Below are 72,089 nucleotides of genomic sequence, written 5' to 3'. Positions count from 1 at the left end.
GTGTTCAAACAAGGACTGTATCTGAGTGGGGTATCCGTGTTAAAACAAGGACTGTGTCTGAGTGGGGTAACCGTGTTAAAACAAGGACTGTGTCTGAGTGGGGTATCCATATTAAAACATGGACTGTGTCTGAGTAGGGTATCCATATTAAAACATGGACTGTATCTGAGTGGGGTATCCGTGTTAAAACAAGGACTGTATCTGAGTGGGGTATCCGTGTTAAAACAAGGACTGTGTCTGAGTGGGGTATCCGTGTTAAAACAAGGATTGTATCTGAGTGGGGTATCCGTGTTAAAACAAGGACTGTGTCTGAGTGGGGTATCTGTGTTAAAACAAGGACTGTTTCTGAGTGGGGTATCCAAATTAAAACAAGGACTGTGTCTAAGTGGGGTATCCGTGTTAAAACAAGGAATGTATCTGAGTAGGGTATCCGTGTTAAAACAAGGACTGTGTCTGAGTGGGGTATTCATTTTAAAACATTTACTGTGTCTGACTGGGGTATCCGTGTTTAAACAAGGACTGTGTCTGACTGGGGTATCCATCTTAAAACATGGACTGTGTCTGAGTGGGGTATCCATATTAAAACAAGGACTGTGTCTGACTGGGGTATCCATATTGAAACATGGACTGTATCTGAGTAGGGTATCCATGTTAAAACAAGGACTGTGTCTGAGTTGGGTATCCGTGTTAAACTGCGGCATGGTATCTTTGGCATTATAACACAAGCATTAGTTCGGACTAGTACAATCAGCCACGCAAGCACGCACGCAACTCTATATATGTGCAATAATCTTTATAATCACATCTCACCGCATTCAAGATAAGATTGAGTTGTGGATTTTAACTTGTTTCTTCTTTTTCCGCAGCGTTTCAGTACAAAATCGACACCTTTACCACGTGACAAAGGTACAGGCAGATGTAGCAAAAACGTTGCATAGGAAAAACATAAAAGCTAAAATCCATAAATCAACTCTGTCTTCATTGATATTCAAGCTTCTGAACGGTCACTTAAGAATATTGGAGACCGCATCAACAAAGTGGTATTTTTGTTGACGCTGACATTTTACGGTTCTGAATATATGCAGGTGAGCTACGAAGACGTACTTCCTCTAGTTCCATTATTGTTAAGGTATATCTAAGGAAATTAAATATTTATAAAAATGTTTATTACAGACCAATCTTCCTCGCAAGCAATTTCCCACAGTTTGCATGCTTCCTTTAAAGATCGATTTGATCATCGACTTTTTTATGTCAGAGGCTTTGGTAGGGCAGGTAATCGAAAAGCTAATCTTTTAACATGTTGTGTTTTTACAATTGCAAAAGAGTTTGTATTTATTTGATGGATGTGAACTCATGTCTTTCTAGAATATTGTGTAACAGCAATTTTGCTAATTAGTATATAGATAACGGTTGTTATCAACGTAATTCTCTTCAAACAAAAGCCACACAAGGGTGCATGAAACGAATGTCGACAAACTTGGCTTTTGTGCCTCAACTCTGCTTTGATGATTTTTTATGATATATTTATATTTCATGTGAACTGTATACTGCCAAGCTATAAGCCTTATACATGAACTGTCAAACAAAAACGTTAAGCCGTACGCATTACTGTCGACTCAAACTATAAGCCTTATTTAGCAATATAGTTTTGGTTGTTGATGTTTCCAAACATGTATGTCAAACAAACTATATGAACTGATGGGGATGGTAAAATATGTGACACACTTGGGATTGCATGTTGAGGTATTTATCATCGAATTATCACCATTATTATCTGATGGTTTATTTCATTTTATCATTAGCTGCTTGTTTAAATGTCCCGGTGATTTCCAGATGACGCCAGCCTAGGGAAACAGTTTGTGGTGAGTTCATCAACTTGCAGCACCTGTGTACCATGCAGTGGCACCAGGGCATTGTGGTGCGTGTGGGTTTGGATTGTAGCCACTTTGTACAGAGTTTCAGACATATCACGGCGTGTCAGCTTGTTGTTAGGGGAAAGTCCGAACGGACGGACGTCTGAGACATTTATCAGCACATGGTAGCTGCTTATTCAGCACCAGAAAAGGAAACGGGCCCTACTATCAGTACAAGATAGTGTCCTTTTCACTATAAGTTATATTTCCTCTACATTTATGTCAAACTGAAAAGGATAGAAAAAGCATGTTTAGAATAACCTTAAAAAACCAAATGACACAATTTAGATTGCAAAGTATTCTGTGGTATTTACCTTCAGCAAATATTATTGTTGTAGCATCAGGTAGTATTATACCTATATCAAAAGCCATGATACAGCTCGCCACTTACATATCAGGGCAGAGTAAATGAACACCCCAGCATTTGCCGGATTATTCTTACAGAGACCATGGACCCCCACCCCTTCAAGGATATCAAATGTTGGTTACTTAATGGGAAAAGAGGAAGTGTCACCGTTATTTAAGCAACAAACGAATCAAGAAACCTCTTTACATCGTTATCTGACAAACCTCCCGTATTTCACCATGATGAAAGTATGCGTAACGTTAGTTGGTCTGATCTTCCGCCCTATCGCCATGCAGCAGATGTTGCGTTCTTACAAATTAAGTTACGAAAAGCAAAAACCAAATCAAATTATTTCGCCTACTTTGAACTCTAAAATTGTGAAAAAGTTATCATTCTAAGTGGATTTTTTTAATATTAAAGTTAATTTATTGTCACGTGAGCGCTGCTGAAACAATCATCAGAGATACTGAGATAACATCAAAGATGTTCGTTTGCAAATAAAGAGACGAAATTGAAGCCCTCAAACACAATCTGTCAGGCTAGGTCACCTTGCCTTGTAGCGTTGTGCTATTAATATATAAAGCTACTTGATTTTATAACCAGAAAAGTGTTCGTAATGTTACTAGGTGATTACCAAATTGGAACGCAGAGGTTAAAACATAAATTGGTTGGCACAGAGCTAAGTTGTGGAATCATGGAAAATGACCACAAAAGATCCATGACTAATCTGACTGGATATTTTACTTAAACACAGTTTTAGGTTTGCCAAAAAAAGGCAATATCATCGATCGAATAAGCAGCAATAAATAACAGTCACTACAATTAATGTTAGTGCATTCACGAATGTTAAGAATGTTGAATATCTATAAAGAGGCCTGTCTCCGCTCTTGAATCCAGAAAAGTGTTTGAAGCTGGCAGGAATTCGGTGTTTCAAATTAGGTCTCCAAACTGCACTTGGTAAATGGATCAGTTTCAAAAGTTTCAATCAGCCTCTTGTTCTTATTTAGGTACAGCCAGCATTCTTGGAAATGTCCCATCCAGAAACTTCTCAAACGATCAAGTCTGCCATGTATACTACCAAGGGCAGATAACTATAATACCATTACAAAGCCCGTCAGCAAAGGTTCTGCTGTCCACATCATGTGTTGCCAGGCATCATCAACACTGAGACAATTACTACAAATACACATGACAGCAAGTACTTGCACAAACAGGTGCCCTTCTTCACTATTTCCAGATGGCCTCATTCATAACAGACCATCAAGCATTTCCAGTCTGGCACCATTACCTTCGGTTAGGGGAAATACATGCCTAATACAAACCAAATTATTACACATTGCCACTGGGTATATAATTCGGATGACGTGTCCTACATTTAATGTTTTTCGGTAAATATGTCTTACACACAGTGGTTTGGTTGTCCTAACGTACATAGGCATCATCAACACTGAGAATACAAATGTCTAATACCGTATAGTTTAAGTTTTCTTTGACATGTTCGGTTGATGAGTGCGCTACTTCAGTCCCAAGTACGTTCAGTTCACCAAGCTGATTTTGGTTGATCTTTAACAGAGCATGAATATCTTAAATGAGATGATCAATCATCTGATTTTCACTTGCAACACTGACACAAAACCAGTGTTCCCCCACGTAACTGTACAGGCCTACAAGGACCGTGCACTTAACCACATATTAACGCATGTGCAAAATACATTCTCTATGATCTTGATTAAAATACATTCTTCATTTATTGCCAATTTGTATTTCTCATATATGACGTAATTCCGTGTCGGAAATAGCTACATAAACTGAGCATGGCATGCGATACAGTTCCAAAGAGGCTGACAAATCTGCACGATCCAAAATAGATACGGTCGAACTGATAAGGATCATTATATTGGAAAGTCGCAAGTTTCTGTTACTTATTGAATCAATGCTATAAAAGAAATAGACATTTTAGTCAGGTTTGCGAGTGCGGATCGTTAGAAATATAGACAGCACATCACGATACAACTGTTAACGATTGACCCGTTATAACCATCCTGCAATAACTGTGTGCAAAAGATGATGTGAAATAAAGTAGACGTTTGTGTAAATGAGCATACTAAAATGTGTTTCTGGTTATTCTTTCATTAGTCCCTACAAATAAATTATTGTTCGGGGAACATCACAGTTGTGGTAACCGTTCTTATACGCGGAAGAAACAAACACATCCCGCCGTCGTAGTACGATGGCAATCAATCTTGATGATGAATTGCATCCATCCGAGTAAGGGGGTGATCGAATATATGCCGACAGCATCTACATCATGGCATGAACTGAAGAGAACTGATATGCTAATTTGCACCTTAAAGAGACACCCATGAACTATACGTCAGTGCAAAGAAACATTCTTGGTCTCGATCCTGAGGAAGGCAAACGTCCCAGTTACAGTACCACGATAGCGTGGTGACCAACATGTGCTACATACACGGATCCTGGTTGGAGAAGGTTGGAGGAGGGGGGTTACAGGTATGTCCTTTCCACTTTTATAGCATACTTATCATGTTAACCCGTTGGCGGCGTGATATTATGAGTCAGTGACATTTTGCTATATTCAAGCAACATTACAGAAAGGGACTTCAGAAATGAGCTTCACCCATTGTACACGTGTGGAGAATCGAACCCGGGCCTTTCGCGTGATGAGCAAACGCTACCCAACCGCCCCGTGATACACGTAGACAAATACAGCTGCTAGTTGGGATACCCGCGGAATATTTCCGATTTATTCGCAAATTATCCGCAGTTATTCGCAATTTTCCTGCAGAACACATTGATGTAAAAAATATTAACTAAAACTTTTGGAAACAAGCCATCAACAACATTAACACTTCTTTAACTATTTTTTGGCTTATAAACGCAAATTGTTTCCCGAATGAATTGTTTGCATTTTTCTTCAAGTGCACGCCAGCTTTTCAAAAAAGATTCCAACACAAAGGATTTATGTTTGTACCAATCCATAAACCCATTTTGTGTCATCAGTTTGGGAATATGACTTGACTGTTTCAGGTTTATTTGTCTGATTGTTTCAGGAGAGAATATTCACACACAACACAAAAGAAAGAGGCGACATTGGGTCATTTGACCCTTAAACCATGTCAGCTAAATTTAGCGCCTTGAACGGAAACATGCATCTACTATGCGACAGGCACGTTTTCATTCAGGCTTTAATAACTTTTAATTTAGAAAGGTGTTTGTGTCAGGTATGCTGTTGTCGGAAGTTTGGTTTATTACTTCTATTTCTACCTTGATAAAAATCTGAAGAGGAATCTGTATGACTGATTGTTGTAAATGACTCATTAAAGATTTGCATTGTGGAAAGATGTTTGCTTTTGTTGTTTGCAGACCGAGAGTAGAATGTAGCATGTAGAGTGTGTTGTTAGAGACTGGCCAGAAGCGAGGACATGTGCATGAACGTCGCCATGGGCTATTCGTTGGAAGTGAATGAGCGAGCAAGTGTTGTTTTACGCCTCATGAGCACTATGTCAACTGTAACGGCGGCCTGTAAGTAATATAGTCTGGGCCCGGCACAAAATCAGCTTCGCCCGAATCGTAAACACCTTCATAAGTCTATTCTAACGATAACCATTCGGAAGAAAGGGGCTATATTCAGCTCCGCAATACAACGAGCGTATGTTCAAGAACGCGTCAGAGTGAACGTGTTCATGAGTCTGGAGACCATGTTATATTGTGACCGCGGGTACTTCTGATGCCACCGTTCCCAAGGAACCAATAGTCTGAAACATGGTTGTGGAGACATCAATAAATAATTGTTTAATCAAATACATTCAGTGCATCAAGATGTGCAAAGAGGCATGAAGGTTCGTGCATTTTATCTTCAGGGGATTTTTTTTGTCAAGAAACGAATAATTAGTCCCGAGAAACATGATTTGATTTTTTTATTTGCTCCACTTTGGAGTAAAATTATAAAAAAGAAGAGAAGCGATCATAACTGTTTCATTCACGTGCAAGAAATAATTCCTTGTGGCTCCTGTTTCTTGGTTTATCAGCAGCATATCCGTGGCCGTTGGTTTCACCACAGCAGGAGACCTAAAGGTCCCTAAGGCGTTCTTACTACATCAAGCTGTCACGCCGTGATCTATCTGAAATAATATTCAAAGCGGCGTTAAAAATCACTCACCCACTCAACAGATACTTGCCCGACTGCATCTCCTGGTAATGGATGTGCCTTGTGATAGCGTTTGTCCTGCTTGGGAACTCATTTATTGATGTATGCGGCTCTCACAAGTTAAGGCCTGTTGCTTACGACATTTTCCTCATAGGTAATCGTTACATATTGATATATACTCTTTAAGCATTCAGCAATTTGTCCGAACATACCCCGAGGTATACAGACTGTTGGAAAGGTTATGATTCGTGATTACTGTCCCTTGAAGCAAACCAGTCGTGTCTTCTTGATAATGAACATACCAATACATTTCGGGTTTACATTCCTAAGGCAGTGTTCCTGAACCTATGAAGCGACAGTTTGTGATGGATCAGAAATACATGTGACATGTACATGAGTAAAAGGCGGTACACTCGTGTAAGCCTGTACGTTAAAAGTGGCAGGACCTGTCTCTCCTGCATGGTGTGCAAACCCTTTGTTGGACACACCCGCCACTATTCGAGTCAATAGCCCGTTTTGTAAGATATTCGTATGTCACGACGCTAAAATAAGCAACCAATCACATTGTTCTGAGAGGGAGAAATTCTGTGCTCTGGAGATCGTGACGTCATTTCCGAAACGAGACCATAGCTAATAGGTCAAGGGTCTTTATCGCAACAAAATGAATATATTATACCCTGGAAAATCGAGGATGGTTTCAAACTTCTGGACTTAGTTCCTCCAAATGGTTCAGATCTAGGTGCAATATACTTTAGAACAAATTTCAAACATTTTCTTTATTTTGGCAGCGACATTGGATGTCATAAAATGGACGTCATAACAAGCGCTTCGGTGGCCATTGAGTGGCCATTTTGCGTAGATATTTGAGAATTGTGTTAACGATCCAAATCAGCTGCCCTTGCAATACTGTAGTATAAATCTATGAATTAGAATACTTTATAATATCGAATTTGCTTCTTTTCTTTACCAATTAGAATATCGATTGAATTTATCCTTTTTCAACAAATTTGATACCTGATGCAAAAATAGCCATTTTAACAACCGTATCTTCTTGGTCTTTTTTGCTAGCGGTAGGGCAGGACATGCTTACCCTTTTCGCGAACACCTGGTGTTATCACTGATCACCCGTGAAGATCCGTTTTAGAACCCTTAAAGAGCCATAAGAGGCGACTATGCATGACTAACGGGATCGGGATCGGGTGGTCAGGCTCGCTGACTTGGTTAATAGCAGTGATCCTTTTATATAATTTTAAACGCGATATTGCCTTTACGCTCAATGGAATCTGTTTCATCGGGTAATCGAGACAGGTTAGCCTCTGGCATTGACGTTTTATCTTATATTTGCTGATAAATAATATTGTTGAATGGAAAGCATGGTGAACAAAGGCATCGCTATTTTGTCTTTGCGACGTTAGCTATTAACACTCTCACTCGCTCATCTTAATATCAAGTTTACGAAGTTAAGTTCCTGTTGGATATTATTGTTGTCATAGACACAAAACTGATTAGGAACAAACCAGATACCAACGTGTGTTTTGCTCCTTAAATCAGACCACCTTCGTGGTCTAGTGGTAGAGCGTCCTCACGGACAGCGGAAGGTCCGGGGTTTGATCCCCGGCCGCTCCATACCAAAATACGTTAAACGATGGTACTTGTTGTTACCCTGTCTGGCGCTCGGCATTAAAACACACACACACACACACACATACACACACGCGCGCGCGCTATGTTAGTGCAATACTCTTAGGCGCGACGTTAAACCCTGTTTCACCTAATGTTTAAGAACATCGATGCAGTCAACCGTATTAGGGGCAGTTTCATCATCAAGCACACACACACACACACACACACACACACACACACACACACACACACACACACACATGGTTTCATAATAAAGCACGCGCACACACATGCACGCCGTGCAATAATCTTGGACGCGACGTTAAACTCCATTTCATCTCACCTTACCTTCTGAAATCATTCTTCTTGAATGACAAGTTTCAACTTTGGAATACTCATCATAGTTATCAAATACCCTTAATCAGCATGTTTTCTTATTTGAAAAGCTTTCAGTTACACGTATCCATAGCCATCTCAACACAGCTGGTTCACTGAAAATGAACCAAATGCACTTCTTTGGTAAACAAGAAAACATGTAAGACAATATATAAGGACGCTCTCTCATCCCTTCATTTATGTGGGTCACAGGCAGAAAAACAATTTAATTACAATCACACATGTGCCCCACGGCAACCTTAACACAGCTGATTCATTTAACATAAAACAAACGCAAATGTATGGAAGTGTTTCAGTGCCACATTCTAAAAATATCATCTAGGAAGCTGAAAGTATCATCTTAGTAGCTGACATATTTTTTAGAATGTGGCACGATTCCGTACAAATGCAATGAACAAGAAAACGTGTACCACTGTGTGGTCAATCTCTCATCCCTTTCGGTTTCAGACAGAAAAACAATTTAATTGACAATCAGACGGCGATAAGACAGCTCGAAATCAGGGAGGCGAATAAATTGACAGTTAAAACCCTTCTCGGAATCGACAAATGCATTCTACAAAGTAGTTTCGACACTGAAAAAAAATGTCCATGTCTTTATCTGTTCACATTCTCACGCCCATGTTACATTAAATTCGAATCTGATCCTACCGTAGACATATTAACTTACTTGGGTTGATACGGTTATGGTGACACACTACTTGTGACCTCATTCCGGGTTTCATGTATAATACAACATTGTCACAAGAGGGGACACGGTGGCCCAGTCGTCTGAGGCGCCGCAATTCGCTGTGCAGGGTTGCGTCCCTAGGACAGGCCTCAAACCTCTGATCATGGGTTCGAATCCTTGTTCGCTCTTAGTATGTTTCCGGATTTGTCAGCACAATACCCGTGCTCCTGGGTTTCACCAAATTGGTAAACGTCATATAACTGCATCATTTCGGGCTATCATTAAGCTGACAAGCCGTTACACTATTACAAGATATAACTCGTATTTTAGAATTACAGTATATTTACTGGTGTAATACGATATTTATCTGAAACATTTAAAAATGAAATGTATGAGCTACTTTCTGTCTCAAGTACACTCGGGTTTACGGCTCAAGATCATGAAAGCCAGAAAGAAACAACTTATTAGTTTCAGCAAAAGTAGATGCGCAATGGTGTGACTGGAGTTCCAGGCCATCACGTGATTGTCTGGTTTGTGTACATGCCGCTTTCGTGTGGCAAAAGCATTTTTCTGTGGCATCTGGCAACATACATTATTATAAGGGTAACGCTATTTTTCAGGGCATTATCATTTGCAGAAGCCCGAGGTCTTCCATTAACTGCCCGACGAAGGAGGGCAGTTGAAAAGACCGAGGGCTTCTGCAAATGATAATGCCCAGAAAAATAGCGTTACCGTTATTATAGCTAAAATGGATGGAATTTTTTAATCAAATAAAAAGAAACAACAATATCGTGTTTGAAACATTTACTGCAATCAACACGAATGTCACTTACCCACTTTTACTATATGGAAACGTCATAGAACTAATCAGATGACGTCACTATTGAACGTGACGTCACCGATCCTATCCTTTGACGTCACCTAACAACGGGCGTGATAATGGCCCGTCGTCAAGTAATATGAGGGCATTATCAAGTTACAGTGGCCCGCTCATTTCTGATAACATGCGGGCGGTTTAATGATAATTCTATCCATTTTAGCTATAATATAATTTCATTATGCAAATTGTGTGTGACGGGTACTACCGGTAGGGCAGGACATGCTTACCTATTTTCGCAAACACCTGGTGTCATCACTGATTTTCAGTGACCCATTCTAATAATCTTCACCGCTACTTTTGCCTTTTACGCCAAATGGAATTTGTTTCGTTTGATAATCGAGACTAGGACGTTGACGTTTTGTTCTAATTATACTACGTACATGTAATATGGTTTTCTCATCTCGTGAACTACAAACGTTTGCAGTTTTCAGTCTTGGCTTGAGCACCAATACTTCACGGGTTCTGTTACAAATGTTTCAACTGTTACAATTCTTACAACTGTTACAATTCTTACAACTGCTCATACTAACAACGAATGTTCGGGTTCATCTGAACCAATGACCTACGATGTATTCCGCTTTCCGCTGTTTCGTGTTTATGTGTGCAAGGATAGCGCCAGACTCCTGATGAGAATAATTCTGTTTCAAACCTAGGCGCAGTTGTGTACATTACGTGCCACACGTCTGTGAACCGACGAATTTCATCCATAAGTCATCCTTACAAAAAATCCATTATGAGAAAATAACGAAAATGTGTCATGTGTCAGCAGTTGTTTTGACTTTTTTCAGTTTGTTAAAAGAATGAACCCCTGGGATGAGTGAAGATCGGTTGTAATCCATGTATATTTCTATCCAAACTATGACTTAAACCATAATAATTCAATAAAAGCAATAAAAGCTTTTAAAAATCGTCCATAGCCTCATAATTTAGTGAGTGTGTACTGTTCCGGACAAATACTGGTTTTATAGTGCTACCCCGCTGAGATGCCCTGCGGCAGTTTAATGCCGAGGGCCAAGCAGGGTAACAACAACCATCATTTAACGTCTTGTGATATGACGCGGCCAGAGATCGAACCACCGACCTTCCGTTCTCCAGGCAATCGCTCTGTCCACTAAGCCACCACGGAGGCGGGCGATGAGCTTTGAAGGGCATTAATGTAGCTAGATGATTTGAAAGGTACATTGTATGTTACCCATCCTCGACTATAAGGCACAGCAATTCCGCGTGCAGAGTTGCGTCCCTTGCGCACGCCAAATACCTATGATCGTGGGTTCGAATCCCGGTTCGACCCGATTATGTTTCCAGGTCTGTCAGCACCATATCCGTGCTCGTGGGTTTCACCAAACTGGTCAACGTCTAAAACGTGTACCACTTTGGACCTTCACCCCACATGAAGCTGCTACTCCGCGATCTTACTGAAATAATCGTTATTATTTAATGTGATGTCAAATCTAACGCGTTCGTGTTTCAATTTTGTTTGAAATGTATGGTGGGATTAATTTGGTGTATGTCTTTAACTGTACATTTTATTGCTTACGCCTCATAACACCTTCAGTTACATATAATCTTATACTATGCACGTTCTTCATATGCTGCGACAGTTGGTCGACATAAATGTGATAAAATGTACAGTACATTGGGAGATTACATTGATAAAAAACAGCAACAGAGGTCTGTAGCTCATTTGAATATTATATTTCAGAAGAAAGGCCATGCACTGGTAAAGAAGGAAAAGCAGATGATATAACCGAAGTCTGTACGAAACAGACATCCTCGCAGCATTTATATTAAATTACACAATGATACATGCATAACTGGTATGTGGCCAAAATTGCATGTTTATTCAAACTACAAGAGCAGTGCATACTTTTAACAAAGGTATTACAAATATCACAATTCACATCATGTCTTATTGTTAGTAATACTACTTTATTACCAAATTATGTCACATTTCATGTGATAAAAGTAAAAATCGCTACGCTATCAGTGAAATTACATTTATTCAGATGAAAGCCATGTTTTAAAATCGAAGATTCTGTGAACTGGGTTCAGAGACATCATATCTGGGAGTATGCAAGCAAAGTTTGAGCTTCATAGGCTCTGTACTTCCAGAGGATATGCTGAAAATGCAAAAACACTAGTAAAACGATGATACATGGAAGTTTAATCATGAATCATTATATGCCTAAACATGTACTTATTTATATTTTATATGTCACATGGTGCTACATATCAAAGCTTATAATGATTTATGCAGAAATAATTGAGTAATGGGCTTAATTGACATTGTCAATATAGCTGCCATCGTTAAAACTCGATCTGAGTTGTGCGACACATTTCAGAAACACCGTATCTGGTATCAATCAAATAAAGTTTCAGCTTCATAGAAAAACGTTGTTTTAGAGGAGAAGAAAAACATATAAATCTAACAAAGGACATTATTCAAAGCGCCACGACATCAGTAGGTGAGCTAGCAAATTAGCAAAGCCAAGAAAATGTGATGAAACTGTTAAGACATAAACAACCGTTACGTATATAATACTTTAGTTGTATACTCATGTCTTTGATACAGATGAAAAGAAACCTTAAACAAACCTGTCCCTCTTTCAATGTACGCAACTTGCAATAAAACTCTATCGATTATAAAATCACGATCTCATTTTTGCAAAACGTGTGAAAATGGTTGTTTCGTACTCATCAAAGGGTTTTCCATTGAACAAAGGCGATCATTATATAAAAAAGAAGGTGACAAAAAGACATTGATCATGCACATGTAAATAAGGCGGATGAAGTGATGGCTAGAAACATACCTCACGTAAAACTCATGATCATATGTTCACTTAGGTGATACATGTCACCTACATTTATCAAAACATAATAAAGTGGCTGAAAACTATATTATGACTGACACGGAGAGTCATGAACTGTTCATGAACTGACTTGTGAAAAGTCTACATTTTAACACACCTTTTGTGCTTGTCATCTATTTTGAAGCTAATTACCTTGTGTCCGGGGCAGAATAGATTCCTAAAACACTTTGAAATAACGATCGGGCGACCTGGGTGTATATTTGACTTCGTATTCAGCAGCGTAGAATAACGTTCATGCTTTCAACCCCTGATGATAATTCTATCCAATTACGAATATTTACAGACTGCCATTATATACCGTACCACTGCTAGCTGCATCATCCAACTTATTCACGCATTCCTTTCATATAAATAGATTGCAAGTGGTTCTATGGCATTAGATAGGCTAACCCAGGATTATGTTTGCGTTTGTTCCCCTAAACCTAAAACAGGAGGTCACGCCCACTAGCGAACTATTGTTTCCTGATTGACGGATAACAGAGTTGGCGGGTTTTGTCTTAAATTATTGCACTGAACGATATTACTGGTTTCGTATGGTTGTGGACAGATTTGTTTGTTTTTTAAGATTAAGTAAATAAAAGCGACAAAAAACATACCATAATCATAACAAATCTCTACGAAAAGGAAAGTCCATGCTCCTTACCCATTCAAATATGCTCATAACGCATTATATTTTACGGATTCGCAAACGCTAAAAATAAGTAATACCGAAAATGTCTAATGTAGAATGTTTATCAAAACACATTTCAATTGTTAAAATATCACAATTTGTTTCCCCAAATGATTCTTCAAAGGTTGTAATGTAGCCACGAAGAATACTATTCTATATAAAGCGCCCATAGCTTCGACGGTACTCCAAATAGTGCGTGACTAGACGTTCCCATGTTAAAACCATAAAATAATAAACATTCCTGTGACATTTTACACGAAAAACTAAATAATAAGTAAAGACTAAGGCTTTTAGAAAACACAAGTAAGTCAACAGCTAAAAAAGAAAGGTCTTATGGACTCATCTTCTCATTATACAAAAGAACACGTTTTTTAATATTATTTTTGTTTTTAACATTGTATAAAAATGGTCCATCATGTTATCTTCACATAAGAGAAACGTTGCCTTTGATATCACCCTTGTGTGAAGGTTTTCACGTCAGTAGTATGAACACTTGAAATACATAAACAGGATGACACAGTTCCTATAATGATGATCATGGCTGTCAAGTACAAATGGTGTATATGACTCTCAAAGACAAGCTCAGGTTAGAAGGAGACAAACGTATCATTCTGGATAAAGGTGTACAATTTCAGAAAAGAGGCGCTCATTTGATTTATTATTGCAAACCTGCACGTTTTAAAGTAAATTAAGATACCAATACAATCGTTTTAGACGTACATAGAAGCGACAAGGTCCTTTCCATAACCAACGAAATATCTGCTACAAACAGAATGAACAATGAATGCTTTGTTTCTGTGAGAAAGTTGCTTATACTGACGTCTTCGACAATATTTCCCATGTGTCTATCTAACAGGCAACTCGTCCCCACTTACTAACACCTCTTTCCCATGTGTTTAACATAAAGGGGGCAATGATAAGTCCACTTGGCAACGTGTTTCCGTCAAGAGTACGATTCCCAAGATAAGAGCAATGAGTGAAGCCAGTTTCTGGTCTCATTACTCGTAATAATAGGTGCTAAAAACTAACCTCACTCACCAATGTTTGCAACCTTCACACAACAACACTGTATAGGTATTAATGCACACTGCCAGACAGGTGTCTTTGGCAAAGGCAATGCTGCCAACGATTCCGACTATAGCATGAGTATGTGTCTGTGAATCACTATCAGTGAGTGTAACCTGCCCCACCGTGATCAGTTGATCAACTTCATCAGCTGGAAAGCATAGACTTACCTCTGTTATGAAAGTGGTATTATCAAAATCGGAACATAAGAAAAAGAACCCTCTTTAGCCACACAAGTATTAAGCTTTATTATTGTCTTGGAAGCTAAAAGGAAAATGAAATATCAAAGACGTACCAGAAATCGGCCTAGAAATGGGATAACGATATCAAAACACTGAAAGAGTCCATAAACGAGGGAAAAGACTAAATGTCTGAGAGCAAATTATTACTATTGGAAGAAAGACATGATTTTGCTTGGGGTTGTATATAATTATGTTTCTAATTGAACATCACGATTGTGACAAAACATCTTCCAAATCAATATGCCAATGTCATTAATGTAACTTTCCCCCGGCTGAAATCCCTGATATCAATCTGTTAGCTCTTGATATGAACTAGAGCTTTTATTTGTCTTGAGTTGATTAAGGAATTTACTGTATTCTGCAACAAAGTATTTCTTAAGTTTCTGTATTGGTTTCATCTCAACTTTGAATGTCATCATCCTTTTCTTGACTGAGACATTTCCGCAGACACACTTGACGTCACGCTGGCCCAGTCGTCTTTGACGATACGCAGTGCAGAAAACTATGATCAAAAGATCGAATCACAGATTTCATTTTTTTTTTCTGTGACAAGAACGTTAAAATAATGACAATGAATAATGGAAATTAATTTAAACGTCAATGTTATTGAATGGTTAAGATCAAACGGAAATATGTGTATGTGATAAGGTTGGTTGGTTGGTTTGTTGTTAACGCCGCACTCAGCAATATTCCAGCTCTATGACGCAACTGGGATCGATGACATGCATCAACCAAGTCAGCGAGCCTGACCACCCTATCCCGTTCGTCGCCTCTTACGACAAGCATAGTCACCTTTTACGGCAAGCATGCATGGGTTGCTGAAGACCAATTCTACCCCGGACCTTCACGGATCAGGTGGTGATAAGAAAGCTTGCTCCACAAATAGAATATTTGTTTACATATCAGCATATCAGGGGACGGGTTGAGATGTTTATGAACGTATTTTAAGTTGTATTAAGGTTGACGTCTCCACTCCCATGTACGAACGTCATAATTGAGAAATTTGCAGTTCACTGAGAAAAGGTTTGGGTTTTTTGCAAACAAATCTATTCTGGTTGACATTGGGTCAACCTCTTTAATCTCACATCTACTTGAAAAACTTACTTTAAAAAAAACGTTCCCCTAAAAAATGTCACCAATTTCAAGAAATCAATAGTATTCCTTCCTTTAATGATCGGTAGGCACACACCAACTTTTTTCGTTTACGTTCAAAGAATGATGACCTCCCCTTTAACGGAACGCTATTTATTCCTCAAGAGCCTCTTCAACTGACTCCCAAGAAAATGTTCACCTGCTCAAAGACTTCGTGCTAAAAAAAACAGGTCAACATATTCTAATGACGTAGCCTGACGATTATACATGGCATGTTTCATCTGCCACGTCTAGCCTTGCATTATTTCTTTCCCTAAATCAATACATGCTTTGACCTACACATGGATAGGGCAACGTGACACCTGCTACGAGTACTCATGTTATTTGCTGGATATATGCGTAGAATATACCCTAATCTATTAAATGTTACGCATAATGGTCACATCTACACTTTATTCATGTGATAGCATCCGTTTGTTTGTTTGTTTGTTTGTTTGTTTGTAAGAACGTACAGAGGTTTATTACCCACGTGGTGAAGATACAGGTGGTAAGATACTAAATCCGTACGTCACATGTGTGTCGTACAAGGTTGACCTTGTTTTATTCGTTTTGATTGGATAACCGTGACCTCTGTCACACCGGGGCCATTTTTTTCATTCATAAAAAATCGCGACGTCAACTAAATGTACAAGGCAGAACTGAAAAAATTAATGAGAACGAGAAATATTTACAAACACTTTATTTAACCAAACATCATAGTCACCCGTATCAAATTCGGGTTGCACGCTATATAGGTTGTGCACAGAGCTTCTACAGACATTATATAATCGAGCTATATCCATTTACAATGTACGACTACCGATCAATAGAGTGAGGGTCCCAATGAGCTTGAGGCACCCGACCACTTTCGCAACTTTCAATTTGATTTAACGTAAAAGGATAAGCTTGGTGAAATGAAGTCTGTTTAAACAATCTGGACAGATATCTAGACTTACTTGGGATGATCCGGTTTTATCATCAGTGTCCCCTTCAAAGCGTATTTTGTGGCGCTGTTTCGGGAGTTTTTGTTCATGAATGAACGTACGCGACTGCACGACCAGATCACTAAAAGTGAACAGTTCTGTTACTAATCATTCGAAAACTCCGTGGAAGTGTGCCTGACTTCTGATTTTGTGGCCCCAAACATCCGAAATGTGAACAATAACATTCCCTATCTCTAGCGTAAAACGCTGTGAGTAGATCACGGTTGTCTTTTCTTATTCCGGTGGAAATCTTGCCCTTCGATCGTTCGAAGCTGTCACTGACATGCAAGCAGACTTGAGTTTGTTGTTTTTCACGCTACAGTATAGTTGGTTGGTTGGTTTGTTGTTTAACGCCGCACTCAGCAATATTCCAGCTATATGACGGCGGTCTGTAAATAATCGAGTCTGGACCAGACAATCCAGTGATTAACAGCATGAGCATCGATCCACGCAATTGGGATCGATGACATGTTTCAACCAAGTCAGCGAGCCTGACCACCCGATCCCGTTAGTCGCCTTTTACGACAAGCATAGTCGCCTTGTACGGCAAGAATGGGTTGCTGAAGACCTATTCTACCCCGGAATCTTCACGGGTCTCTTCAGTATAGGGTGAGTACAGTTAACATGAATGTCTTTGGCGAACACTCTGATTTCCCTCTTCCAAAATGGTACGAACATGATATAACTTCGGCTGATAGATCAAGGAAACCGAACCATTTTGATTGCACAGACGGGACACCGGCAGTGCGAGTGACCGACTGTTACTCCGATATTCAAAGCGCGGCGCTAATGTGACTTTTCAAATTTTCTTATAGGTGTCCTTCGTACTAACAACATGGCGTTTGAATTACCATAAGTTGAAGAATTTATTCCAAAAGGATCTTGAGCGTCGGTGCCGTTTTGTTTGCAAACACAACTGCAGGCGCATGTTGTTAATGCGTGTGCATAGAAATGTCAACAATGCCTCTATTTTGGCATATATGATCAATATTCATGCGCGTCCAGATTTTGCAACCGGTTTCAGTTTCGTCTGTCAACGAACGAAAGTTGTTATGTATTTACACTTAAATATATATTTAACGTGGGTGATAAATAAAGTTCCACACTCATTCTCGTTAGATACCATTTTTACGAAACTCGTGAACTTTCTATGGTATCTGACCGAGAATGAGTGTAGTATTCTCTATATAGAAGCTTGTATATTTAATGAACACAGAAAACGATTACTGGGAATTAGGTATTGTGCTCAGTTTGGATAATTTGTACTAATGATCATGGGATATTTGGAATTGGAATGTCTACACACTGAATTTTGTCTTAACACATTAATATTTGCCCTACCTGAATTAATCAATAGCTGCCTAGGTTGTCTTTGCCTGACCATTCACGGCTGATTTAGCTGTAGTCATCTGCCTCCCTTGATATTTACAAATTTGGCTGGCAATGAATGTCCTGTCAACTCGCTTATTCATATTCCAATAAAAAATCCTGTGTACGAGTCACTGACTGAGAGCATGCAATTATGGGACTTTCTTTCGTGGACTTTTGACCGACCAAAACTAGGATCGATTTGCCTTTACCGCTCTGAAAAAGCTTCTTGGGCCATGTTATATGAACTTCCATCTAATATTGAAGATATTAATGACAAAGATTCTTCTAGTATGTTAATTTTACTGCAACATATTGATCGGTTGTGAGGATGGTTTGTTTGTTTGTTTGTTTGTTTGTTTGTTGTTCAACACCGCACTCAGCAATATTCCAGCTATATATATTGCAGCTAAATAATCGAGTCTGGACCAGACAATCCGGTGATTGATGTCATGAGCATCGATCCACGCAATTTGGATACGATTACAAATCAACCAAGTCAGCGAGCCTGATCACCCGATCCCGTTAGTCGCCTTTTAAGGCAAGCACGGGTTAACAAATGTGTGATACAATAACATGCATCAACCAAGTCAGCGAGCCTGACCACCTGATCCCGTTAGTCGCCTCTTACGACAAGCATAGTCGCCATAAACGACATGGGTTGCTGAAGACCTATTCTGACCCGGATCTTCACGGATGGGATGGTTTATGAAAGAAATGCAACTTAACATGCCCCCAGAGCAGATTGCCATTATATGATACCTATTATTGGAGGGGTTTTTTTCAGAGAAACACAGTATTTCACCACAAAATGTATAATAAGGCTTACTCTACAGAAACTTCACACACTTCTGACACCAGTCCTAGTACTGTTGTTATCAATAGCTGTAAAAAGAATTTCTGGTAGAATATTAACCACAGAATTCTCAAAGTTCCATATTTCCCTTATCAGTACAAAGCATTTTCATGATAACGTCTTAACTGAACCAGGGGCGGTCGGGTAGCCTAGTGGTTAAAGCGTTCGCTCGTCACGCCGAAGACCCGGGTTCGATTCCCGACATGGGTACAATGTGTGAAGCCCATTTCTGGTGTCCCCTGCCGTGATATTGCTGGAATATTGCTAAAAGCGGCGTAAAACCATACTCACTCACTCACTCACTTAACTGAACCACGTACGATTAAATGTTATGGTGTTATGCTAAAACAATTGAGAAAGGAAGGTCCTATTTGAGACAAGTGGAATTGATATCATGTGGATGCTCAAGAACTCAAAGGATTTGCTTACTTTTTACAATCTCATCAAAGAACCAAGTTAAATTCTGTCAAAACCACAATCCAACATGACAAACGCACATGCCCCCTGAAGTGTACTGAGAAAGCAATATGTGAACGGCAGGACTTCCTCATTCATAACGTCCATGAACACAATTTGGGGTAAAACATTCAGGCAAGAATTAGGCATCGCTATGTTCACCAATTGCGCTTCCCTTCTTGCTGATGTTTCTTTACGCAATATGAATTTCTTCTTGGTTTGGCAAGTCTAAACAAGGCAATCTGGCCAAAACTTAAGCTTCAGGTATGTCGATTATCTGAAATCGTTCAATAACCATCAAAAAGCCAATTCCCTTCCACTGATTTACCCACCTGAACTAGAAATAAAGGGGACCAGTAAGACCCCCTCATTTTTTTCATATTTAAATTTATGCATAAAGATTCAGAGTGACAGAAAACTCTCCACAAGACAAGGGGGTGACGTCAACTTTGATATAGTCAACTTTCACTTTATGTCGAGCAATATTCCTGATGCGCCAGCCTTAGGTGTTTAAATTTCACATTTGTTTAGGTACAATCAAGCATGCTCTTTCTACCAAGATGTAAAGAGCGTCATACAACTCTCGCTCAGAAGTTGTTTGATCCAGTTACAACATTCATATAAAGCTTTCAAAAGGTTTTATGGTAGACATGTGGAGGACATTTCCAAATTTGACACATCCGTGACAAGATTGGTGTCCGATGCAATTCCCTATTCAAAACATTTGTGAAAGTCATATTTTCGAAAAACCGTAAATAAAAGTCCGAATAGTTTTTGCTCCATCTGCAATCTTCATTTTTATGCACGTGTATGGCTCTACGCACCTACTTTGATATTCCGTTAATAGTTCCAGAAATATGCACAAAGACAAAACACGCAATGTATGGAGCTCGACGAAAACGCGTTTAACCATACTAGAAATGTAGCGCTGGCTAGTTAATCGATAAGACGCGGGAAAATGAACACATATCCTTTTTATATCGTAAGAAACGGGTCTGATGCGCGGGACTGAAGGTGACGCCCCGAAGCCTGAGAAACATTTCAAATATTGTGTATAGCCTAATGGAAGTGAGTGAGTGAGTTGGGGTTAACGCCGCTTTAAACATTATTCCAGTTATATCGCGGCGTGTCAGCTTAATGTGGGAGGAAAGCTCGAAGTGATGCAGGTCTCAGACGTTTATCATTTCGGTGAAACCCACGAGCACGGGTATGGTGCTGACAAACCTAGAAACATAATCGGGGTGATTGCACCTGCAAATGCACCTGCACCTGCACCTGCACCTGCACCTCCGCTACAATGTATGTAAGATCTCAATATCAAACCAGTGACCTTTCTCGCACACCTCCTGAGCTACGGTATTATTTTCGATCAAACAGTGTCCAAGGATACAGATGCCGAATTAGCCGAAATACTTACAGTTACTATGGCATCGTCGACATCGACAACGTTGCCTTGATATGACTTCCCCGCGCCCCGTGGGCATACTGAAAGTTATGGTTTCAGACGCGAAGACCTAGAACATATGTGTGTATATATGCCCTGTCCTCGCTGGGCAATACACTGCACATGTGGGTAACAGATAATATCCCCCAGAGCATAAACTTTCAGATGCAGCAAGAGCTGTAGTTCTATCAATTGCTCATGTAAAAAGGCAGGCATTGAATGCACAACAAGTGCCGATGCTCTGAATGCTAGAATGACATGATGCAAGATGCTGACGTATATACGTGGTCAGTTATGGACTGGATTGTGAGCTTCTCTTATAACTGACAAGGCATCTTCAGCTTTTCTGGAAAACCCGTTCAAATGTTAAGCATGAACTTAAACACGTTTCAAGTGACGGGAGAGAATTTCACGTGATCGACTTTTTCTTATTATGAAATAAAATATGACTTTAAATATTACTGTTAACACTAATTTTTAGCATTTTGATAATTTAGCATGTGGAAATACTGTGTAAACTATATTGAAGGAAACTAACCTTTAAAGATGCAGCTTCACTAGGACCTTTTAACACCTGAAAGGATCTTCTGGCCTGACGTCATTGAAAAAAAATTGGACCTTATACCTGAAGTCGTGCTGTTCGGTAATGAACACATATTGTTCCTAGAACGTTAATGTTTTCCAACAAGGGTACACTAATGATAATGGTTATATATTTTTCTTATATTCAAATTTGAGAGCCTCAGTTGATCTCGGCCCATGGCCAATATGCTCCAAGGATGCTACACGACTCTCTAGGATACAGAAGTCACAACGTTGTATGCAAGTAGAAAGACACTTACAGTATTCTGTAATTATACAAAGCTGTTTAACCAAACGTATGTATCAAATTATTAGCTTTGTATCCAGTTGCTTTCGCATTAACGTTTACCGATTACGTTTGACATTCGGTGGAAATTCTGGAATGACACTTTCTTCAGGTAGGTTTGTTTGTTTGTTGTTAACGCCGCATACAGCAATATTCCAGCTATATGACAGCTCTATGACGGCGGTCTGTAAATAATGGCGTCTGGACAAGACAATCCAGTGATTGACATGAGCATCGATCCGCGCAATTGGGATACGATGACATGCATCAATCAAGTCAGCGATAATGACCACCCGATCCCGTTAGTCGCTTCTTACGACAAGCATATTCGCCTTTTACGGCAATCATGGATTGCTGGAGACCACGGATCTTCACGGGTCTTCAGGTAGGTGATTTTCTTCACATAATATAACTAGACGACAAGGTAGTGAGACACATGGTGTTGTGTATTCACTGACTATGTATGATCAAAGGTCTCAGTAGTCAGTCTTATGTGAAAGGTTACCATGGATGTCACTACCGACTGTACATGATGATCTGTTTGATATGAAACACGTGTAGGGAAGGTGATATTACTTGAGATCAACAAGATACGTGCACAGCTTCAGTCAAGGGTCAATGTCTGTGTCGTAATCTCACAGGACACATCTCCCGGTCTAGACTACTCTATTATACCGGAATGATCAATCACAACCTCAGGCCTCCCCGACTGCAAAACGCTGAAGGCAGAGGATTACTCATTGGATTAAACAGTTCATCCAAAATTGCTGCTCAGAGAGAAGACTTGGACTCCTTTGAAAGTGCACCCAACATGTCATATTGGTCTAAGCCTTAGCATGTAGCGACCTCTCGAATTGTATAAAAATGGCCTTTGTGGTCCTTCACACTAGGAGATTTGGGTGGATGCCACACTTTACACATCGCCGTCCACTTACTACATGGCTGAATATGGCCAATTATACTAATATCTGTCTCGGTGTTTCGTTCCGACACCAGTCAGAGGCTTGTTAAGCGTTTGGCTCCATAATAATATTGTTTTATTGGCTGGCTATTGAACTTGAATAGTGTCAACATTCGTTAAAAATAGTAGTATACTTATTTCATTGACATAACCTCAATCGTGAAAATGAAAGTTTTGGCATACTGCTAAAACTCTGATATACAGAATATTGCTCATATATGGAGGCATATATATATGTATGTGTGGTTTACATTATTTAGACCATGATCTATAACGACGTACATTTGAAATATGACAGTGCCTCTAGGGTTTACTGTTACACAAATCCATCAATATCTCATCAGAGCTTTTATCTGAGAGAAGTCCTCATCATACCCAAGTCATCCCCGTGTGGTGTTTGACCTATTCACTCAGGCCCGCTGGCTGTCTTACTGGGCGCATGTTTGGATAGGACAAGTCTTAAAGTTCAATTTAGTTCTGATTCAGTTCTTTAGATTTATATTTATTAAACTTATCGTCTGAGACCTATGGTTGTCACATGGGTGTCCTCTTACCTTTATATCGGCACTGGACCCATCGGGGCAGGGGGCCGCCTATTAAACTTCAGGAATACCACCTAATGCCAATAGGTAGAAGATATGGCCCATGCAACCCTCATTACCTTAATCCGAAAAGGGAATAAGTCATGTTCTCTGTGTGTACAATCTCACCAACTGGGGAGAACATATACAAGGCCAGGTCACATTTGAACTTGATGAAGATACAAATTTAAATTCACTTGAAATAAGTATGTGTTGAGTGTATGAAAGCAGTCTGATAGGGGCTTTAGTGAGTGAGTGAGTGAGTTAATGTGGGAGGAAAGCCCGAAGTGATGCAGGTCTAAGACGTTTACCACTTCGGTGAAACCCACGAGCACGGGTTTGGTGCTGACAAACCTAGAAACATAATCGGGGCGAACCGGGATTCCAACCCACAATCATAGGTTTCTGGCATGCCCAAGGGACGCAACTCTGCACAGCGAATCGCGGCGCCTTAGACGACTGGGCCACCCGTGCACCCCGATAGCGGCTTTAAGGTTGTCTTGTGAGTGACCTTTTGTCTGACTGATTTAACCTTTGTCTTAAATGAAATGACAGTATTCATATCCCAGACACAGTCAAATCGTTGACCACGTAGCATTCAACCGGTGCCTAATTTAAATGTGTGACTCCAGACCTTCTTTCTATGCAGCAATTTGGCCTACTATGGAGCTTAACATAACCATGGTGATGGATAATGTAAGTACCAGTTGTGCAATCTTTTAGTTAAAAATCTGTAGCAGCAGTTGAGCAAGATATCCATTCGGAGTGTTTGTGTCATTGTCCAGAAACCGAAAACGGAACTACCAGATTGATGTCATGCAATATAACTATGTTGTGCGACAATTTGAGCTAACGCTAGTTTCTGGCAATCATTTTGTTAAATAGATAGCCAGGCCATCGTGTAGTTTTTTGCAATGAGACAAGACATTAATTTATGAAACAAAATGAATATTGTTGTGGTTATTGATGTGTCTAAAAGTTTGGAATAAGCTATATTAATCACAAACTATGTGAACTGATAACTGATAAGAATGTTAAATGCATGGGTGAAATAACCTAAAAAATATGTGCCATAATTAAGACTGCATGCTATATTATTTATCAGCGATTAATCACAACTATTATCTGATGGTTTATTTTTTTTATATTGTAAGCAGCTTGTTTAGATGTCCCGGCGATTTCCAGATGACACCAGCCTACAGAAAGAGTTTGTGGTGAGCTCATCAACTTGCAGCACCTGTGTCTGGCAATGGGCATTGTGATGCGTGTGGGTTTGGATTGTAGCCACTTTGTACAGAGTTTCAGACATATCACGGCGTGTCAGCTTGTTGTGAGTGGAACGTCCCAATGGATGGACGTCTTAGACATTTATCAGTACATGGTAACTGCTTACATAAGTACCAGCAAAGGAAACATGCCTTACAATCAGTAAAAGATAGTTATATTCCCTCTACGTTTATGCCAAACTAACCATAACGTTATGATAAGGATAGTAAAAGCATGTTGAGAATAACCTTAAAAGCTCAAATGACACGATTTGGCCAAATATGCTATGGTATTTATTTTACTTAAATCTCAGGGCTGTGTCAATGGACACTTCAGCACCTGCACCTATTCTTACAAAGGTCATGCAGCCCAAACCCGTTCCCCTAGGGTATCAAATGTCGAGTTCCTAAATGGGAAAATGGAATTGCCAACAACGCAATACGCAACAAACGAATGAGGAAACCTCATTATTTGACACACATCCCGTCTTTTACTTTGACGTAAGTATGCGTGACGCGAGTCGGCCTGGTCTTCCGCCCTGCCGTCATGCTGCAGATGTTGCGTTCTTATAAATGAAATAAAACAAAATCAAATTATTTCGCCTCCATTGAACTCTAAATCTGTGAAAAAGTTACCATTCTACGTCGATGTTGTTAATATTCCTCTGAAGTTAAGTTAATTTACGTGGGCGAGAAAATCACTAGAGACACTATAATAACGTCAAATAGAAAAGCAATATTGAATCCTTCCTGTCAAGCTAAGTCACCTTGCCCCGTGGCGTTGTGCTATATATAAGGCAACTTGATTTTATACCCCGAAAAAGTGTTCGTAATGTAACGAGGTGAGTACAAATTGAAACGCAGATGTTCACCCAGAAATCGGTTTGCACAGAACTGAATTGTGGATCAGTAAATGACCACACAAGTTCAATTAATAATCTATAAATGATATTTAAATAGGCAGTTTTAGGATTACAATTAAACAAGCAAAACAATGGTGCCAATATGTGGCAGCGCCAACAAGTAACAATCACTAGAACTAGTGTCAGTGCTTTCGCAAATGTTCAGAATATTGGCATTGTTGAATATCTTCACAGAGGCCCTTATCCCTTCTTGCTTCCAGAATAATGTAAGAAGCTGGCACGAATTCAGTGTTTCCAATTCCAATATTCAAACTGCACTTTAAATCAGAAAAAAACCGTGTTTCAAAACGTTAGAATCAGCCCCTGGTTCTTATATAGGTAGAGGGCGCCTTCCAGAACTTGTCCCATCCAGAAACTTCTCGAACGATCAAGTCTGCCATGTAAACAAACAAGTGGATATAACTATAATTCCAGTACGGAGCCCTTCAGGAACGCTCCGCTGTCCAAATCATTTGTTGCCACTGACAATTACTACAAATCTATTTACAGTAAAATTACATACATATAACAGTTAATACTTCCACAAACAGATGCCCTTCATAGCTATTTCCAGATGGCCTCATTCATAACAATCCACCAAGCACATCCAGTCTGATTACCTTCTATATGGGGAAACACATGCCTACTACAAACCAAATTAAAATACCTTGCCTCTGGGTACATAATGAGGTATCTTAATGCATTTGCGAGCTTATGACAATACATGTTGTCCGCCGAAAGGATGGCATGTACCAAGATCCACTGTCCTACAGTTAATTGTTTTTCGACAAATGTGTCTTACTCACAGTGGTTTGGTTGTCCTAACGTACATGGGCATCAACACTGACACTACACATGTCTAATACCGTATAGTTTAAGTTTTCTTTGACATGTTCGGTTGATCAGTGCGTTACTTCAATCCCAAGTACGTTCAGTTCACCAAGCTGATTTTGGTTGATCTTTAACAGAGCATGAATATCTTAAATGAGATAATCAATCATCTGATTTTCACTTGCAACACTGACACAAAACGTAACTGTACAGGCCTAAAAGGACCGTGCACCTAACCACACATAAAAAATGTTATACTCCATGATCAGGCTGTGACGCATGTAAAAAATTTACTTTCTTTGATCTTGATTAAAACACATTCTTCATTTCCGAGCCAATTTTTAATTTTCAGGTATGACGTAATTCCGTGTCGAAAATAGCTACATATAAATTAGCATTGCAGTTGATACAGATCCAAACGGATACGTTCGAATCGATTAGGATGATTATATTCGAAATTCGCAAGTGTGTGAGATGTGTTTCTGTTATTTATTGAATCTATGCTATAAAAGAAATAGACATGTTGGAACTGGTGTGTGGGTGCTTATCGTAAGTAATATAGACAGCAAATCGCGATATATCTGTTATCCATTGACCAGTTACGATAACCATCCTTCTATTACTGTGTGCAAAAGATGATGTGAAACAAATTGGACTATGTTTGTTTGTGTTCTTTATTTATTGATGTTTAACGCCGCACTCAGCAATGTTCCAGCTATATGGCGACGATCTGTAAATAATCGAGTCTGGACGGACAATCCAGTGATTGACATCATAAGCATCGATCTACACAATTTGGATACGATGAAATGCATCAACCAAGTCAGCGAGCATTTGGTCGCCTCTTGCCTTTTTTGGCAAGCATGGGTTGCTGAAGACCTCTTCTACCCCGGGTCTTCACGGGTGTAGTGGACGGCGACAATGAGCATACGAAAATGTGTTTCTGGTTTTTCTTTAATTATTCTCTACAAATAAATTATTGTTCGAGGAACATCATAATTGTGGTTACCGTTCTTTTGCGCGGAAGGAACAAACACATCTCGCCGTCGTAGTACGATGACACTCAATCAGCTAGATGATGAATTGCATGTAGCTTTACTTTGCTCTCCGATTCCAGCAATTCACGAGTTGGGACACCAGAAATGGGCTTCACATATTCTTCCCATGTTGGGAATCGAACCGGGCCTCTTGCGTGATGAGCAAACGTTTTAACCAGTAGGCTACACAACGGCTACGTGATGCACGTAGTCCAAAACTCCTTACTAAACTACCGGGCCCCGCAGAAAACATTCGCCCAAATGCAACATGACCACAACCACAACGCAGATTTTCAAACGCAGCTTTCCAAATCGTGCATTGTTGAAAACGTGCAAAACGTGATTTTGAGACATTGGTCCAGATGCACGTGCGTGATTGTGGCATAAATACCGACGTTGGACAGAGCAGGCATTCAGTAAGCAAAAAACCACCAATAATATGCCGAGATTTACACAAGCGCAACGAGACAGAGCGATCGGTATGGCCAATATGGGGGCTACTCAACGTCAGATAGCCAGAACGTTCAACTGCTCCCAGACCACCATCAGCAAGTTGATAATCCGCTACCAACAGACAGGACAGACTCAAGACCGGCCAAGATCGGGAAGACCGAGAGTGACAACACCGGCCGAAGACCGCTACATCCGACAGATTCACCTCCGAAACAGATGTGTGACGGCGACGTCAACGGCGGCAACAGCACTGGGGCGTGCCATCAGCAGACGAACAGTCCTTCGACGACTTCGTACGGCTGGTATACGAGCCTAGCGACCCTTCTGTGGAATGGGACCGCCTCCGTGGTTTAATGGTAGAGCGTCCGCCCGGAGAGCGGAAGGTCCGGGGTTCGATCCCCAGCCGCGTCATACAAAAAGACGTTAAAAGATGGTACTTGTTGTTACCCTGTCTGGCGCTCGGCATTAAGGGGATAAAACAAGGACTGGTCGGCTCGGAGTCAGTATACTGTGTCTGAGTGGGGTATTCATGTTAAACTGCGGCATGGTATCTCAGTGTGCTAGCACTATAAATCGGCATCAGTCCGGACTAGTACAAGCAGCCACACACACACATACACGTGCATGCACGTCGCTATATAAGTGCAATAATCTTGGACGCGACGTTAAACCCCATATCACCTCACCTCACCTCTGTGGAATGGCCTTGACCCGTCTACACCGACAACGCAGACTGCAATGGGCACGAACTGTACGTCAGTGGCAACGACGTGACTGGGCGAGAGTGCTCTTTACAGATGAAAGTTTGTTCTGTCTGTTCAGGAACGATGGCAGAGTTCGAGTTTTTCGACGAAGGGGAGAGCGACTGGCACAAAACTGCATTAGAGAAGTTCACCCGTTTGGAGGTGGAGGCGTCATGGTATGGGGTGGCATTTGTGGCCAGATTAAAACACGGCTGGTTATCATCCGAGGAAACCTGAATGCTCAGCGATAGAGGGATGAAGTTTGAGACCTGTTGTGGTGCCCTTTATTCAACATCAGCCAAGAGGATCAATTTTGCAACAAGACAACGCAAGGCCCGAATTGTTCAAGACTACCTGAACAACGTTAACGTCAACGTATTGCCTGGCCACCTTGTCCTCCAGACATGAACCCCATTGAACATCTCTGAGATCATCTTGATCGTCAGCTGAGACAACATGTACCGCCTCCAGCGAACCGACAGGAACTTGAACAGACTCTATTGAACTTATGGAACAGGATTCCTGTTGACGTTATCCGCCGACTGACGACGTCAATGAGGAGGCGTGTGTTGGCGTGCATGGATGCCCAGGGTGGTCACACTCGCTATTGATGACGTGTTACCTGACTACTGTGTCATTAATGGACTCTTCATGCACTTTTTCAATGAAATCTGATTTGTGTTATTTTTAATTTGGACCCCTTGACTCTTTCTTTGTGTATTGCGGAGAATGTGATATCGGCATTACAATGCATTTTCATTCTAATTCATGGAAAATGATTTCTGTTTATAAATTAATCATCATAAATCTCAAATATGCCTTTGTTTTTTTATGTTTGGTCAAGTGAAGTCGGTGAAAACTTTCTTTTGCCCGGTAGTTTAGGATGCCCGCGAACTATTTCTCCACGGATTATTCGCAATTTGTCTGCAGAACACGATAACAAATTTGACGTTGTCGTGTACAAAAAAAAACATTTAACTAAATCATTTGATGAGAAGCTTTCAACACCATGAAACATATTTGACTATTTTTTGCTCATATACGCAAATTGTTTCCCGAATGAATTGCTTGCATTTTTTTAGTTTAAGAGCACACCAGCTTTTAAAAGAAAATGCCGACACAAAGGATTTATGTTTGTACCAATCCATAAACCTATTTTGTGTCATCAGTTTGGGGATATGACTTGACTGTTTCAGTTTTATTTGTCTGATTGTTTCAGGTGAAGAGTATTTGCACACAACACAAAATAAAGAGACGACATTGGGTCATTTGACCTTTTATCCTTTGAACAAACTTGAACGGGAACACGCATCATCTGTGCGACTGACTGATTGTTGCATTCAGCCTGCAATTATAAGAGGGGATTTTGACCCGTAAGTAATAGAGTCTGGGCCCAGCACAAAACCAGCCACGTCCGAATCATGACCACCTTTATAAGTCTATTCTAACGGCAATCCTTCGGAATAAAGTAGCTATATTCAGCTCCGCAATCCCATGCGCGTATGTTCAAGGAAGCGTCAGAGTAAACGTTATCATGAGTCTGGAGACCATGTTATATTGTGACGGCGTTGTACTTCTGATGCCATCGTTCCCAAGGAACCAATAGTCTGAAACATGATTGTGGAGACATCAATAAATAATTGTTTAATCAAATACATTCAGTGCATCAAGATGCGCAAGGCATACAGGTCCGTGCATTTTATCTTAAGGGGATTTTTTTGTCAAGAAACGAATAATTAGTCCCGAGAAACATGATTTGGTTTTTTTATTTGCTCCACTTTGGAGTAAAAAAGAAGAGAAGCGAACATAACTGTTTCATTCACATGCAAGAAATAATTCGTTGCGGCTATTATGCTCCATTTCTTAAAAAAAATGAAACGAAATTTACTTTTGAAAAAGTGTGTATGGCTACATATTAATATGTACTCCGTATGTTTAAACTACAAGAGCAAGTGCCCGGGTGACCCAGTCGTCTATGGCGCTGAGTTGTGCCCCTTAGGCGTGCCAGAAAGCTATGATCAAATGCCCAATTCGCCCTTCTCATGTTTCTTGGTTTATCAGCAGCATATCCGTGGCCGTGGGTTTCATCAAAGTAGGAAACGTCTAAAACCTGTATCCCTTAAGGCGTTCCTCCCACATCAAGCTGCCACGCCGTATATATCTGAAATAACATTCAAAGCGGCATTAAAAATCACTCACCCACTCAAATAAGACTCTTTTGGTAATGCATATACATTGTGATGGCGTTTTTCCTGCCAGGGGACTTATTTATTGATGTATGCACTTCTCACAAGAAAAGGCCTGTTGGTTATGACATTTTCATCATAGGTAATCGTTACATATCGACATACGCTCTTCAAGCATTCAGCAATTTGTCCGATCATACCCCGAGGTATACAGAATGTGGGAAGTTTTAGATTCGTGATAACTGCCCGATGAAGCAAACCCGTCGTGTCTTCTAGATATTGAAGTTACCAATACATTTCGGGTTTACATTCCGGCAGTGTTTCTGAACTTATGATGCGACAGTTTTTGATCGATTAAACAACAGGTTAACACATACTCGAACCATTGCGTGCATGATTATAAAGCGGCACACTCGTGTAAGCCTGTACGTTAAAAGTGGCAGGACCTGTCTCTCCTGCATTGTGTGAAAACCTTCTGTTCGACCCAATCGCCACCATATGAGTCTTGAGCCCGATTTGTATCATATTCGTATAGCACCACGCTAAAATAGCCACCTCATCATATATTTTCTGAGAGGGAGACATTCTGTGCTCTGTAACGTCTTTTCCGAAACGAAACCATACTGGCTAATAGGTCCAGGGTCTTTATCGTAACAGAATGGTCATATAATACCCTGGATAATCGAGGATGTTTCAAACTTCTAAAATTATTTCCCCCAAAAGGTTCTGATCTAGATGCAATATTCTTTTAAACACACTTAAAACATGTTCTTTATCTTTGCAGCCATATATGATGTCATAAAATGGAGGCCATCTCAAACGCTTCGGTAGCCATTGAGTAGGATTTTTGCGGAGATATTTGTAGAATTATGTTGACGATCCAACTCAGCTGCCCCGGCACTAACATATCACAAATCGAGTACACATCTATGCGTTAGAATACTTAAATGACACCGAATTTACCTTTTTACATTATCGGTTAAATTTATCCTTTTTTAACAAACTTGATACTTGATGTAAAACTAACAATTGTAACAACCGAACCCCATTGATCTGCTTCGCGAACACCTGGTGTCATCACTAAGTGAGTGAGTGAATATGGCTTAACGTCGTTTTTACCAATATTCCAGCAACATCGCGGCGGGGGACACCAGAAACGAGCTTCACACAATGTACCCATGGGATTCGAACCCGGGTCTTCGGCGTGACGAGCAAACCGCCCCTATTGTTACGAGTGGAAGTGGAACGAAGGGATACACTCCAAATCCATTCGCACAATGAAAGGATCGCACAACAATTAAGACAGATATTTATTAACAATGCATGATAGATTACCAATACAGCTAAGTTTACTATGAGAGAATTAGGCTTGGGCTACCATGTACAAATAATATCACCATCAAAGGGCTACAGCAAATTGTATACTTATATAGTCACCCTGATATCCATGTTTGATTGTTCACTCCACTCCTTGGTCCACGAAAACACATATATCCATAGCACATAAGCTCACACTGCAAGTTTTCCAAGGCACACATTTGCAAATATCAGCATGATTTCTAGTTTAGTTTCACAAGCCCCGACATGGGATACAATCTCTCACACAGTGTTCTGAACTTTAACATTAAAAATGAGGAGGTTAAAATACAGGTCTGGCCAACACCCAAGAAGCAGAAAAAACTAACTATTTTTGAATCACCACAACCTTATACTATAATGCTGATTAGCTACAAGCTTCACTTGTGACATAATTACTTAACCCGCTCAGTCAGCCAGCTCCCCAGGTGTAGTATTCAAGCAAAGTTACGCAACCCAACCCTTCTTGTTTCAATTCAAGTCTAAATGCATCTGATATACTAACAAACATATAAAAGCATACACCCATACACATAACACTCCCCCCCTTAAAAAACAGAATGTTTTTCATAATCTTGAGGGGGCCAGGGGACTTATTTATTGATGTATGCACTTCTCACAAGAAAAGGCCTGTTGGTTATGACATTTTCATCATAGGTAATCGTTACATATCGACATACGCTCTTCAAGCATTCAGCAATTTGTCCGATCATACCCCGAGGTATACAGAATGTGGGAAGTTTTAGATTCGTGATAACTGCCCGATGAAGCAAACCCGTCGTGTCTTCTAGATATTGAAGTTACCAATACATTTCGGGTTTACATTCCGGCAGTGTTTCTGAACTTATGATGCGACAGTTTTTGATCGATTAAACAACAGGTTAACACATACTCGAACCATTGCGTGCATGATTATAAAGCGGCACACTCGTGTAAGCCTGTACGTTAAAAGTGGCAGGACCTGTCTCTCCTGCATTGTGTGAAAACCTTCTGTTCGACCCAATCGCCACCATATGAGTCTTGAGCCCGATTTGTATCATATTCGTATAGCACCACGCTAAAATAGCCACCTCATCATATATTTTCTGAGAGGGAGACATTCTGTGCTCTGTAACGTCTTTTCCGAAACGAAACCATACTGGCTAATAGGTCCAGGGTCTTTATCGTAACAGAATGGTCATATAATACCCTGGATAATCGAGGATGTTTCAAACTTCTAAAATTATTTCCCCCAAAAGGTTCTGATCTAGATGCAATATTCTTTTAAACACACTTAAAACATGTTCTTTATCTTTGCAGCCATATATGATGTCATAAAATGGAGGCCATCTCAAACGCTTCGGTAGCCATTGAGTAGGATTTTTGCGGAGATATTTGTAGAATTATGTTGACGATCCAACTCAGCTGCCCCGGCACTAACATATCACAAATCGAGTACACATCTATGCGTTAGAATACTTAAATGACACCGAATTTACCTTTTTACATTATCGGTTAAATTTATCCTTTTTTAACAAACTTGATACTTGATGTAAAACTAACAATTGTAACAACCGAACCCCATTGATCTGCTTCGCGAACACCTGGTGTCATCACTAAGTGAGTGAGTGAATATGGCTTAACGTCGTTTTTACCAATATTCCAGCAACATCGCGGCGGGGGACACCAGAAACGAGCTTCACACAATGTACCCATGGGATTCGAACCCGGGTCTTCGGCGTGACGAGCAAACCGCCCCTATTGTTACGAGTGGAAGTGGAACGAAGGGATACACTCCAAATCCATTCGCACAATGAAAGGATCGCACAACAATTAAGACAGATATTTATTAACAATGCATGATAGATTACCAATACAGCTAAGTTTACTATGAGAGAATTAGGCTTGGGCTACCATGTACAAATAATATCACCATCAAAGGGCTACAGCAAATTGTATACTTATATAGTCACCCTGATATCCATGTTTGATTGTTCACTCCACTCCTTGGTCCACGAAAACACATATATCCATAGCACATAAGCTCACACTGCAAGTTTTCCAAGGCACACATTTGCAAATATCAGCATGATTTCTAGTTTAGTTTCACAAGCCCCGACATGGGATACAATCTCTCACACAGTGTTCTGAACTTTAACATAAAAAATGAGGAGGTTAAAATACAGGTCTGGCCAACACCCAAGAAGCAGAAAAAACTAACTATTTTTGAATCACCACAACCTTATACTATAATGCTGATTAGCTACAAGCTTCACTTGTGACATAATTACTTAACCCGCTCAGTCAGCCAGCTCCCCAGGTGTAGTATTCAAGCAAAGTTACGCAATCCAACCCTTCTTGTTTCAATTCAAGTCTAAATGCATCTGATATACTAACAAACATATAAAAGCATACACCCATACACATAACACTCCCCCCCTTAAAAAACAGAATGTTTTTCATAATCTTGATATGAAAAACTTCTACTTATTATCTCCAATCAAACTTTATCTTTTAGTTGATACACACACAAGAAGAACAACACACTACACATATGATACATCAAAGCATAGCATAAATACAAATAACATCATCCGGTCTTTGTTCAATATGAAACACAATCCACACCTATATAATGTATTGCTCCAAATGTTCATAAACCATCATTGTTCATGTTCAAGGTACACATTCATAAGTTGTTTATGAATTAAAACCTCTGGAAAGGGCGTCGGCGATGACGTTTTGTGCCCCCTTGATATGTTTGATGTTCAAGTTGAATTCTTCCAGGGCAATACTCCATCTCATTAGCCGTTGATTCTTGTTTTTCATCCTGTTCACAAATACCAAAGGATTGTGATCCGTGAACACCAATACTGGGTACACTGTTGTAGCCACATAAATCTCAAATTGTTCCAATGCCAGTATCAGCCCTAATGTCTCTTTTTCTATGGTAGAATAATTCCTTTGGTGTTGATTAAATTTCCTGCTAAAGTAGCATATTGGATGCTCTATTCCATGTGCGTCTTGCTGCTGCAAAACTGCACCGGCGCCAAGATCACTCGCATCCACATGAATGATGAACTGCTTTTCAAAATCAGGTGTTACCAACACTGGTGAATTGGTCAGAATAACCTTGATTTTCTCCATAGCTTCCTCCTGTTCCTTCTTCCAATGGAATGGAACGTTTTTCTTTAGCAGACTTGTTAATGGAGCTGCTATGTGCGCAAAATTTTTACAAAATTTGCGGTAATAGCCCGCGAGCCCAAGGAAATTCATAACCTGTTTCTTGTTCTTGGGTGTAGGAAATTTCAAAATAGCCTCCACCTTGGCCTGCAGTGGTTTGACCTGTCCCTGCCCTACCACGTGACCTAGGTAGGTAACTGTAGCCTTCACAAAGTCTGACTTGCTCAAATTGATTGTGAGTTGAGCTTGAGATAACTTCTCGAACAAATGTCTTATGCCTTGTATGTGCTCTCTCCATGTCTTCGTCGCAAGTATGATGTCATCAATGTAGGCGTCACAGTGCTCTACATCGAAAATGATCTGATTCATTAAGCGTTGGAATGTTGCTGGTGCATTTTTGAGCCCGAAAGGCATAACATTGTACTCAAACAAGCCATCTGGAGTACAAAATGCACATATTTGCTTTGCCTTAGGTGATAATGGTATGCCCCAATAGCCTTTTAAAAGATCAAACTTTGTCACATATTTTGCATTCCCTACACGATCTATACAGTCGTCTATTCTTGGCAAGGGATAAGAATTAGTTTTAGACATAGAATTGACCTTAAAATTTGTACAAAAGCGTACCCCACCATCAGACTTGGACACAAGAATGCAAGGGGAACTCCATGGACTACTACTATGCTGTATGATATCGTTCTCCAGCATGTAATCTATTTCCTTTCTCAATAGCCCTAGTTTAATTGGATTGCATCGATAAGCATGTTGCTTAACTGGACTAGCCTCACCCACGTCTACATCATGTTCTGTCATATCAGTACGTGATGGCGTATCAGGAAATAAATGACTAAACTCTTGAATTAAGTCTATCAGCTCTTGTTTTTCACTGTCAACCATGTGCGATAGCTTATCATCCAAGTTGTCTAATATTTCAGAGTTGTTTAGCTTAGTCTTAGGCATATCCATACCTTCAAACTGAAGCTCCTGACCAGTATCAGACTGATCATTCTGAGCATACACACTGATATACTTTCCTGCTCTCTTTCATGATACTTCTTGATCATGTTAATGTGACAATACCTCTTAGCCTTTCTCTTGCCTGGTGTACTTATCACATAATCTGTATTGCTGACCTTTTTGAGCACCGTATATGGCCCAAAGTACTTTGCATGTAGTGGCTGACCTGGTAACGGTAGTAACAACAGCACTTTCTCTCCCGGCTTAAACTCACGCTCGACAGTCTTTCTATCATACCACTGTTTCATGCGTACCTGACTATCCTGTAAGTTTTTCTTTGCCAACTCACTAGCACTACTCATTCGTTCTTTGAAATCTGTCACATATTGTAACAAATTCGTTTCCGTCTCCTCCTTCAACCATGCATCCTTCAGCAATTTCAATGGACCTCGCATTTGTCTACCAAACACTAGCTCGAAAGGACTAAACCCTAATGACTCTTGCACAGTTTCCCTCACTGCGAAAAGCACATAAGGAATACCCTTATCCCAATCTTTATCATGATCTTGACAGTAAGCTCTGAGCATAGTTTTCAATGTCTGGTGGAACCTTTCTAATGCTCCCTGTGATTCTGGATGATATGGACTAGACGTAAACTGTCTCACTCCCAACTCACGCATCAGATCTTTGAAGTGATAAGACATGAAATTTGAACCCTGATCCGTTTGTAGTGACTTAGGCAATCCAAAAACAGTGAAAAATTTTGTTAGTGCGTCACAGATAGTTCTTGTCTTAATATTCCGTAAAGGAATTGCCTCTGGAAACCTTGTGGAAGTACACATTATGGTCAACAAAAACTTATGGCCTGCCTTAGATTTTGGTAATGGTCCCACACAATCAATCAAAATTCTACAGAAAGGTTCCTCAAATGCTGGAATTGGTTGTAAAGGATACTTGTGAATGGTCTGATTAGGTTTTCCTGTCAACTGGCAAGTATGACAAGTCCTACAATATTTCCTCACATCATCCTGCAAGCCAGGCCAATAGAAATGGTTCAGCAATTTCCGATATGTCTTAGTAACTCCTAAATGACCTGCTAACATCGAATCATGAGCTAGACTGAGAATGTCACGACGATAACATCTCGGCACTACAATTTGGTTTTGAACCTGCCAAAACTCATCAACACTACTATCCGGCGGTCTCCACTTCCTCATGAGAACATCCATATCTAAGTAATACCCAACAGGTACATTTTCAATCTCCACCTCACATAAAACCTTATCCCACAGTTTGTGTACCTCTACATCTGCATTTTGATTCCTAATGAGTTCTTCTCTGGACCAAACTCCTTCAAAACTGTCTCCACTTTGTGCCAACCCCACAGGATTACTACCATCAGTATCCTTCACAACATCCACCTCACTCATAAATGTATGTGACAAATCATACTCAGACTCAAAATCACTAACTTTCTCAACTGGGACTGAGATCTCCTCTGACTGAGCTTTTGCTCTTGCTCTAGCCCTCGTCACTGCACATGAAGGATACAATACGATATCATCTATACCCTCATGATCCAAACTCTGATCTGTCTCTGAAATATTGTTACCCACTACATCTTCACAAACGGTAGGTTCCTCACAAACAATTGGGTCCACCCGACCAACTGAATCATGAGCCTTAACCTCCCCTCCAGCCAAATCATTCCCCAACAGAAGACCCACGCCAGAAACAGGCAGTTTTTCTCTAACTCCCACAATACCAGTTCCTGATACAAATTTGGACTTAAGTTCTACCCTATGAAGAGGAACGTTAATCACACCACACTCAATACCTTGCATGAGGACATTTGTACCAGTGTAAGTTTTCTCTGACAGAGGGACTATGCCTTCCAATATAAGTGTTTGCAAAGCACCTGTATCTCTAAGAATAGTAATTGGATTTTGCTCACCATTGCTCAATGAAACCTCACCCTTAGATATGAAAGGATCACAAGATGCTTTATGCTTGTCTAGTTCAACATTACACTTCGACCCAATAACAGGGCTTTCTTTTGCAAGAAAACTGCTTGGTGACTTTTTAAACAATGCAGCACAACCACTACCCTGGACACTTCTATCTTGAGTTGGATTTCTACCACCCCCTGTATAAGTGTTTGTTCTGCCTTGTTGATTGCCTGGATGATTATCTGCCCCTTGACCTCCACGATTGCCTTGATGACCACGACCCTGACCACCATTAACATTGGAATAGCCATAAGGTTGACCACGACCCTGACCACCATTAACATTGGAATAGTAATTCGACTGACCACGACCTTGACTGCCATTACCATTGGAATAGTAGTTAGACTGACCACGCCCCTGGCCAACATTACTATTTGAGTAGTAATAAGACTGACCCTGGGATGGATTGCCCTGGAATGACTGACTCTGGGATGAATTACTACTGCCACGACCATAATACCTAGATGACTGAGAATTGTGACTCAAGGTATGGTTGGCACTACCACGTCCTTGACCTCCGCTAGATTGAAAATTTCGTGAAAACGAACTCTTATGAGTAAGTGTATACTCATCTGCCAATCTAGCTGCTTCACTCAAAGTGTTTACACCGTGTTCATCCAAATACACTTTAATCTCAGTAGAACTACACCTTTTAAACTCTTCAACCAGGATTAACTGTTTCAAATTATCATACTGTTTATCAACCTTCTTAGATGTACACCATCTAGCAAATGCAGTCTCTTTGGCCCTGGCCAACTCAACATACGTTTGGTTATCATATTTTTTGTAGTTCCTGAACTTTTGTCTGTACGCTTCTGGCACCAACTCATATGTCTTCAAAATAGTATCCTTGACCAACTCATAACTTGCACTATCACTCAAAGATAAAGCTGCATAAGCCTCATGAGCCTTACCCACTAGCACACTTTGTAACAAAGTAGTCCAACACTCTATAGGCCATTTCAAATGTGTTGCCGTTTTCTCAAAATGATCAAAATATGTATCTATTTCACTTTCCCGAAAACGAGGCACAAACCTAATGAATTTAGAAACATCCACATGCTGATGAGCAGCTCCGATCTTGTCTAACTCATTCCGTCTCTCACGATCTAACTTTTCTAACTGAAATTGTCTCTCACGCTCTCTCTCCTTCCAATCCAATCTCTGCTTCTCTAATTCAAACTCCCGTTCTCGTTCTTTCTCTAAACTTTGAAATTTTAACAACTCAATTTATCGGTCAAATTGAGTCTGATGAGTTCTCCCATCATCATACCCCTCCGAAGTACTATCCATTCTAATCAATTCCTTGTTGGCTAAATCATATAATATCACATTTTGAATAATACCTTTCTTAGCTGCCTTATCAACATCAATACTGAAATAATCAGCTAATACAAACAAATCTGCTTTTGGGAGGTTGAGAATTTTAGCTCTGGTCATTGATTTCACAAACTCAATAATTACAAAACTCATGTTGCACTATCATACACATGTGATATTGAAGTACCTATGATATACAAAACAACATTGTTGTGCTCTCCCAAAGATGTTTGCCAATATGTAGCAAATACTTTATCTTTTTTTTAACTTTTGTATTGCTTTTAACACACAAATGCAAATTTGCTTCCCGCTTAATTATAGTTCCCTTTAAAGAAATGGACGAGCCCCCAATTTGTTACGAGTGGAAGTGGAACGAAGGGATACACTCCAAATCCGTTCGCACAATGAAAGGATCGCACAACAATTAAGACAGATATTTATTAACAATGCATGATAGATTACCAATACAGCTAAGTTTACTATGAGAGAATTAGGCTTGGTCTGCCATGTACAGATAATATCACCATCAAAGGGCTACAGCAAATTGTATACTTATATAGTCACCCTGATTTCCATGTTTGATTGTTCACTCCACTCCTTGGTCCACGAAAACACATATATCCATAGTTGCACATAAGCAAGTTTTCCAAGGCACACATTTGCAAATATCAGCATGATTTCTAGTTCAGTTTCACAAGCCCCGACATGGGATACACTCTCTCACACAGTGTTCTGAACTTTAACATTAAAAATGAGGAGGTTAAAATACAGGTCTGGCCAACACCCAAGAAGCAGAAAAAACTAACTATTTTTGAATCACCACAACATTATACTATAATGCTGATTAGTTACAAGCTTCACTTGTGACATAATTACTTAACCCGCTCAGTCAGCCAGCTCCCCAGGTGTAGTATTCAAGCAAAGTTACGCAACCCAAGCCTTCTTGTTTCAATTCAAGTCTAAATGCATCTGATATACTAACAAACATATAAAAGCATACACCCATACACATAACACTATGTCATCACTGATTTCTAATGATCCATTTATATAATATTCAAGACTGTTTTGCTTTTTACGTTCAATGGAATCTGATTCGTTGCTTAGCATGTTTTCTAATGTGAAAAGTTTCCGGTGGTACGTAACAATTGCGATGTCTACTCAGCTGATTCAATGAAAATGAACCAAACGCAAATGCACTTCCTTTTGTTAACAAGAAAAGTTGTAACACTATATATAGGTCACTCTCTCATCATTTCCATGTATGTGGGTTACAGGAAGAAAAACAATATAATTACAGAAAATAGTACCAGTGGTACACGGCGACCTTAACACAGCTGATTCATTTAAGATAAACCAAACGCAAATGTATGGAAGCGTTTCTGTGCCACATTCTAAACAATACCATCTACGCAGATGAAAGTATCATCTAAGTAGATGATATATTTTTTAGACTGTGGCACTAATACGCTTCCGTATAAATGCCCAAAACAAGAAAACGTGTAACACTATATGGTCACTCTCTCATCCCTTTCGGTTTCAGACAGAAAAACAATTTAATTGTAGACAATCAGCCGGAGATAGGACAGTTCGAAATCAGGGAGGCGAATAAATTGACAGTTAAAACCCTTCTCGGATTCAGCAGCTGCATTCTACGAGGAAGTTTCTATCCTGAAAAAAAGTCCATGTCTTTATCTGTTCACATACTGACGCCCATGTTACATTAAACTCGAATCTGATCCTACCGTAGACATATTAACTTACTTGGGTTTATACGGTTGTGGTGACACACTGCTTGTGACCTCATTCCGGGTTTCATGTATAATACAACATTGTCACAAGAGGGGACGCGGAGGCCCAGTCGTCTCAGGCGCCGCAATTCGCTGTGCAAGGTTGCGTCCCTAGGACAGACCTCAAACCTCTGATCGTGGGGTCGAATCCCGGTTCGGCCCGAGTATGTTTCTTGGTTTGTCAGCACCATACCCCTGCTCTTGGGCTTCACCAAAGTTGTAAACGTCTGATACTTGCATCACTTCGGGCTTTCCTCCCACATTAAGCTGACACGTCGTGATATAACTGGAATACTGTTAAAAGCGGCATGACGCCCAACTCTATCGATTATCAGGATATTATATGTACAACTTATTATGAATGATAAATGCATGTAACGTACCCATTCGTTTCGGAAATGAAGCTTTCTTCTCCAATTGTCTTCTTACTAACTAATCCGAGAAAGCGGCTCGCTCACTGATTGACTATTTATAGTATTGTATAGAGCTAATACTGAAGCTATACATGTTGTAGCAAATGGGTCAGGCATTTATCATCATAGAATAAATAATCGAGGGTAATTTTACCATAGGAAATGTCATTGGGCCTTGTCACACACAATGTCAATGTTCCCGCTCTGTGGCTGAGTTACGTTCGTGGTGTAAGAACAGTACACAATGAAACGTATTGTATCACTCCCCCTTCTCATTTGAAGCCTTTGAGTTGCCTCCCTTTAAATTGCGATTGCTTCGTGGCGTTTTTCAAGGCCACTGTAGGACCGGTCATTATTGTTAAGGGTGGGTCAAGGGGAATCGGGGGAGGGTCGCCCAAAAATGGAACAGTCTCATGGAGAGAGATAAAAAGTAAAACCCATATTTGGGAAGATTCTTTAAAAATGGACATTTTATAATAAAATATGTAGTGCTTTAACATTTTATCTTTTCAGGGAGGGTCATGAAAACAATCATCATATGGAGACATGGGGAGGGTCATCCAAACCTATGACAAACATGAGGGGAGGGTCATTATTTTCAGTACATTAGTGCATCAAAAACCTCTGACTACCGACCACCCACCCACACCCTGTACTAAATAACCGGTCCCGAATGGCCACCATGTCGGAGTGTTTTATTGACTCCGCAACAGCGACCGACCGGGAAAGGTCATGCTCGTGCTGATTGTGTCTGATTAATCTACACAGTATTATGATGAACAACCCAATCCGTTAATGCCAAGGTTGAAACTTGTGGCGAGACATTCCGACTCTGAAGGTTTAGGTAGTGAGGCACATTATGCCACCTCGTTCTTTCAAGGTTCCATGGAGTATCTGTATCTGTATCTTCTCGGGATGAAACATGTGATGAAAGACACACACATAGACACTGGTATTATATGCAGTATGTTTTGTTGACATAAGTAAGCATAATCGAAATATATTTAGAAAGTGTCTTGATATCTTTAAGTCTTGTAGACACAACGTACGTTTAATTAAAATAAGCTTGGCCAAGTATGTTTTTCCTATAAATACATAATGCATGAGAGCTGATATAAGAACACTTAAATAGATAGTAAAATTCATCTCCTCATTTTGGCGCTTCCTATTATTTTTTTAGACCCGTGAAGATTCCGGGATAGAATAGGTCTTCAGCAACCCGTGCTTGTCGTAAAAGGCGACAAACGGGATCGGGTGGTCAGACTCGCTGACTTGGTTGATGCATGTCATCGTCTGCCAATTGCGTGGATAGATGCTCATGCCAATCACTGGATTGTCTGGTCCAGACTCGATTATTTTACAGACCGCCGTCATATATCTGGAATATTGCTGAGTGCGGCGTTAAACAACAAACAACCAAACAACAAATCCTGTTTTTAGATAAGGTCGCCCATTGTTTAGAAAAGACCACCAATTGCTTATGAAAGCCTACTTCTGCATGTTTAGTACAGGTGAACAAAGGTGAAGCAGTCATGCGTTCTGATTGGGAGAAAAGTAGCAGACAGCCGGGGACGTCTTAATTTTGTATAAGCTTATAATTCCACATAACACTCCTATCATATGTAACTACTGTCATATATAAAAGCATGTGTCATTTAATAATTTCAATATGTTTGTTCTTCATATTCATATCATTCGTGTTATCTGTATGCCCGAGTGCTGACACCTAATGTTTAACGGCCGCGTCATACCAAAAGTCGTTAAAAGATGTTACTTGTTGTTACCCAACATGCGTTTGCCGTCTTACTTATTGAAAGTGGGAAAATGCCGAGGCTGAATGCGGACAATTGCAACATCGTCTTGGACGTCTTGAAGCTGGAGTCGATGCAGCGTACACCGGAGCATCATATCTCGTTTATGGGAACGGTATACGCGTCTCCATCCAACCCTAGATCGCCCGGGAAGCGGTAGACCAAGAGTCATCATCCCAACACAAGATAGCTACATCCGGGTCTTCCACCTTCGTCATCGACATGCAACAGCCACCGAGGCTGCAGAACATGTGTCTGGTTGGAGGAGGGTTATCGGACCAAATAATCAGGAATCGTCTGCGAGAGGTGGGAATTAGACCAAGAAGACCGATATTTGTCACTGTACTGAGACTTTGCATCGACTTCATGCGATTGAGCAACACCGTACGTGTATCGACTAAGAGGAACTAGCTGCGAGTCGGGTTCAGTGATGAATAACTATTTCTTCTTCGACGCCGAGTTTTGCGACGAGTTGCGTTCGATATGGGAGACAGATTCTGTGGTGGTGTGGGGAGCCATATCCGCCACACGGAGATCTGACTTGGTGGTGATGGTTCAGGGGAATCTGACAGAAAAAAATGTACATCGACCAAATTCTTCAACGTCACCTTCTTCCGATTATCATCCGAGTTGTTTTAAGATGACTACGCTACACCACACACAGCTCGTGTCACTGTTGATTTCCTTCCTAATTCAAACGTCAATGTCTTGCCATGGCCTTCCAGATCTCCGGATCTGAACCCGATAGAGCATATGTGGGATAAACTCAATAGAAGTGTACGTCAACGTCAACATATGCCACATACGCAATTGGCCAACGCGTTGCAGGAAGAATGGAGGAGAATTCCATAGGACAGAATCCGTAGCCCTACTCAGTTTGTGCAAAGGACGTGTACAACAGGACAATCAGTATTGACATTATTTCTACAGAACCTGTGACTATCACCGTGCTAAGTTTCATCCTTGTGTCAATAAAACTAAGTGAAATATGCACATTTAATTGAACACAGTAAAAGAAATCAAAGTTAGCCATGTGTTTCTTTTTTATTTTTGCAGAGTGTATCTACGGTAGCTCTAAGACGTCGTTTTAAGATTAGTAGATATTATATGTCCATACTGTTTTCCGTAGTGATGGCTGATTATTGGGACCTTTTCCCCGTTAGTACCTACAGCTGAAGATTGACTGGTTACTCCGAAGAGGATCATACTATATCAGCGCAACGTCCATAATTATAACGTTAAATTTTAGAAACATGTCTACCAACTCCTTTTGGACAACTTCACCTCTTCTACAAGATTTCTACCATCGTTATTGTACTAGTCTTTTGCTGCAGATTGTTTCTCATTGTTTTGATCAACACTGATTATTTATTTTTTATCAAAATTAACACTGCAAACACGAAAACGTCGTTTTTTTCCGTATATGGTCATTGGACGGAAAAACGACGTTATTTGGACGTTTTTAAACCATCGTTTTTCCGTCCAAATAACGTCGTTATTTGACATCGGAATTTACTGGGAGAGAACGATAGCGTTAAGCTCCTCCCTTTCTTGATTGACATTGTCAATCAAGCAACAGCGTCTACCGGTAGTTCTACTTCTCAGTTTTCATTGGTCAGTCCCCGCGTGTTAGATTACAGGCCCGCGTTTGACGCTGCACTCGAAGCGCTTAGCGGAAGTACTGAAATCAATCGTTCTGCGCATGTGGATTACTTAATGCCTTGACCAAATTTTCCGTTCTGTGCATGCGCGATTTCGCGTATTGTTTCCTAGATTTAATGTCACCACTATTTGACAATGGTTCATAAACACAGTCACGTGAAGGTTCGAAATCGTAACGAGTAACTCCATTTAAATTGAAGAGTATCCCCAGTGATATGGGAGATTCCAAGATGAAACTATTCTATAGGTATCTAGGCTGCCACCCAAACCGATCTAAACAGGACCCGATAGCTTATTGTATGCTATATAGTCATATGGAAGTGGACAAGAACTATACATTGTATTCCGGCCGATTGTTCTTGCATTTACTTATAAGTCAGGAAAATGGACTTAAAAGGGGAGTTGTTGAATGTAATTATTTTAATTATTAAATGTTGCCTATACACTAATCTGGACGAACTTCTCATTGTTCTGTTTATGTCATCCTATATACTATTAGTATGTTACCGTTCTAAAGTCAACCTCTCACATAACATTATATTGTTCATAGTATCAAAGTTTAATCAACAATATCAAGAGCAGCGATTTAAACCACTGAAACACCCAAACACAAGGCTGTTATCAAGTGCTAGTGCAGACGTGATGCATCGTAAAAACTGTATCGTGATGTCTTCAGAAATACAATTATACTACGAGATAGTACGGCTAACGCTGACTCACCGGTGGAACAAAGACAATATCGCTAATACAGATATAACGTATTTGAATGTTAATACTAAAGACAAATAATCATTATTTTTTGCAGTGACGATATAACACGTATACACGTTTATTGTTAACTTTCATCAGTTTTGCTCTTCATTTTAATAACTTTGTTTTCACATATATATGTAGCAATACCCGGCAAGCATGTCATACATAATTATGGGGCAGTTTTCAATCTTGTACTGACTTACTCTGGTGTTAATGAGCGAAGTTTATTGGCTTGTGTGTAAAACCCCGTTTTTCTGGTAATCCTATTATTACTTAGTTTATTTCTATCTAATGTCACCCTGTACTCTGGATCATGGCTCCGTGACTATCCATAACAATTAAGATGAACATTCAGTTCAAGTAAATGAATGAGTTTGTTTTGACGCTACAGTCAGTCAAAAAACCAATGCTGTGAGGTTTGATAACACACTTCTACCAGGTCGAACATCGTGGATCCTTATTTTCTGCCTAAAGAGACTCATAGTTCATATGCTAATCCATCTGCGAATACCCTCCCACTCAAGATGACCTTACTTGTTGCTAAATCTATCATCTATCCCCCACGCCCCCCCCCCCCCCCCCCCCCCAACACGCACGCACGCAAACACGCACACACGCACACGCACAGACACACACACACACACACACACAAACAACTGACCTAAATAACCTGGACAGGAAATACTGCTGATAGCCTCTGGTCAACTCAGCCGCGCCACCGCAGAATGTTCGTTCAACTCTGCAGGGGGCATTCTCAGTGGCTTCAAACGCGCTGAAATGTTTTCGCCTTGCATCCAAGATGGTGGACAAGTGAAATCGTATGAAATTTGGCTATTTTAGGTCCTATCTCTTTTTTGATTACCCAATAAAGTCAATTCATAGTTACACGGTTGTGAAGAAGCTTACAACTTTATAAGACTTATTCATCTCATTCCAAAAAAGCTACTCGCGCTCAGATAAAGTTGTAGTTATTATGTCACTGTTCTATTTCTTTAAAAATATATTACATGTTCAACAATAACAATTAAGATGAACATTCAATTTCCGATATAAGTAAATGAATAAGTGTGTTTTACGCCACAATCAGTCAAAGACCAACGTTGTCCGGTCTGATGACACACAATCTACCAGGTAGCACATTGTGTACACCCTATCCCCATTGAAGTCTCCACTGTGGGTATTCCTGGGGACGAAAAGGCCCCATGTACCTAGGAATTTCATCAATACATTCATGCGCGGCATTCTCTGCCTAAAGAAGATCATATAGTTAACATGCTAATCCAACTCGAACTACCATCCCGCTCAAGATGAATGTTTTATGTAACATCCAACAGGCCAAGATTTACGCACGCACGCACGCACGCACGCACGCACGCACGCACGCGCACACACATATTTGGATTTACCAATCCCTGAATTGAGAAGACGTGCGTTACGAAGCTCCTCCAAGTCATCATTAATATCCGTATATGTCTGTGATATCATTACCCATCCAAAGCCGAATATGCATTTATTGTGTTTTCTTGACAACAAATGTTATAATTGGGATAACACTTTCTGAGTAAAGTACAGATTCTCGTACTTTCTTGGGTTGAGTCCCGTCCGGAATTTGAACCCACACTGTGAGTGAGGCACCCAATCGCCAGAACACAAAGTTGGCGATCTAACCCAGCCACCGAACCAAAAATGTTAGTCCAGATGACGTATACTTTGTGTACTCCTCTGACAAGAGAAAAATGGCACGGCTTCTATGACCGAAAGCTTTGAACCAACAATGCCTTTAAGAAAGTGGTCAACAGTAACACACATTATATTTGGATACCACTTTCTCAGTAAACTACATATTTTTAGGGTTGAGATAATAGAGGTTGATGGTTGATTATCAATGGACAAATTAAAGCCAAAACCTAACTTATGAATGATTGGTAATGGGAAATGGACAATGGGCAAACGGGAGGCGGGGTAATCAGCGCCATGCCAGTTATCTGTTGGCTTCCCTTGTTGCGTTCCCTGCTTTGCTATCTTTTTACTTTTGTTGTTCTCACAGGTACAAATATATGTTCTCTGCCTCATAGCATTTAATAATATGCACCTGATGAAGGAGAAAGTATATATTCCGAAACGCAGTGTTCCTCCGTTGACATCCATAAATATTTGTCCTTGTGTGTATCAGTTCTTAATGCCCTTCAAAGACTCAATCTAGCTTTGTTTTTAAATGTGGTGATATTTGCGTAGAATATAATAGGGTCATGCCTATACACATTTGGGTCTTTGTCTACATAAGCATTTAGACATACAATTTAGAGCTAAGGACATTGCTAATTCTGCAGGCATGAAGTACACGTCATAGCATGCTGTGATCTTTATTCATACTTTAGATATTCGTAATGGAGATCAGTAACTGAAGTTTACCGTAATCTTCCGCAACTTTCACCTCCTGACCAGTTGAACGTCTTAGTGCATTCAGATGCCATTGTAAAATTCCAGGCTGCCCCTCTTTCTGTGATGTTTTGACGGATGAAATCTATTGCGTTATAATAATCTCTGTTTGCTGATATATAATATGTACATGTTGTAAAATATTTACGATATTTTAAACGTGTAATTCGATGCATATGCAATGCAATGTGAACATAAGTGCGGATGCACGAAGGCGGTTATAGTCATTGTTATACTGCAATGGATGTAGGGGAATGGTAGGGGGGTGTATGTTTGTATGAAAGCACGAATACCGATACATGAGGGCGGATATAGTTATAGTTCGATGGACGTTGGGGAATGGTGGGAGGATGGATTATGTATGAAAGCATGCGCATGGATCCATGATGGCTGACGTAGACATAATGGTGGGGAAAGAAGAATGTGATGTGTGTGTGTGTGTGTGTGTGTGTGTGTGTGTGTGTGTGTGTGTGTGTGTGTGTGTGTGTGTGTGTGTGTGTGTGTGTGTGCGTGCGTGCATGCGTGCATGCGTTGTGATACGAGGGTTGGCGAACATGTTGTCAGTTGATTGTGTGAGTAAGTTAAGTGGTTGAGGATGTGGCAGGTATGAGTATTGATACATGCAGACTTGGGGTTGGGGGACATGGTGTGCCTGTACTGAGGTCTTTTGTTTCACTCACTTATAGTGTTTTCTTTCACTCAAATACTGTTTTACGCATTTTAATGACTGAAACTGTAGTGACTCAAAGGTCATACTGGCCGGGCATTCAACATATCTACCCCAACTACATACTTAGCCATTTTTATGATGTACAGTTCTTCTTCTACCTCACACACACACACACACACACACACACACACACACACACACACACACACACACACACACACACACACACACACACACACACTCACACACACACACGCATTAATTGTTTTATTAAATGTATCTTCGAGAGTCAGTAAGAAACTAGAAATAACTGCCTTTGTTCTGTAAACCTCACCAAGTTTCAGCTTTCGCCTCTTCCTTTGTGGACTGAGGTTTCACATTTGTAAAATGATCTCTCTTATCTGTCTGTACCATCAACTTAACTGCCCTCACCCCCTGCAGTTTTCCCGTCCCATATTGCCAAGCAGGTGACCCACAAGGAGGAATACCGCCCTCCCTCAGTCCAGTGATACTGTGCCTAGCACAATATGTTGGGGATACGTAGCCTTGCTGTGGGCAAACATTTTGTAACAATTTAGCAAACTTTGATATGTAAACAGCAAAAATAATTCAGTTTTATTTCAACAAAAACGGAAAAAATCGGATCCTACTTATTTTGTGGATACCATAACAATACATCAACCAATAGATCGTTTGAGCTGGCATGAATATAAAAAATAATTAGCAAGTCGATAGTCACAATTCCCTCTGTTGGTCCCACGTGAAATGTTCTTCATGAATAGAATAGATGGCTGATAGACGTTCGACCGAATAATATCATTTGCTTACTTCAACTGTTCATCTAATTTCCATGAATGTATGTTACATAGTTCATATGTTCATGGGCTTCTTCACTGAATGTATAGTGTGGAGGACTACTTCACTTGAGGATAAGTAACATAAATAATGATGATAATTATGATAGTATTGCCATTATTATTCCTTCAGATTATTAAAAAAAAGGTTATTATGTTTTCATAGAGAGAAAGAGGTATGGAGATTGTGAGATTATTTTTAGCATCGGAATTGTTAACATAATTCTTAAAGATGTTTTGTTTGTTTGTTGTTAAATGTTGCACTCAGCAACGTAAGGATATTCAAACATTACATTTAGGTTCAGTTGTATTTTTATATTTGTATCATTTTGCAAATGTTACAGAGACCTGATAAGGGATATATAATAATGTATAGTCGCTATTCTTAAAGTAAGAATATGTTAGATTTATCAACCAGAAATATTGCACACAAGAGGATAATCATATTTCATGACACTATTCAACGTCGAAGTCAACGATATTTGTGTATGTTATTGCTACATGACATGGATACGTCATGATAAAGCAATTAGAAATTGGCATTTGATGATATAAGATAGCTACGCCATAAATCACAAAGAACAAAGAAGGAAGCGATATTTATTTCACGATAAAACATTGTTCTATCATGACGTCATTTATTGAGATTCGAACATGCACTCGCAACTTGAAAAGTAATTTTTTTAAATTTGACCTTATTTTTGAGAGGTATGTGTCTAGTGAGTTGTTCCCAATAAATGTTGCTTGAGAATCCGAAAGTGAGAGTGATATGACAATCGGTATTGGGAGAAAAGGTACAGATGATTGACGAGAAAATTGTGAGAATATGCGGGACCAAACTCAAATCCTAAAATGGATTTATCTAGCATGGCCGCTGTCGGATTCTATTCAAGGAATCATCATTATTTAAGTACGGGTAAATATTGTAAAGCGTGTATTTTTTCCTAATTTAACACCCTAAAAGAGGCTGTACGTAAAGTTGATATCTCATATAGAAATAAACGAGTCTCGGTCGTTGTTTATCGTACAATAAACAACTCCCACTCGTCGTTTGTTTCTTAATTACATGACCATATACACAAACATTATATCTTTTCATGTTTATCGGTCAACAAAAGCGACATAAGCATTTCCATTATCATGAGAAACCCTTGCCAAAAGTAGCGCCAACTGCACCATTGCAAAAACATCAGGAGCATGTTTCATGATTCATCATAATAAATGATGACTTGGATGCTCGCAAAAACGCGAGCTCATTCCGATCCACTAGTGGCACCCGCCACAAACACATCCAAAGGCAAGCCAATTATTCACCCGAAAAGGCAGAGAATTGCATCTGACATCATTTTTGTCATTGATACGTCAAACCTGGAAATGCCGTCTAGACGTCCAACACAAAGCCCAAGCCAGGACCCAAATCCTTCAAACCCGGCCAAAGTTCTGTTAATTACATACATTTCCCCCTAACCTTAAATAATCTATACTAGTTCTGAAGTAAATCGTATTTACCCGTATGAATCGTCTTATGTTATTTATTGCCAATAAACAGAATATGCACACTTTCTGAAAGTACTGTGTGATAAGTCACGCACCAAACCTATACTCTCGATATGCATGCTGCTCTTACTTAAAAAAGAATATTGGGTTAACAAGATACGTATATTAAAGTACCATGCTTTCCTGATGTGCTCTCATTTTAATTTTAAATAATGGCATAAATAGTTACCACTCATCTTTTAATATTTTTCAAGGTTGGGTTAATCACGAACATATTTGAATATGTACAACATCTATACTTACTTATCTTTATACTTAAAGGCATCAGGTTTGTCTGTCATAAGACCCCGAAACAAATATGTCCAACACAGCCCAATATTTGGCTCTTGGCTCCTTGTTCTTATATTTTATAAGTATTGTTTAAACAGCTGTTTTTTTCTGTAAAATATGTTCATTTCAGAAATTAGATGTTATTCTAGCATTAGGTCTGTGGTACGTTTACTGCATCAGCATTACATTAAAACGATATTACATTATATAAATCCATACAGAGGAAATGCTTAACATTTATCTTTTAAGGAAGAGTGCAGGACGACTTGCTTTATACATATAAATGTGGATATATATGTATGGACATTTGGATGATACAGATATACCTCCTTAAAGATAGTACAGTGTTCGTAGATGACTGTAGAAAATGGAATAATTATGTGAGTAATCGGGTTAATACCACGTTCAGCCATATTTAGCCATATTGCGATATTGGTTTCCAACATACAAGACGGACCATGAAATTATGACTTGAATTTGGACCTGGCTTTCTGGTGTGATGTAACACCCCAGAATCTCCGGTAGAAAAAGGGCTCAAAGCACGAATTAAGATCACGAGATGATACTGATGTATGCATCTGGACATATATTTGCGTAGTATTACTACCTTAATTCATCAGTATATATGTATTTTGCATAAAAGGATATTATAGGATCGACGCTGACATGCGCATATCACCTATTCACCAGTGCTGTAATATTTCATTTCTTCTGACACATATCGACACGAGGAATTATATTTAAATTTAAAAGGAGCCCAAGTGGGATAAAAATTTGAGTCTGAACCTGTTGAACAAGGCTTGTTTCATTTTGGGCTATAGCATTGCCGCAAGGCCTGGGCGGAAAGGAACACCTGTTTGCACCCATCAGATACCAATCACAACTTCTCTCTCCAAACGAAAACAAAATACGAAAAATGTCGGAAGTGTATCCTTCTAATTTTCTATTTAGATACATGTTTTAACTTTAAAGTAATTATATGTATCTCATGTATTTTTGGTATATGTGATGCTGGTACCCTTTTGTTGCCATTGTGTAGCTTTTGTGGAGTTATTAGAATATCAAATACATGCCTTGAAATATGGACTTGTGAAACTCATCATTGAATCATTTGCATTTAAATTAATGCATATACCATTTACTTGGCGTGTATGGACATATTATCCATCTACTTATACACACTTATTATGGACATATACAGAATTTCATTGTACCTTATTATTTAAAAAAATACCCGTGAAGATCCGGGTTAGAATAGGCATTCAACAACCCATGCTTCTACGAAGGCGACTTGGCTCGCTGACTTGGTTGACGCATGTCATCGTATCCCAAATGCGGTGCTCTTGATGATAATGACTAAACTGTTTGGTCCAGACTGGATTATTTACGAACCACCGTAATATAGCTGGTATATTGCTGAGTGCGGCGTTAAACAACAAACAATCAAACAAAATCTATATAATTATTAAACACCTTCCAACAATGACAAATTAAACTTATATTTTCTAAATATTCTGTTATATTTATAACATAATTTGATTCATAATTTAATTATTGCGTTGCTTTCTTCCCTGTCATTCAATGTGCATGTTCAAACCCCTAAACTTTTAATATTTCATTTTTCATAAATGGCTACGTTAGTGCGTTGCCTAGATCTCTCGTTACCTACTCACAAGAATAGATTAAAATAAAAAAATTTACTATCATATTTCTGTTTATCTAATTCATAATACGAAATTGATAATTCATTTATAATAGTATAGATCATATTCGTGTATATCACTATCTGATGCTAAGGTTTTATTTCAGAAAATATAATTAATTCAAAATGTAGAAAGATACACAATTTGCAATTATTTGACTTTTAAACTGTACAAAGTATGATATAATGATCAGAATGCCTGTAACGGGTAGTATTTAAGAAAGAAATATTTGTCCAGAAGTCCCATTTTTCAGATATGCCCTTCAGTAGTATTATTGCATATCTCCAGAGAGAGGTTTACATTGTAGTTCTCATTATTTGTGGATAATTCAAAAAGCAACATAGAAAATATATATGCTACCATGACAAAAGAATACAGAGTATACATAACTCGCAATTCTATATATTCAGCAAACAGCCCAAAACCGAAACTCCACAACATATCCGATTACACTGATTAAGGCTGTCCCAGTTCTCCATGCGATACTGACGCCCGTTCGTCTCCCAGACCATACAGAATAAATTTAAAAGGAATCCAGCTCAAGTCTAGAGCGATTTGGCAAGCCTAGATTGCCTTAATTCTATCCATGAAAGCAGAGACCATATAATAGTCTATTATATGGTCTCTGATGAAAGTAAGCATTAAAAAAGAAAATATTGTTCTTGTCTGCTTCAGATTATATTTTGTAGATACTTATTTTAACTAGGAAAATTGTACTGACACCGGCGCTGTCCCTATTGAAGCTATCCATAAGAATTTCGAATTGCCGTCCATTGTTCGATGTCAATACATCGATGACAAGTGAGGATATCATAAAGTAATCGTTGATGCCGCGCTACACTTTGATAAAAATTATAATCAAGTTGACTGGTGTGTACATTACTACAGTGGACATGTACATGATCATGACCTAATAATCAAATGCCGTAATGTCAAATACTAATTTATTATTGTGTGATGAATTTAACTGGATCAGTGGTAACATGTGATATTAATATTCCATCAATTTCTTTCCTGGTTGGTCCATCCATGTCTACAAAATGAAAATAATACAATTAAAATGGAGCATAGAACAATTCTTAATTTCAGGCTAGAGCTGTGGAAATCTAGACTTTCCCAATCATTATAGACTTGAGTTGGTCTCATGTTTAACATTATTCTCTTGGGTCAACGTCACAGCTCATACCATACACTAACAAGACCAGCTTGCCCCCCGCCGGAGCGCCTGGATTTTGGTTATATCATCTAACATGGCCAACTCTGCTCTTAAGTAATCAAGAACCTAATCAGCGAGGGGTCCTTTATCATCCCTATGTGGCTGCTTATAAAAATCTGATATCTTTTCCCAAAGACCTGGTTAATAATATATTTTCTGCTGAATATTCGACACAAATAGAGTGAGTTGGTACTACATGTACATATGTATACGGTTCTATTTTAAATGACTGCAGCGCTCCATTATGAAAACAATTTGTTTTAACGCTGCTCTCAGCAGTATTCCAGTGATATATGACGGCGGTCTGTTGTATATGAAATATATGCAAATTGAATCTTGAATCTTGAAAGTTGTAACATTTCCGCAAATAAGTATCACATGCAGTATACAGTATATCAACTGCAATATACTGTATACATCAGTATACAGTGTGTCGCGAGCTCTGCGCTGGGCTGGAGCACACATTTCCTACACCTCTCCCTTCGGCAAACACATCACGAGGGTTGCAACGAGGTCACAGGTCAGGCGTGCACTCGTCAGTTGTCTAATACGGTCAAGAGTAAGATCTTCCGGAAGACCACTGCACTGGAGGTATGTGGATTATTGAGGAGGTACTACGTGTTTGGAACTGGGAGTTGAACACTAAGCACTTTTAGAGAAGAGCTCACAATAAAACGTTATGGACTCGCGGACGGACTTGTGTTTTCATTTCAAGACGTATATTTATCAGGTTGAACTTCCTAACTGTAACAATAACTGAACTTTACGCCTTTTATACACATTTGTGATGGGGCGACAATGCGACAACGAGACATATTTTGACCTTGAAAATGTCGCGTTACGACATCGTCGCCCTTTTGTAAAATAAGAAAAGGATTATCAAAGAGCGACAATGCGAACACGCGACAATGCGACAAATGGCCAATTGTCGCGCTTTTGTTAATTTTGACACGTTTTGCTTGTTTTTGTAAAGGCGTCAATGCGACAATGCGACAATGCGACAACGAGACAATGTCCCTTCCATAGTAATCCGTGCAAATAAAACTGAGTAATGAAATAGAAGTCTGACATGCCACTTAAAAGATAGAGTGTTGCAGCTTCTGATTTCATAGATCTTCAAGAAGGGTTATCAATAATGGGATGGGTGATGAGTTCAACTGCATACGCTGTGATTAACAATAATGCTCCGAGTCAATACATTTTGTCAAATGTATGACATGTATTACGTGAATGAACATATTGTTTATACTCGTCCATGTTTTTGACGGACAAAATAATTTACATGCTCGGTAAAACTGAGGACGGGCATCATTGTGTGTTTCCGTGCTTTGTTCAGGTGAACAATTGACTTGTCCTTGCATGTGTTTGTGACGGGTGCCACTTGTGTGGCAGGATACGCTCACCTTTTCCCGAACACCCATTGGATGACCTGAACCACTTCGGATTTTTATCCCACATCAGTCTGATACACCATGATATAACTGAAATACTGAAATACTGTACAGTTGAAAATGATGTTTAATGCGATTACCGTAGTGTGTTACTGCAACTGTTCATATTTTGTGCAGTGATGTTATGTAATATGTAAAAGAAAGCATATTCAGTTATCCAATTGATTTGAATAGAATATACTTGCGTCAGTGTATTTTATTTACGCCCCAAATCGTAATTTAAACACATAAAATAACAGATCACGCATGGTGCCTTGACTTACTACTAGATTTAATGGGCCACCCCGGAATAAAATAGTTCCCCCCAAAGCGAGGAACATATGTTTTAGTATGTTTACAAGAAATATATTCCAAACAATATCCTCATTAGATGAGAAGATCTTTTACAGAATTACCTCAGTAAGTCAATTACAATGACAGAGCGTCGTAATACATTTACATCAAGTACAATACGTCAAAATGGCCGACACGATTAACGTGACGGGAGATATTTTCGAATTTGTTAATTAACCTGTGGCTATTTCAAGCCTTTGGCATCACTGATCAATTGGCCGATCATTGAAAGGTGATTGTGAAGATGTGTCAAATAGATACTAAGGTAAATTTATAGATTTCTGTAAATTGTCACTGCGACAGTTTGGATTTTTCTTCGTGTTTTTTCTGTCTGGGATGGGTTGTAGCGTGGGTATCCTTAAATGGGCTTGCAACCACGCTTCTGTATGAATTCGTACCAGGGAATTCCAAGGGTTTTCCCCAGGAATGTGGAAGTAGTCAGTGTTTACGCCTTTTCAAGAATACAGTCACGTGAAGAACGTCATGTGACCGACCTCGCGTCCAAGTCGTATATCTTGTAAACTTCACATTAAAAAATTAGTTATTGTTATAATCAAATGAAACACAACCCATTATCCGATAGGGGTAAGTGTACATAGCCGTTACCACAATAAACTTAGTAACATTATTTGGTTTGACTTCTTGGCGCGTGTCTGAATTCAATTAACATGTAACATATCCTAAAACTAGCTTATCAGCAAATCTCGCTGCACTGCGCGCGACAGATACTAGAGCAAGGCATGCCAGAAATACGAAACCTAAAGCTTCCGAAAGGAAGCCTTGGACATCACGTGCGTCGGGGGACCAGCGCCATCTGATTGGCCGTTCACAGTTGTACAAGGCGGAGCAAAAAGCATCGTTTTTCCGTCCATTTTACGCTCGAAAAACTCGACCCTTTTCTGGACACTTTCTAGACGCTGACCAATTAATCAATTTTAATGAATTTTTAGTCGTTTTTCCGTCCAATGACCATATACGGAAAAAAACGACGTTTTCGTGTTTGCAGTGTAAGTAAATGGTTTCTGCCATCATCCTCCTACGATTGTTTGTTTGCTGCAGATTGTTTCTGTAGTTTTGATGCACAATGTTCCAATGGTCTTTGGTGGTCGAGATGCAGCCGGAAAGTCTACAATTTCATAAATATGCACATTCAAACCTCATATTCATTTATGTGGTATTGTCCTAAGAAATTGGAATAAAATGTTTATGAAAGCGTTGAATATTCTATATTTTCAAAGATATGAATATAATTATGTCAGGATGAAATACGTATATTTCTGAAGAACTCCCGTCAAGAATGTTATGTCCGAAGCAGTCCAGAATGTTATGTATGCGTTCCTAACGACGCCCACGTTGCAGCAGCAATGGCTTAACTCTACTGCTGTGTGTGGACTGACATGTTTGGTCAATACTTCACACAGAGAAAGGCTTTCAAACTGATTAATTTCCTATATCTGTCGCGTATGACAGATATTGTCACAAGGTGATCGCTAAATGGGCAATCATATTATGGCTCATCGGTTTCGTCTTCTTTAATTGGGTTATTTCGATGCATGTTGGATGATGAAAAAAACTATTACCAGATCTAAAGGGTTTTGTTTCATTTTCTTATCTTTAATGATTGTTATATAGATACACGGCTATTTTTATTGCCCCCTGGCAGTTGCGAGATGATGGCCTCATCATCTCACTGCTCTTCGGGGAGTCTGTGTCCTTTGCATCTTCTTGACATGGCTGATCTAGAAAACGTCATATCCGGTGTTACACAATACGGGCACTATCAAAGTTTGCATATAAAGGTAAAGTAATACTTTGACGTTGAATTAGTTTTACTTTATGCATGTCACCCTACTACAGACACCATGTCCCTCTGATCGCCGTATTGGTTGGAATGAGCACCAAGGATTATAGGGTGATAATGAGAAATGTAACCGCCTAGCGTTTAATGGCGTGAGCTGTATACTCCAGGGAGAGCTGTGACTGCAATATAAATGCGAACTGATCCATTGACAAAGGTAATATTGCTGAGCTCTTTGATATTTCGCCGTCATGGGTTTTCTTCATCTTTGATGTGATGATTCGTGCAGGATATCATCACCATCATCATCATCAGGAGGAGGGGACCAGTCATCTAATGCACCGCAAATCGCCGGTGTTGAGTCATCATCATCATCATCATCATCATCATCAGGAGGGGGCCAGTCATTTCACTGTTGAGGCATAATAATCATCATCATCATAATCATCATCAGGGGGGCCCAGTCGTCTAATGCACCGCAATTCGCTGGTGTTGAGTCATCATCATCATCATCATCATCATCATCAGGAAGGGGGAACGCAAGAAACCTATGATTGTGGGATCCCAATTATGTTTCTAGGTTTGTCAGCACCATACCCGTGCTCGTGGGTTTCACCGAAGTGGTAAACGTCTGAGACCTGCATCCCATCTGGCTTTCCTCCCACATTAAGCTGACACGCCGTGATATAACTGGAATACTGTTAAAAGCGGCGTTAAACCCAACTCACTCACTCACTCATCATCAGGAGGAGGGGGCCAGTCATCTAATGAACCGAAATTCGCCGGTGTTGAGTCCCTTTTGGTGTGCCAGAAACCAATGATCGTGGTTCCAGTCCGGTTCGCTCTGATTATGTTTCTAGAACTGCATACCGGTGCTCTTCGGTTTTTCTAAAGTGGTAGACTTCTAAGACTTTCATTACTTCCTATTCATCTACACTGAACATCAAGATGTGATATAACTGAAATACTGTTCAAAGCAGCGTTCAATAAAACTCACTCATCACCACTTTATATTCATACAAGTGATATATCATCATCATTATCATTTTTCGTTATTATCCATAATATATCATCGTCGTCGTTTCGTCATCAACTAATTCCCCGTTTCATAGTTTCCATTGTATGAACGCTCTTAACGATTGCTTTCTTCACGGGCGGGAAAATCTAACACGTGCTCGTCTAAAACCTTCGTCACTTCCTACACATGTACATCAGGGTCTGACATAACTGAAATACTCTTCAGCGTTAAACAATACTCACCCATCATTACAATATGTCTTATTTGAGATATAAACATTATGTACAGCCTCTTAAGGTTGTTGGGGCTGTGGGGTAGTCTAGTAGTTCAAGCGTTCGCTCGTCACGCCGAAGACCCGGGTTCGATTCCTCAAACGGGTACAATGTGTGAAGACCATGTGTAGTGTCCCCCGCTGTTATATTAATGGAATATTGCTAAAAGCGGCGTAAAACCATACTCACTCACTCACTCACTTAAAGGTTGTTCATAAAATGCACAAGCTTTAAAATATTTACCCGTATTTAAATAATGATGACTCCCTGAATACAATCCGACTTCGGCAATGTGGGACCAGTTTGGTATTTCTCGGATATTCTCACAATTTTCACGTGCGCATGTTCGAATCTCCAGAAATGACACCATGAAACAATGTTTATCGTGAAATATACCACGTTTCGTTCTTCATTGGTCTCTGCGATTTACCGCGTAGCTATCGTATATATATTCATGTAAGTGATATATTGTTATCATCACTTTTTGTTAGTTTTATATATTATATCATCGTCGTCGTTATCGTCATCTTCAACAACAAAGTACCTGGTAACATAGTCACATTGTAAAACACTCTTACATGTCTGCTTTCGTAACGCACGCGATAATCTGACAATACGACATTTGGTTAAGAAATCACTCAGTCTGTAATATGTCATGATTAATTATCCTCCTATGTTTTCCCGGAACCTCGAAACACGCTTTAATGTAAACAAGAGTACTTGCTCTGCATTGCGTAAAACAAACAAGATTACACGTAATTCTATAAGAGCAACACTATTTCCTGCTTAATAAATCAGACACATCAACAATTTAATTGCACTACAACCAAGGATAGAGAAATCAATGATCAAGGCGGGCAATGAGGACGAGACGCGATTGTCTTGGCCCCCTCACATACAATAAGTGCATTCCAAGGCGAAAATGTCATTAGTATCTCTTTCGTTTGTATTGAAATGTCAGGGTCTCGGGGGAATTCATCAGATAATACCTTCTATAAATCAATAACCGATTAAACTGTGGAAACCACGAAACACCTACGCTTACAGGAATAAACAGTTGTTTGGTTTCGGGGTTGTGGATACGCTTTGTCTTCTGAATGTCTATTGGGGAAAACACCTCATATACTACGTACTTGTTTGTTTGTTTGTTTGTTTGTTTGTTTGTTGTGTAACGTGGCAATCACCAAAATTTCAGAAAATGACGGCGGCCTTTAAATAATTCTGGATCAGTCATTGACATAACGAGTTTTGTCCCATGCTGCCGTCTGGGTACAGCGCGTGCAAGCATCCAGGTCTGACTCCCGATTCATTCAGACTTTCGACAAGCTTGTTTAGGTTACAGGGATCAATTCAAACCCAGAATCCCCAGTAGCTTCCGTATAGACATGCGTGTTAGGCAAAGTATGCAAAATTACCTTAGTTTACAAATCTTTATATATCCCTGTCGTTCTTTCTCATTGTCGAGATTCAGTTCGGTACAGTTACGGTAACCTTCCTGGAGCAGCGCTTTCCCTTCAAGGATCCGAGATCAGTATCTTTATTATTGGTTTCAGTTACCCATTCAGATAAACTTCACCTCTATTTGGCCTCTAACGCCTAATGGAATCTGTTATTCGAGGCTGGTTATATTTGGTGTTGACGTTTTATATTTATACGCATGCATATTGAATACAGTGACTAAATGTGGCTGACTCCAATGATATTCAAAAACAAACTCATTGTTAGGATTGCGACACCCAGTCTTTGGGGCAATAGCATGACTTGTTTGTTTGTTTGTTTGTTTGTTGGCACTCACCAATATTGCAGGAAATGACTGCGGCATTTAAATACAGACCAGTGATTGACATAACGAGCACCGTCCCACGCCGCCGTCGGGGTACGGTAACATGCAAGCATCCAAGTCCCCGAGCTAGACATCCGATTCATTCAGTCGCCTCTTATGACAAACCTTCTTCCAACCCAGAATCCCCAAGGGGGCTTTCATATAGGCATGCTTGTTAGGCAAGGTATGCATCTGACCTTAAGATCTTTATATATCCCTGTCCTCCTTTCTTATTGTCGAGATTCAGTTCGGTATAAAGTAGCTTGTACGGTAACCTTCATGGAGCAGCATCTTTATAATTGCGTTTCAGTTATCCATTCACACAGTTTCTGTTTCGCCTCAGTTTCGCCTTAATAACGCCTAATTGAATCTGTTATTCGAGGCTGGTTATATTGGGCGTTGACGTTTTATATTTATACGCATGCATATTGAATACAGTGACTAAATCTGCCTGAACCCAAGACATTCAATAATAAACTAATTGTGTGGATTGTCAGTGAACATGCAGTACTGGTACTGTGACACGAGGGTGGATGAGTAAATTGTGGCTTTAACGTGGATTGGGGCAGTATTTAAGTTGCATTACGACGTCATAGCTTTATGTGGGTGCAACGCCGAAACTGACACAAGTCCCATACCTTTACCACTTTGGCAAAACCAACGAGCACTGGTATGACACAAAGAATTTAAGTCACATTCGGAACGAATCTGGGATCCGAATCCAGTCTGTGGGATCCGAATCTAGTCTGTGGGATCCGAATCCAGTCTGTGGGATCATAGCATGACTGAATCACGCTTGACACGTAAGTTGATTTCGTGTTTGTTTGCTATTTAACACAGCACTCAGTAATAGTCCAGCTATACGGTGGACTGTCAATAATCGACACAATTGGGATACGATGACATGTATCAACCAAGTCAGCGAGCCTGACCACCCGATCCCCTTAGTCGCCTCTTCCAAGAATGGGCAGCTGAAGACCAATTCTAACGCGGATCTTCGCGGGATTTGACACGAAAAGGCAAGTCGATCTAGTTTGCTACGAGGGATTGCATGAGATAAATTATAAAAAAACATTTCCTGTTTAATAAAATATGACTGAATCGTTCTCTTGCCTTCTGGAAACACCTTCTCCTGTGTAGCTGTTTATGCTTTAAAAGTTCATTAATGGAGCATGGTATGTTGTTACTAGTTTAACGTAAAATTCTTTTTTTTTAATGCATGTGATCAAAGGTAATCGCTGACACTACACTTTCGACAGAGGCATTAACCGAAACATCATAAAGAGCGCCCTGCAGTGAAGACTGTGTAGCTCTAATGATTTCGAGGCTTTCAATAATAGGACATGCGGAAGCAGCCCATGTGTTCACTCCCATTAACTTTGAAGTTCATATTAGCAACACGCCTTCGAAAAAAAATCAGATGATGGATAGCCATGCGAATCTATAAAGACAGAAATGAATAGTCTTACTAATCGTAGTTCATTGAAAAAGGGGCCTCACAATATTTTTGTCAGTGGAGGTTTCTTGAAATACTGTGGGAATTCCGGGGCAAGATAGAAGAGTGAGTAAGTAAGTGAGTATGGTTTTATGCCGCTTTTAGCAATATTCCAGCAATATCACGACGGGAGACACCAGAATGGGCTTCATACATTGTGGGGGATCGAACCCGGGCCTTCGGCGTGACGAGTGAACGCTTTAAAAACTAGGCTACCCTCACCGTCCCACAAGATAGAAGAACCCCACAAGCGGCTCCATTGGGAATCAAGTAGTGGTGACTTGGCTGAGTGTCACTGGGCACCGATGGCGTGGATCGTTGCTCATGTTGACAGTTATTGATCTGCCCGATCCAGACACGATTATTTCCACACCGGATTGGTGTTACGAATATTTCTGACTACGGCGTTAAATAGCATCCATTCAATGACATTTACTCATTGTTATCATAGCTGAGCCATTTCATGGCAGTAACAGTGTGGACAGAAGGAGTTTACTCACATGGTACATTGCTGACAACAATGCTGAGATTACATTTTTACTCTCTATTATAAACGACCTGATAGTAAAATCACCAATGTGCTCCTCTTTGTCCTTTTTGGACATAGCACTATACTGACCTGCAGTCAACAATGCTAAACGGTTTCTTGGTGTAGAATGCATGTAGCTTCAGCTTTAGAAGAACGCAACCCTGATTTTGCATGTGCTGACCACATCTTTCGCTATGACTTGGTAAACCTATTATATACATTGAATATATTTATCCGTTCTCTTTCACAGCATTGTATTTAATGTAATTCCCAAAACGACTCTTACTGAATGGCAGGGATCGAAATACAATGTTATGTGTCTACCTGTCACTTTCTCATTAGATTAATGTACATTCTTCTTTCAATAAAATCTCCCTTACTGTATCCCTGTGGCTATTCAGGGGCAAAGGAGAGCGGAAGGTCCGGGGTTCGATCCCCGGCCGCGTCATACCAAAAGACGTTAAAAGATGGTAATTGTTGTTACCCTGTCTGGCGTTCGGCATTAAGGGGCTAAAACAAGGACTGGTCGGCTCGGAGTCAGTATACTGTGTCTGAATGGGGTATTCATGTTAAACTGCGGCATGGTATTTCAGTGAGCTAGCACTATAAATCGGCATCAGTCCTGTCTAGTACAAGCAGCCACACAAACACACACACGTACATGCACGTCGCTATATAAGTGTAATACTCTTGGACGCGACGTTAAACACCATTTCACCTCACCTCAGGGGCAAAGACCCGAATTTAAGTTTTGTTTGTGGAAAGAGGTCGTTGAAAGAAGATCTGATTAGCGTTGGCAGATGAATACAAATATCATTAGGGAGCATGACAACCAGAAATTATCAAATCTCAGTTGATTGGATGTAATTTCGACGGCCTTGCTCGCATTCGTGACCAACTCATGTTATTCTGGGACAAGCCGAATAGCAACTCGTGCCCCTCTCATGGCCATTTTTGAGACCGGGTTCCGTCTTAGCGCAAACGGGCCTACCTAAAACAATTGTCAACTGGTTCACATATATTTCTCCATATATTATATATATTTCAGATGCAATTTAAAGAACATCTGGTCTTGCGGAATTATACAGTATGATTGAACACATTTAACTGTGTCTTTGATATATTTTTAGATGCAAGATACATGTATAATCAAACATTATTTCTGAGGGATTCTTTGACGAAGAACTTGAAATCACACGCGCATTCTGATTGGTTTGTCGTATTTTCGCACATATCATTCATCGATAGGGGGACGAGTCTTCTTGCAGGTTACGGAAAGGGGCGAGTAGTGACGAATGTCTTGCTCGCTGCTGTTTGTAGTACAAAACCCTACTGGTTCACGCCCTACACGCTCACACTATCCTACCATTGACCTCGCTTTGAACAATAATGGCAAACTGCCACCAATGTAATCTGAATAGTTATAACAGAACAGATGACTTATTTCCAGTGTTCAAGACAAACCACTGCGTTATAGTTAATCGTTTGTGTCCAGCTGGAGAGGAACTGGCATGTCTCCTGTAGGTTAAGTCTCTCTGGGAAATGTATGTGATAGACTCACTGGCTTCGTAACAGGAAGGTTAGCAGATAGAGTCTCCTTGTAAGCCGAGATAATTGAAATTGTTATAGAAAAGTCAGCAAACTGCATATGTACTTTTGACATATATTTTTTATAATCCCATGGTTACTGTTCGCAACATTGACAAAACACGTTTAACATAATAAGTCAGGCTGTTAAAGAGACTGCCTACTGTATTCGTAACTAGCATGTGTCGACAGAGATATGTGTATGTGAGAGCCTAGTGTTACAAAGAAACATACTTACAGGAGTTGTTAAAGATTGTTTATCCTGCTTTGCTTACGAACACGCCAGGCTGATCATTCGTGTAATTTCGGGATGGGGCAGTGTCAAAAAGGCTGGCTGTACCTATATAAAAGCGAGACGAGGGGGGTTCGAACCTTTTGCGGCCTGACTTCCATCTGATCTACTTGCTGAGTGACAACACCGAATTCCTGCCAGCTGCCAACACTATTGGATACAAGAACGGAGACTGGCCTGTATCAAGACATTGGATAGTGACAAAATTCTGAATTTTCATGCACTTACATTAATTACTAGGCATTGGCCTATTCCTCCTGCACTTACTTGATCCATTGTATTCCCTGTTTTGATTGCAAACCTAAATCTGTGTTTCAACATTATATATAATTGATTATTAATTGATCTGGGGACGGTGGGTAGCCTAATGGTTCCCCACAGGAGTACAATGTGTGAAGACCATTTCTTGTGTACCCCGCCGTAATATTGCTGGAATTTTGCTAAAAGCGGCGTCGTGTTTTTTTCTTCTGATTTCACTATTTAGTTCTGTACATACCGATTCCGGGTTAATCTTTGCGTTTCAATTTGGAATTCAATGTATACAAGTTAGGTTATATATCTCTACTGAACTGAAATAAACAAATATTGACTTCTTTACATGTAAGAGTGAAAATGTTACTGTGTGATTGAGCAAGGTTTAAGTAATATTCCTTCCATTTGGATGACAGGTGGAGTCTGAAAATCAAAACCATACTCAGGATCTACAATATTAATGATCACGCAAAGTACCATAATGTACCGGGGGTTTTGTAACTCGCATCTTCATGCAATATTAATGAGTGAGTGAGTGAATAATGTACCGGGGGTTTTGTCAGTCGCATCTTCATGCAATATTAATGAGGGAGGGAATAGTGTACTGGGGGTTTTGTCAGTCGTATCTTTATGCAATATTAATGAGTGAGGGAAAATGTCCTGGGGGTTTTGTTAGTCGCATCTTCATGCAATATTAATGTGTGAGGGAAAATGTACTGGGGGTTTTGTAACTCGCATCTTCATGCAATATTAATGAGTGAGTGAGTGAATAATGTACTGGGGGTTTTGTTAGTCGCATCTTCATGCAATATTAATGAGTGATTTAATAATGTACTGGGGGTTTTGTTAGTCGCATCTTCATGCAATATTAATGAGTGAGGGAAAATGTACTAGGGGTTTTGTTAGTCGCATCTTCATGCAATATTAATGAGTGAGGGAAAATGTACTAGGGGTTTTGTTAGTCGCATCTTCATGCAATATTAATGAGTGAGGGAAAATGTCCTGGGGGTTTTGTTAGTCGCATCTTCATGCAATATTAATGAGTGAGGGAAAATGTACTGGGGGTTTTGTTAGTCGCATCTTCATGCAATATTAATGAGTGAGGGAATAATGTACCGGGGGTTTCGTTTGTCGCATCTTTATGCAGTATTAATGAGTGAGTGAATTATGTACCGGGGGTTTTGTTAGTCGCATCTTCATGCAATATTAATGAGTGAGGGAATAATGTACTGGGGTTTTTGTAACTCTACTCGCTGCCTTTCAGCTCGTTATAACCAGTACAATATCATTGAGCTTGTAATTTCAAATTAACATCGCCGCGAAGAGCTACATTTATCAGCAATATAATTAATTGATTGTTTTTGCCTGGTCTTGTAACATTTCATCCAACTAAAAAATAAATAAATGGTGATTTTGATGTGGAATGGCTATCTATCAATACTAATAACGCAAGTGAAGAAAATGAATTGATGATTTCTGTAAAATTACTGAGGTGGAGGAAATTGATTTATTGAGCGATATTGACTTTGATACCTTGTTTTCGGAAATGACAGGAATCGAGCACAAATTAAGACAATATGCGAATGAAAACAATGTTGTACCTTGACAGATGTGGCCGCCGACACCACCCGGTTCACTGTTGTATAGGGAAAAAATCCAAGATTTTGAGAAACCGTAAAACATAAAAAGGTAAGGAAAGACACTTAAATTAAAAAACAAAACAACAAAAATTGCCTGTTTAACCAACTGGTCATTGGAAACGAGAAAATATATGTAGACAGAATAACTATTCCGGTTTATGAGTTGGCCGACCTTCTCTGTGCATTTCGAGGCCGAGAAGCGGCGGCACATGAGGAATGACGGGCTACAGAAATGAAGCTGCATCAGGTCATGCAGTAGGTCCATCTCAGGTGACAAGAAACACCAGCTAAGCAAAATCTTACAGCACACGCGACAAATCCCAAACTCCAAATATAGCACACCCTGACGTTGAAAACTGACACAAAACACACACGTTTCAGAACACTCCGTTCAATCCCCACCAGTCCATTCCGCATCGTCCGAATTGGTTTGCGATTATCCAAACACAAGCAACACATTCATAAATCAGTGATATTCCGAATTTGCAAGTGCCAGGGAAGGGTTCATGCGTCGGGGTGTTTTCCAAAACTGTTCCATAAACTTCATTTTCAACAGCAGTAAGTATAATTTCATCCTCATGCTCCCGTTCGACTCGAAATGCACCTATTTACAAACTTATGTGACGTCATATATAAATCCGCGCTTGAAGGTAATTTGTGTTCACTTTCCTGTTACCTATTTTTAAGATTTGATTAATCCCAAATAGTGTTTGTCAATGTGTTCAGAGAATGAAATTATGTTGATGTTGACATATTTTCAGTTTATCTTGTACATATTTAAAGACTCTTTTTCCTTGCGTAACTGAGTATGAGTGGGGAAATGTGACCGAGAGCCGGCAAATATCGACAAAATAGCATTGTTGCAATGTTCTTCGGCGGAACCAGAGGACTTCAAACTTAAGCAAACATTGTTACGATTATTATTCAGCGAGACCAGTAAACTACAAAGTATGAAATTATAAGATTTGAACGTCGGAAGCTCGGAGGTTCACACAGTTGAATCAGCGCTTTTAAATCGTTCACACTTCAATGACCCCATCCAAACTTAATTGAGTCTTCAGGCGGGAGATTTGTCTGCTTCATTTCTCTTTACGTGAGGGGTGATTGCAAACCTGTTTTGGAAGTACCATGACAAGAAATCAGTCATGATTTGCAATAACCCAAACCTCATGATCAGTTGTCGATCATATTCAGGACCATAATTCAATAGAATTGAAATTCGGTTTCGAAACAGAAAAGATCAGATTGGTTTATACTGTAAACCCAACCCAACATCGCCTTTTATGTTGTGAGGATGATTGTCATCGATTTCATTTGGATCAAGGTCCCATAATACGTCTACATGAGCCATCTCTGCCGGATTCTGCATCATATGGCCGGGGTTCACAATCAGACAACCAAGTGTGAATACAGATGAGGCCCTTGAAGATCCGGGTTAGAGTAGGTCGTAAGAGGCGATTGTGCTTGTAAGAGGCGACTAACGGGATCGGGTGGTCAGACTTGCTGATTTGGTTGATGCATGTCATCGTGTCCCAATTGCGTGGATCGATGCTCATGATATCAATCACTGGATTGTCTGCTCCAGACTCGATTATTTACTGACCGCCGTCTCATAGCTGGAATATTGCTGTCTGCATCGTTTAACAAAAAAAACCACAAAAATATATATTAATTGTTGCATATGGCACAAGTCAAAATATGGAATTACATCGGACACCATTTTCGTCCCTGATGCTTCAAAGTTGGAAATGTCCTTCACAGGTCCACTATAAAACTTGTTGAAAGCTTTACTGTTAAAGGCCGAGAATGCTGTCCCATCATAAAAAGGGAAGCTGGACCCACTTCTGTTTCCCTGTGAACGACACGTGCACCTTGGCATAAAATAACCTGAAGTAGTAATCCTGAAGAAACCTAAGGCAGGAGTGACATCGGAAATGACATGAAATACGCAGCCGAAACGCAGATCGCTCTGTGAATGATCGGTGTTTGCTCGCGTTCTCGTCACAAATCAATCCTGTTGCTCTGCGTGTGGGGAAGTATTTATGTGGTCTTAAAAGCAATGGGAAATGGAAAGCCAGTTAAGAAAGCTGCACGTACAACAGAGATTATAAGCGACGTTCAGCTCCAGCAACACAACCTGTCGGAATATTGTAACACGAGGCGATTGTAAAGAAAACACAAATGAAATAAAAATAGTCATCCAACATGTGATTTGATTCTCGTCGTTCGTATTCCGTGCATAGCCTGGATTACCAAACCAAACTAATATTTTTGAGTGGATAGGGCGCATATTCTGTTTTCATATTGAGCATAAGGATCAAAGTCGCAGTATTTACAAAATTATGCTTCAAAAGAGTTTAAAGTTTTGAATCTTCTCTGATCTTGATATTACTTTTTAATCGCACCATTGCCGTCTACAGAGTGAAAACTGGTACCATGTCACTACTCTGTGGCTTGTGTTTCTCCAACTATCTAACGTATTTATCCTGACGGTACCTTCCTGACTACCACAGCAAATTTGAATACATACAAGATGATATGTAACTACTTTTCTTGTCTTTTTAACTTGCATCTTATGTTATGCGAGTTTAGAGTAGCGCCGCTTTCAGAATTGTCGCATTAATACCACTACCCGTGGAAATCCGGTGTAGAATAGGTCTTCAGCAACCCATGCTTGCCTCGAAAGGCAACTATGCTTGTCGTAAGAGGCGACTAATAGGATCGGGTGGTCAGGCTCGCTGACTTGGTTGATGCCTCTCATCGTATGCTCATGATGTCAATCACTGAATTGTCTGGTCGATTATTTACAAACCGCCGTCATAAAGCTGGAACATTTGAATGCGGCGTTAAACTACAAACAAACAAGCTTTATGTGAGAGGATAGCAAAACGCGATGCAGGTCTTCGAAGTTTCCTGTTTGGTGAATCTACGAGCACGGATATAGACCTCTAAAATCTAGAACCATTAACAGATCGAATTCTGGGAATGTAACTCTGCCCAGCAAGCTACAACATCCCGGGCGACTGAGCCACCTTGCCCCAAATCAATATAAGCGACAAAAACAGTGTCGATTGAACAAGGCCAACTATACCATTAGCATGTGTTTATGAATCACTGTCAAACAGTGTTGGTACCAGGTGTTCGCGAAAAGGTGAGCGTATCCTGCCCCACCGGTTGCACCCCTCACTAACACATGCAGTGTCAAGTCAATTGTAAAAATATGAACAGGAACACAAGACAATATGAATAGAATGTCTAGGACTATGGGAGTGTACGTGGGTAGAATCATATAGCCTTCGCATCCATACTGATAAATGGTTCAAGTAAAGGGTGCTGACAAACTAACAACCATTATCAGAGAGAATCATGGATAGTAAACAATGATCATAAGTTCCTAGGGACGCAACTGATAAATTGTTAAAGGAAATGTAAGAAGTTAATAAGCGGAACTTTCATACATGGACAAATAGTGCAAAGGACGGATAAATGTTGTTCTTTAAAATATTAAAGAAAAGGCATGAATATGCTCAACCATAAACTGTAAGTCACAATGCCATTTGCTCTTATTACTTTGATGGAACAACAGGGTAAAGCGTCGCCATTCGCTCTGCAGAGTTGTGTCTCATGGACATTCCAGGATCCGCTGATCGTGGGTAAAATCGTGGAATTCAACCCCATTGTGACCCTTCATCTGTCGGCTTATTTTCATTCATATAAGTATTCCTGCCTGAAACAATATCGCAATCAACAAAATCACCGAGCCTGAGAACCCAATTCGTGTGGTTGCTCAAACTGTATAAATAATATTGCTATGCCCAAATATGTTTGCCAAATTTGTTTTTGAATATAACGTCATATTCATGACTCACTGGTGAATTCATGCATAATCTTTTCCCCCATTAGTATCGGAGAGTACAAACATAAAAATTAATGAATCAGTTTGTGCATGCATGATAGCAGATATGTATTGGTCATATTACAGATAGATAACAGACGTTAGCTGCTGTGAGCTTATTTCTTTGCTGACTATGAATTGAGCCCATGTGTCGAGTGTCAACTCCTCTACAAGATGCGTAATGCCACCAAGTAGTGTCCAACCCAGACTTTGTTGTCTGTACAATCTTCTATTTGAAGAGAATTGGACAAGGAACAGTAATTCAAAAATTTTCTCAAAGAGGTTATTAACTAACTGGTAGCAACATCGTTACATTCTTCTTCACACATACATACACCAGTTGTTATGGGTAAAATACCTAGTTTAACTAGGGCATATATAGGCCTGCTACACACATCATACATATACCAGTTGTTATGGGTAAAATACCTAGTTTAACTAGGGCATGTATTGGCCTGCTACACACATCATACACACCAGTTGTTATGGGTAAAATACCTAGTTTAACTAGGGCATGTATAGGCCGGCTACACACATCATACATACACCAGTTGTTATGGGTAAAATACCTAGTTTAACTAGGGCATGTATTGGCCTGCTACACACATCATACATACACCAGTTGTTATAGGTAAAACACCTAGTTTAACTAGGGCATGTATTGGCCTGCTACACACATCATACATACACCAGTTGTTATGGGTAAAGTACCTAGTTTAACTAGGGCATGTAATGGCCTGCTACACACATCACACAAGTACTAACACCAGTTGTTATAGGAAAATACCTAGTTTAACTAGGGCATATATAGGCCTGCTACACACATCACACATATACCAGTTGTTATGGGTAAAATAC

This window comes from Haliotis rufescens, unplaced genomic scaffold, assembly GCF_023055435.1.
Source record: "Haliotis rufescens isolate VD_foot unplaced genomic scaffold, xgHalRufe1.0.p SCAF_4, whole genome shotgun sequence".
Taxonomy (NCBI): domain Eukaryota; kingdom Metazoa; phylum Mollusca; class Gastropoda; order Lepetellida; family Haliotidae; genus Haliotis; species Haliotis rufescens.
The sequence above is the reverse complement of the archived record's forward strand: the minus strand, read 5'-3'. Positions refer to the sequence as shown.